This window comes from Anomaloglossus baeobatrachus, chromosome 8, assembly GCF_048569485.1.
Source record: "Anomaloglossus baeobatrachus isolate aAnoBae1 chromosome 8, aAnoBae1.hap1, whole genome shotgun sequence".
Classification (NCBI taxonomy): domain Eukaryota; kingdom Metazoa; phylum Chordata; class Amphibia; order Anura; family Aromobatidae; genus Anomaloglossus; species Anomaloglossus baeobatrachus.
In genome coordinates this window covers 255,398,783-255,470,871 of record NC_134360.1, presented here as the reverse complement: position 1 = coordinate 255,470,871, position 72,089 = coordinate 255,398,783, and the positions used below count along the sequence as shown (strand labels likewise).

Sequence of the window (72,089 nt, the reverse complement as noted above, 5' to 3'; positions counted from 1 at the left end):
GAACCATAAAGTCATGGGTTGTTCATGGGTAAACAAAACCGAACCGGACCAAAGCCGCTAAACAGCACTCACCATGACGCCTCTCGATGTCTGCTCGGATGCTGGCAAGGAGATCACTGGACTTATAGCGCAGGTCTGCCAGTTTCTTCCTGATTTGGGTTGTGGATCGCTCCACCCCAAATCTACGGGCCAGGCCTCTGCTAATTAGCCTCAGCACAGCCTGCTTGTGAAGCATGGGATGGTCATGCTCTGCCTCACAAAAGTAATCTTTTTTGATCATGATTCTAATCAGATAACGAACCTCAACAGGCCCCCATGGAGAACTGCGACTCCTGGCCGCCATGTTCCCGCCTCTGAGCATTAACAGAACATATACGCCGCCCAACAGACTTCAAAGGCGACGTGAGCAACGTCATCACGTCACGTTCTGAACAACGTCGCAGTAGCGATCCCGCTAGCGGTCTCGTTGTCAACGAGCCGCTCGAACCGCGTCACAGTAGCGTTCCCGTTCGTGAAACTAGCGGTCTGAATAAAGCTAGCACAGAGTCACAGTAGCGTTCCCGTCTGCGATCCCGGCTGTAACCGAGTCAGACAGCAAAAGGCATAGATCGCACTTACGCCTTTTAACGGCGACAAATTAGGGTACTTCTTCCGATCCGCCGCTTTTTAACGGCGGTCGGAAAAAAGGGTCTAGCGCCCCCCAGAGTCAGAAAATTTCCGGGGTCTCAGCTGCCGGGGGTAGCTGAGACCCTGGAGATCATGATTCTGGCCGGTTTTTCCGGTCCCCGCTCACCTGATGACCGGTATACACTGTATACCGATGATCAGGTTACAGTAAATGACCGCGCCGGTAAAAAATCATTTATCTCCCATCTGGCATAAACAAACATGTCAGATGGGAGATAAATCCCATCCCCCGGTCCTCTCCGGGCCCCCGGTGTCGCCAAAGTGTCCCCCCACCCCCCCTTCCTCCCGGAAATCTAACATGGCGCTGCACATACCGGCGCGCACAGCAGCGCGCCGGCCGCATTTCCCCCTTTCCTATGGTTTCTGTCGCATGTGCTATGACACATACGACAGAAACCTTCTCCCCAGGCCCTACCAGGTCACCCCCTATTCCCACCCCGGTGTTCCCTGGTGTTCCCCGGTGTCCTACATACCTGTTAGCTCTGATCCCCCGCGGCCCCCTCCTCCTTCACAGTGCACGCCGGTCACACTGCAGAGCGCGGCTGACAGCTTCCTGTGTCTGTGACTCAGAGACGCTGCTGCTGCTGCACAGAGTCTGCAGCTGTGACCCGGGGAGGGTGGGTGCAAATTCTTTGCACCCACTCTCCTCAAATGGATGGTCTGCATACCTAGAAAATGGGAGATACGTTCCCTGAACGTGCCCCCCATATTCTAGAAGGTCCAGAATCGTCGCGGGACTTTCACAATGGATTACAGCAGGGACTTGATTTTTTTTTTTTTCTTTTCAGTAAATTGGCCAAAGAGGGAATGTTTTTGGGGAGTGTTTTTTCAAATAAATTTTTTTTTTGTTGTCAATTTTTTTTTATTATTACTGTCAATTAGTTATGTCTGGTATCAAATAGACGCTGTGACATAACTAATTGCTGGGCTTGATGCCAGGTGACATTACACATCTGGTATCAACCCCATTTATTACCCCGATAGCCACCGCACCAGGGCGCGGGATGAGTTGGGGCGAAGCGCCAGGATTGGCGCATCTGATGGATGCGCCACTTCTGGGGTGGCTGCGGCCTGCTATTTTTAGGCTGGGAAGAGTCCAATAACCATGGCTCTTCCCACCCTGAGAATACCAGACCCCAGCTGTCAGCTTCACCTTGACTGGTGATCTAATTTGGGGGGACCCTACGTTTGTTTGTTTTTTTTAATTATTTATTTATAAATAATTAAAAAAAAAAAACAGCTTGGGGAGCCCTCCAAATTGATCACCAGCCAAGGTGAAGCTGTCAGCTGTGGTTTGCACGCTACAGCTGTCTGCTTTACCCTAGCTGGCTATCAAAAATAGGGGGGACCCCACGTCATTTATTTTAATTATTTTTTTTGGGCTAAATACAAGGCTAGGCACCCTTTAGTGCCACATGAAAGGCACTAAAGGGCGCCAGCTTAGAATATGCAGGGGGGTGGGACGTTATATATGTTTGACATCTATCCATTCATCCATTGTAGCATTTTAGGCTATGTGCCCACAATCAGGGTTTGCAGCGTTTTGGGCGCAGAGTATTTTCCCTGCGTCCATAACGCTGCGTTGTGCAGTAGAAGCACAGTGGAAGGATTTTTAGAAATCCCGTGCCCACTGTGCTTCTTTTCTCCGCAGCATAAACCGACCTGTGGCGCAGCTTCCCGAGCCTCAGCATGTCAATTTATGCTGCGGAGATGAGTGTGCTCTGCAGGTAGCATAGAGCTCCACAGCAGCCTGAACCCAAATCGTGGGCATGGGCAGCTGCGTTCTCCCGTGGACAACACTCACATCTCTGTAGGAAGGCTGGCACTGTGTACTGGACGCCGTGTCGCTGGATCATGGCCACATAGCTTAAAAGTGAGAAATATGTTGCTACAGCAACATTTGTGTGAAGTACCTGTGGATTCAAAATGCTTACTATACTCCTGAATAAAATCCTTGAGGGGTCCAGTTTCCAAAATGGAGTCACTTGTGGGGGGTTTCTAATGTATAGGTACCCAAGAGGCCCTGCTAATGTGACATGGTGCGCGCAATTTATTTCAACTTTTCCAAAATTCAAATGGTGCTCCTTCCATTCCAAGCCCTGCCATATATCCAAACAGAGGTTTTTGGCCACATATGGGGTATCCCTGCGCTCACAAGAAATTGGATAACAACCTGTGGGGTCCACGTTTTGTTGTTGCCTCTTGAAAAAGTGAGGAATGGGATGCTAAAGAAACATTTTTGTGAAAAAAATGAAAATTTTCAATATGGCAACCTAAGCTTATCAAATTCTGTGAAGTATTCGTGGATTCAAAATGCTCAATATACACCTAGATAAAAGCCTTGAGGTTTCTTGATTCCAGAATGGGGTCACTTGTGGGGGGCCTCCACTGTTTAGGCACTTTAGGGGCTTTCCAAATGCGACATAGCGTCCACTAATTATTCCAGCCAAATGTTCAGTCAAATTGCACTCCTTCCCTTCCAAGACCTGCCGTGTGCCCAAACAGTTGATTTCCACCACATATAAGATATCACCAAACTCAGGAGAAATTGCAGAATACATTTCATGGTGATTTTTTTTCCTGTTACCCTTGTGAAAAAAAAGCTACCTGGTTGAAGTAACAATTTTGTGGTAAAATTTTATTTTTTTATTTTCATGGCTCAACGTTATAAACTTCTGTGAAGCACCTGGGGGTTCAGGGTACTCACCAAACATCTAGATAAATTCCTTGAGAGGCCTAGTTTCCAATATGGGGTCACTTGTGGTGGTTTTTTGCTGTTTACGTACCTTAGGGGTCCTCCAAATTTGACATGGTGCCCGCAATCTTTTTCAGCCAAATTTCCTTTCCAAAATTCAAATATTGCTCCTTTCGTTCCAAGCCCTCCCATTTGTCCAAACAAAGGTTTCAGACCACATGTGAGATATCACCGCGCTCATAAAAAAGTGGGTAACAAACATTTGGGTCAAATTTTTGGAATTACCTCTTGAAAAAGTGAGAGAATTGATGCTAAAGCAACATTTTTGAGAAAAAAATTACAATTTTCAATATGACAAAGTAACGTTATCAAAATCTGTGAAGTACCTGTGGGTCCAAAATGCTCAATATACCTCTAGATAGAAGCCTTAAGGGGTCTAGTTTCCAAAATGGGGTCACTTGAGGGGGTTCCTGCTGTTTAGGTTCCTTAGGGGATCTGTAAAAGCAACATGGTGCCCGCAATCTGTTTCAGCCAACTTTGCTTTCCAAAATTCAAATATTGCTCCTTTCATTCCGAGCCCTCCCATTTACCCAAACAAAGGTTTCTGACCACATGTGGGGTATCGGCGCGCTCATAAGAAAGTGGGTAACAAAGTGTGAGGTCCAATTTTTGGTGTTACCTCTTGAAAAAGTAAGAAAATTAGTGCTAAAGTAACATTTTTAGGTAAAATGTTAATTTTTATTTTTTTTAATTCCACATTACTTTAGTTCCTGGGAAGCACCTGAAGGGTTAATAAACTTCTTGAATGTGGTTTTGAGTACCTTGAGGGGTGCAGGTTTTAGAATGGTGTCACTTTTGGGTATTTTCTGTCACCCAGGCCTCTCAAAGTCACATCAAATGTGATGTGGTCCCTAAAAAAATGGTTTTGTAAATTTTGTTGAAAAAATGGGAAATCGCTGATGAACTTTGAACCCTTCTAACTTCCTAACCCCAAAAAATTTTGTTTCAAAAATTGCGTTGATCTAAAGTAGACAAGTGGGAAATATTATTTATTAACTATTTTGTGTGACATAACTCTCCGGTTTATGGGCATAAAAATTAAAAGTTTGAAACTTGCAAAATTTTAATTTTTTTTGTCAAATTTCAGATTTTTTCACAAATAAAATAAAAAAATATCATTCTAAATTTACCTCTAACATGAATCCCAATATGTCACGAAAAAACAATCTCAGAATCACCGGGATCCATTGAAGCGTTCCAGAGTTATAGCCTTATAAAGTGACACTGGTCAAAATTGCAAAAAATGGCCTGGGCATTAAGTACAAAACTGGCTTCGTCCTTAAGGGGTTAAATCTTTGATTTATGTTTGTGTATTGGATTTTTGTGTTATGGAATTATGGAATGGAAAGTTATGGAATATTCTTGTACATAGGGGCAATATTATAGTAGTTATATTCTTGTACATAGGAGGCAGTATTATAGTAGTTATATTCTTGTACATAGGGGGCAGTATTATAGTAGTTATATTCTTGTGCATAGGGGCAGTATTATAGTAGTTATATTCTTGTGCATAGGGGCAGTATTATAGTAGTTATATTCTTGTACATAGGGGGCAGTATTAAAGTAGTTATATTCTTGTGCATAGGGGCAGTATTATAGTAGTTATATTCTTGTACATAGGGGGCAGTATTAAAGTAGTTATATTCTTGTGCATAGGGGGCAGTATTAAAGTAGTTATATTCTTGTGCATAGGTGGCAGTATTATAGTAGTTATATTCTTGTACATAGGGGGCAGTATTATAGTAGTTATATTCTTGTACATAGAGGGCAGTATTATAGTAGTTATATTCTTGTACATAGGGGGCAGTATTAAAGTAGTTATATTCTTGTGCATAGGTGGCAGTATTATAGTAGTTATATTCTTGTACATAGGGGGCAGTATTATAGTAGTTATATTCTTGTACATAGAGGGCAGTATTATAGTAGTTATATTCTTGTGCATAGGGGGCAGTATTAAAGTAGTTATATTCTTGTGCATAGGGGCAGTATTATAGTAGTTATATTCTTGTGCATAGGGGCAGTATTATAGTAGTTATATTCTTGTACATAGGGGGCAGTATTATAGTAGTTATATTCTTGTACATAGGAGGCAGTATTAAAGTAGTTATATTCTTGTGCATAGGGGCAGTATTAAAGTAGTTATATTCTTGTGCATAGGGGCAGTATTATAGTAGTTATATTCTTGTACATAGGGGGCAGTATTAAAGTAGGTATATTCTTGTACATAGGGGGCAGTATTATAGTAGTTATATTCTTGTACATAGGGGCAGTATTATAGTAGTTATATTCTTGTGCATAGGGGCAGTATTATAGTAGTTATATTCTTGTACATAGGGGGCAGTATTAAAGTAGTTATATTCTTGTGCATAGGTGGCAGTATTATAGTAGGTATATTCTTGTACATAGGGGCAGTATTGTAGTAGGTATATTCTTGTACATAGGGGGCAGTATTATAGTAGTTATATTCTTGTACATAGGGGCAGCATTATAGTAGTTATATTCTTGTGCATAGGGGCAGTATTATAGTAGTTATATTCTTGTACATAGGGGGCAGTATTAAAGTAGTTATATTCTTGTGCATAGGTGGCAGTATTTAAGTAGTTATATTCTTGTGCATAGGGGCAGTATTATAGTAGTTATATTCTTGTGCATAGGGGCAGTATTATAGTAGTTATATTCTTGTGCATAGGGGCAGTATTATAGTAGTTATATTCTTGTGCATAGGGGCAGTATTATAGTAGTTTTATTCTTGTACATCGGGGCAGGTGGGACACCACCGCTGCTGTTGTGGGGCACCCAGGGGAGAGGTAGTGGCAGCTGGATGTTAACCCTTCCGCGGGTAGGGATGGTTGTCCCGGGGCCCAATGTCTTTTTGCTGGGTATAGCAATGGCATAAAGTGTGGTACCATTTTGATTTACAAATCTATTATGGGAAGGAGAATAGAGCGGACATGGGATTAAGTAGAAAGCAGTCCTGCCGCAATGGCAAAAGCAGTACAGCCCAAATCCTAATCAGAGTATAAGATGCAAGCGAGGATTTAGAATTAAAACATAACTTTTAATATCATTAGTTTAAAACACAGTGCAATAAAGTGCGGTGCAGTGCAAGAAAATTATATACATAGAAAGATCTCACCCAGTTCTTTTCTGATGAGATCGGAAACCACTGGATAATCCCAGGCGGAAGCAGGTCAGTCCAGGACCACAGAAAGAAGAGGGGGGGGGGTTTGGGGGGACAATCAAAATCCAATTTCCCTACCCCTGTCGTGCCCCTGCAAAATAATGCTTCCGCCCTTACAAGGGCAGCACCCAAGTCAGGAAATGCTCACCCTACTGACGAATACACCCTCCCAACGCGTTTCCCTCTCTCCACAAAGAGAGAGTTCATCAGGGGAGAACTTAGAGTATAGCCTGCAATGGCAGGACAATACTACACACAGTACAGTCGTAGTACAAATGTGTATCAACACAGTGCCCGTTCGTGGTGCACATGTGTATGCTAATGGCCAGTGGGACGCTGTGCGCTGTTAGACCCACAAGCTATATACCCCCTCATACCTGCTGCGTCCTCAGCAATCCATCGTGCCACATGTTTAAGCAGCCCTCATAATCAATCCAAAATCAATGGATCCGCTCCCCCACTGCGCATGCTCGATCAGTGATTCAGCAGCATACTAGGGCTGCCTAACGATATCTTCACCGCGCATGCCCGGAAGCGGTAATATACTCAGATCACACTTCCGCGTTCCACCTCATGAACCGCACATTCCGCGCATGCGCGGCGCGCAATCATACAAAACTGATATGCTCAATCTAAATAGAGCCTTGTATGCAGCGCCCAACGTATATGCGCGATGCCATCGCCGCGCATGCACGGGTGTGAAAATAACCCTAATATTGTTAAATCGGGAATCCTTAAAAACACACATTTCCGCGCATGCGCAGCCCGCGGTCACATCCGAGCCGATATGCCCATTATACCTAGGGCTTACATGCAGCCTCCGATGCGCACGTGCAGTGCATGATCGTAAACAAACCTACAGTATAGACGCTGTTATAGCGTAAACAGTACCATTTCTCATAATGTGCCGATACAGACACACATTCTATAAGATTAAATGATACCATAACTAATAAAGGGCTTAGTATGGAAAGGAGCAGGAGGTATATTCACAGTAGTATTCATAACGGGGTATTACAGAGTCCAACAGTCAAAAGATCAAACACTGCAATAGAAGAAAAGGGGGGGGGGGGAAAGGAAAAAGAGAGGACACCCTTCCTGCCATGTCCAAAATCAAGATAGTACATACAATTCCAACCCTCCCCTTAAGCCCAATAATGCAGAACCCAAAGAATCTGGGTTGGGCTCAAATATATAAATAGGGGCTAATCATCTTGGTCAAATGCCCAGCTCAATGAACAACCCACACCATCCCACCACCAACAACCCACCCCAGCCAGAGAGAAAGAAAAAGAAAAAGATCCTTACACTATATGAAACATCCGTAACTAATCTGGTCATTTAGACCCTCTGGACGACACGTCCTTAATTTAAAGATCATTCTCGCTTCCTTTTGTAGGAGCAGCCTATCCAGGTTGCCCCCTCTTGGAGACGGTTTAACCTTCATAATTCCCATAAAAACAATGGCCTCTCTGTTTCCAAAATGCTGCGAGTTCATGTGTCTAGAGATCGGGGTGTCCCGTTCGTTCCTAATGTCGCCAAAGTGTTCTCCTACACGACGGCGAAACTCTCTGATGGTCTTTCCAACATACTGTTTACCACAGTTGCAAGTGGCCAGATACACGATGCCTTTAGTTCTACAGTTTATGAATTCTTTGACCCCAAGGCATTCGCCTGTGACAGTGCTTTTAAACGTTTTACCCGTCTGGATATGGTCACATGCCACACATGCCCCACATCTGAAACATCCGGTCGGTTTATCCGGAATCCATGTGATTGGTTTCTCAGGGGCCACATAGTGGCTATGTGTTAAACGGTCCCTCAGGGACCGATTTTTACGAAAGGTCACAGATGGTTGATTACCAATAACCTCGGCAATATCATCATCCATTTTAAGGATTGCCCAATGCTGTTTCAATATCTGTCGGACCTGATTGGCACCCTTCGAAAAGGTGGTAATGAATCTCACTGTTTCATCACGTTCCTCCCTTTTCTGTTTAGGAACAAGGAGTTGGTTCCGATTTTGTCTAAGCGAATGATGATAGGCCTCCCTAAGAATGTAATTAGGGTAGCCCTTCTCCAGAAAACGAGCCCTAAGATCCCTAGCTTTCGCAACAAACTCCTCCTCACTGGAACAGTTCCGTCTCAGACGCAAGTACTGTCCCTTCGGGATACCACGTCTGAGAGGGAACGGATGATGACTCTTCCAGTCAAGGAGGGAGTTGGTTGCCGTGGGTTTCCTAAAAATTGTCGTTTGAAGTCCACCATGAGGGTCCACTGAGACCAACAGGTCCAAAAATGATAGCTGTGTTGGATGAATGATATACGTGAACCGCAAACCTATAGAGTTGCAGTTCAAATCCTGTACAAACCTCACAAAATCTTCCTGGGGACCCTTCCACAATATGAATATGTCATCTATAAATCGTGTCCATATCTCGATCATGCACGTATATTTTGACATTTCATCAGAGAAAACGAAAACGTCCTCCCACCAGCCCAGGAACAAGTTAGCGTAACAGGGAGCACAGGGGCTCCCCATCGCTGTGCCCCTGAGCTGGTGGTATATTGTACCGTCAAACGTTAGAAAGTTGTTATGTAAGACAAAGTGTAATAGAGCGAGAATCAGTCGATTATGAGCCTCAAATTGTTGACCACGTGTCGATAGGAAGTATTCGATGGCTTTCAATCCCTGGTCGTGAGGTATAGAAGAATAAAGACTCTCAACGTCAATACTGGCCAAAAAGGTCCCAGAATCAACCAACACCCCTTCAATCCTCTTCATAAAATCCATACTGTCACGGATATATGAGGGCAAGCATGTTACAAAGGGGTTTAGGACTTCATCCAAGTAAATGCCCACATTCTGCCCAATACTGCCTACACCCGAAACTATTGGTCTACCCCTAAGGGGTGCGACCCCCTTATGGACTTTGGGCAGGATATAAAATGTGGACATAACTGGAAATTCAGGGAACAAAAATGTGAACTCGTCATCATTCAACAATCCTTCAGTCTTTGCTCCACTCAACAAGTCCCTTAGGGTTTTTTTAGAGAGTTCCAATGGGTTACCAGAAACCCTTTTGTACGTAACAGAATCCCTGAGAATCTCAATGCAAACCTTACGATAGTCCTGTGAATCCATGATCACTATATTGCCCCCCTTATCGGAGGGCTTAATGGTGATCATGGATTCCTTCTCTAAAACACACAAAGCCTCCATCTCAGTTTTCGTGAGGTTATTATTTTGTGTAAAGAGATTATGGACACCAGGTATTCGTTGGGAAGCCAATGATTGCGGGGGAGCCTCAAATGATGCACACACATCCCGGGTCACTAAATTAAGAAAAATATCAATAGCCGACACATCCACAGCATATGGAGGCATCTTCGTGCTCGGATTTTTCAGCTTAGTAAATGGACCCGCTCCCGTGTCGTTAGTAATTGGTGTGTCCAGGTCTGCCAAGAGCCTGACATCCCCTAGCATATCAGGGGGTATGCCAAGCTCCTCACACAACCGATTATCTTTTGATTTAAAGAATTTTTTCCAACGAAGCTTCCTCACAAATAAATTCAAATCAACAATGAAGTCGAAGACAGAAAGGTCACTCGTGGGGACGAATGATAGCCCCTTACTCAACACCGCCATTTCGGAGTCAGTGAGAGGTCGCCTGGATAGATTGATAATTTGAGACTCGGTACCTAGCCCTTTGTTTTTTGGCTCCTGAGAAAGTGCGGTCTCTCTAAAAAACCAATATTGGGACCACTCGAAAATTGGCGGTTGTTCCTAGGGTTCCCCTTCTGAAATCTCCTCCCCCCCCTCTGTGGGCCAAATTGATTAGGGAACCTCCCTTCAGAGTCTGAAGCCTCTGTTTCAGTAGAGGAGAGATCAGAATCTCGCTCCCCAGGGGTCGACCTCTCAGCTGAAGTAAATTGATAGACCTTATTGTCTTTAAAGTCCTGGAGGTCACGGACAAACTGTTTATGCTTCCTCTCCTTAATACGATATTGGTATTTTTCTACTGTATTCTGTAGAAGATTCTCTTTTGATATAAAGTCAGTCTCGTTCTGGAATGTTTTGATATGATCAATCTGCTCTTTTAATTTCTTATCAAGAGCTTCCAGGCAGACTTTCTCTTCTGTCAGTAAAAGTTTCATAAATCTCAAAGAACTAGCCGTGGCCTCCTTTTCCCATGCACTAATCAGCTGAGGAGTACGACACCTAGGTGCTGGCAACAGGGAAATGCGTAAACCCCTAGGTACTATCCCGTTTTTTAAATAATTATCCAGGCTCTGCACCTCCCACCAGCTCGTGATTTGCTCTTTATAGGTTTTAGTAATCTCCTTAAAAGCTGTTGTGTATGACGGTAGATATTTCTTTTGTGCAAAGTCTTTCTCAGAAAAAATCTCCCTGGCTTCAGTAAGCCATGAAGAGGTGTCAGGTGCAGATGCCAAAAAACCAGCCATGCCAAGTGTAACACAATCAAGTAGAAAGCAGTCCTGCCGCAATGGCAAAAGCAGTACAGCCCAAATCCTAATCAGAGTATAAGATGCAAGCGAGGATTTAGAATTAAAACATAACTTTTAATATCATTAGTTTAAAACACAGTGCAATAAAGTGCGGTGCAGTGCAAGAAAATTATATACATAGAAAGATCTCACCCAGTTCTTTTCTGATGAGATCGGAAACCACTGGATAATCCCAGGCGGAAGCAGGTCAGTCCAGGACCACAGAAAGAAGAGGGGGGGGGGTTTGGGGGGACAATCAAAATCCAATTTCCCTACCCCTGTCGTGCCCCTGCAAAATAATGCTTCCGCCCTTACAAGGGCAGCACCCAAGTCAGGAAATGCTCACCCTACTGACGAATACACCCTCCCAACGCGTTTCCCTCTCTCCACAAAGAGAGAGTTCATCAGGGGAGAACTTAGAGTATAGCCTGCAATGGCAGGACAATACTACACACAGTACAGTCGTAGTACAAATGTGTATCAACACAGTGCCCGTTCGTGGTGCACATGTGTATGCTAATGGCCAGTGGGACGCTGTGCGCTGTTAGACCCACAAGCTATATACCCCCTCATACCTGCTGCGTCCTCAGCAATCCATCGTGCCACATGTTTAAGCAGCCCTCATAATCAATCCAAAATCAATGGATCCGCTCCCCCACTGCGCATGCTCGATCAGTGATTCAGCAGCATACTAGGGCTGCCTAACGATATCTTCACCGCGCATGCCCGGAAGCGGTAATATACTCAGATCACACTTCCGCGTTCCACCTCATGAACCGCACATTCCGCGCATGCGCGGCGCGCAATCATACAAAACTGATATGCTCAATCTAAATAGAGCCTTGTATGCAGCGCCCAACGTATATGCGCGATGCCATCGCCGCGCATGCACGGGTGTGAAAATAACCCTAATATTGTTAAATCGGGAATCCTTAAAAACACACATTCGCGCATGCGCAGCCCGCGGGTCACATCCGAGCCGATATGCCCATTATACCTAGGGCTTACATGCAGCCTCCGATGCGCACGTGCAGTGCATGATCGTAAACAAACCTACAGTATAGACGCTGTTATAGCGTAAACAGTACCATTTCTCATAATGTGCCGATACAGACACACATTCTATAAGATTAAATGATACCATAACAGGCGACCTCTCACTGACTCCGAAATGGCGGTGTTGAGTAAGGGGCTATCATTCGTCCCCACGAGTGACCTTTCTGTCTTCGACTTCATTGTTGATTTGAATTTATTTGTGAGGAAGCTTCGTTGGAAAAAATTCTTTAAATCAAAAGATAATCGGTTGTGTGAGGAGCTTGGCATACCCCTGATATGCTAGGGGATGTCAGGCTCTGGCAGACCTGGACACACCAATTACTAACGACACGGGAGCGGGTCCATTTACTAAGCTGAAAATCCGAGCACGAAGATGCCTCCATATGCTGTGGATGTGTCGGCTATTGATATTTTTCTTAATTTAGTGACCCGGGATGTGTGTGCATCATTGAGGCTCCCCCGCAATCATTGGCTTCCCAACGAATACCTGGTGTCCATAATCTCTTTACACAAAATAATAACCTCACGAAAACTGAGATGGAGGCTTTGTGTGTTTTAGAGAAGGAATCCATGATCACCATTAAGCCCTCCGATAAGGGGGGCAATATAGTGATCATGGATTCACAGGACTATCGTAAGGTTTGCATTGAGATTCTCAGGGATTCTGTTACGTACAAAAGGGTTTCTGGTAACCCATTGGAACTCTCTAAAAAAACCCTAAGGGACTTGTTGAGTGGAGCAAAGACTGAAGGATTGTTGAATGATGACGAGTTCACATTTTTGTTCCCTGAATTTCCAGTTATGTCCACATTTTATATCCTGCCCAAAGTCCATAAGGGGGTCGCACCCCTTAGGGGTAGACCAATAGTTTCGGGTGTAGGCAGTATTGGGCAGAATGTGGGCATTTACTTGGATGAAGTCCTAAACCCCTTTGTAACATGCTTGCCCTCATATATCCGTGACAGTATGGATTTTATGAAGAGGATTGAAGGGGTGTTGGTTGATTCTGGGACCTTTTTGGCCAGTATTGACGTTGAGAGTCTTTATTCTTCTATACCTCACGACCAGGGATTGAAAGCCATCGAATACTTCCTATCGACACGTGGTCAACAATTTGAGGCTCATAATCGACTGATTCTCGCTCTATTACACTTTGTCTTACATAACAACTTTCTAACGTTTGACGGTACAATATACCACCAGCTCAGGGGCACAGCGATGGGGAGCCCCTGTGCTCCCTGTTACGCTAACTTGTTCCTGGGCTGGTGGGAGGACGTTTTCGTTTTCTCTGATGAAATGTCAAAATATACGTGCATGATCGAGATATGGACACGATTTATAGATGACATATTCATATTGTGGAAGGGTCCCCAGGAAGATTTTGTGAGGTTTGTACAGGATTTGAACTGCAACTCTATAGGTTTGCGGTTCACGTATATCATTCATCCAACACAGCTATCATTTTTGGACCTGTTGGTCTCAGTGGACCCTCATGGTGGACTTCAAACGACAATTTTTAGGAAACCCACGGCAACCAACTCCCTCCTTGACTGGAAGAGTCATCATCCGTTCCCTCTCAGACGTGGTATCCCGAAGGGACAGTACTTGCGTCTGAGACGGAACTGTTCCAGTGAGGAGGAGTTTGTTGCGAAAGCTAGGGATCTTAGGGCTCGTTTTCTGGAGAAGGGCTACCCTAATTACATTCTTAGGGAGGCCTATCATCATTCGCTTAGACAAAATCGGAACCAACTCCTTGTTCCTAAACAGAAAAGGGAGGAACGTGATGAAACAGTGAGATTCATTACCACCTTTTCGAAGGGTGCCAATCAGGTCCGACAGATATTGAAACAGCATTGGGCAATCCTTAAAATGGATGATGATATTGCCGAGGTTATTGGTAATCAACCATCTGTGACCTTTCGTAAAAATCGGTCCCTGAGGGACCGTTTAACACATAGCCACTATGTGGCCCCTGAGAAACCAATCACATGGATTCCGGATAAACCGACCGGATGTTTCAGATGTGGGGCATGTGTGGCATGTGACCATATCCAGACGGGTAAAACGTTTAAAAGCACTGTCACAGGCGAATGCCTTGGGGTCAAAGAATTCATAAACTGTAGAACTAAAGGCATCGTGTATCTGGCCACTTGCAACTGTGGTAAACAGTATGTTGGAAAGACCATCAGAGAGTTTCGCCGTCGTGTAGGAGAACACTTTGGCGACATTAGGAACGAACGGGACACCCCGATCTCTAGACACATGAACTCGCAGCATTTTGGAAACAGAGAGGCCATTGTTTTTATGGGAATTATGAAGGTTAAACCGTCTCCAAGAGGGGGCAACCTGGATAGGCTGCTCCTACAAAAGGAAGCGAGAATGATCTTTAAATTAAGGACGTGTCGTCCAGAGGGTCTAAATGACCAGATTAGTTACGGATGTTTCATATAGTGTAAGGATCTTTTTCTTTTTCTTTCTCTCTGGCTGGGGTGGGTTGTTGGTGGTGGGATGGTGTGGGTTGTTCATTGAGCTGGGCATTTGACCAAGATGATTAGCCCCTATTTATATATTTGAGCCCAACCCAGATTCTTTGGGTTCTGCATTATTGGGCTTAAGGGGAGGGTTGGAATTGTATGTACTATCTTGATTTTGGACATGGCAGGAAGGGTGTCCTCTCTTTTTCCTTTCCCCCCCCCCCTTTTCTTCTATTGCAGTGTTTGATCTTTTGACTGTTGGACTCTGTAATACCCCGTTATGAATACTACTGTGAATATACCTCCTGCTCCTTTCCATACTAAGCCCTTTATTAGTTATGGTATCATTTAATCTTATAGAATGTGTGTCTGTATCGGCACATTATGAGAAATGGTACTGTTTACGTTATAACAGCGTCTATACTGTAGGTTTGTTTACGATCATGCACTGCACAGTGCGCATCGGAGGCTGCATGTAAGCCCTAGGTATAATGGGCATATCGGCTCGGATGTGACCGCGGGCTGCGCATGCGCGGAAATGTGTGTTTTTAAGGATTCCCGATTTAACAATATTAGGGTTATTTTCACACCCGTGCATGCGCGGCGATGGCATCGCGCATATACGTTGGGCGCTGCATACAAGGCTCTATTTAGATTGAGCATATCAGTTTTGTATGATTGCGCGCCGCGCATGCGCGGAATGTGCGGTTCATGAGGTGGAACGCGGAAGTGTGATCTGAGTATATTACCGCTTCCGGGCATGCGCGGTGAAGATATCGTTAGGCAGCCCTAGTATGCTGCTGAATCACTGATCGAGCATGCGCAGTGGGGGAGCGGATCCATTGATTTTGGATTGATTATGAGGGCTGCTTAAACATGTGGCACGATGGATTGCTGAGGACGCAGCAGGTATGAGGGGGTATATAGCTTGTGGGTCTAACAGCGCACAGCGTCCCACTGGCCATTAGCATACACATGTGCACCACGAACGGGCACTGTGTTGATACACATTTGTACTACGACTGTACTGTGTGTAGTATTGTCCTGCCATTGCAGGCTATACTCTAAGTTCTCCCCTGATGAACTCTCTCTTTGTGGAGAGAGGGAAACGCGTTGGGAGGGTGTATTCGTCAGTAGGGTGAGCATTTCCTGACTTGGGTGCTGCCCTTGTAAGGGCGGAAGCATTATTTTGCAGGGGCACGACAGGGGTAGGGAAATTGGATTTTGATTGTCCCCCCAAACCCCCCCCCTCTTCTTTCTGTGGTCCTGGACTGACCTGCTTCCGCCTGGGATTATCCAGTGGTTTCCGATCTCATCAGAAAAGAACTGGGTGAGATCTTTCTATGTATATAATTTTCTTGCACTGCACCGCACTTTATTGCACTGTGTTTTAAACTAATGATATTAAAAGTTATGTTTTAATTCTAAATCCTCGCTTGCATCTTAATCTCGGACATGGGATTATACTCGATGGGGTATCGGTACAGAGGACCTAAATGGTTGTTGGTACAAATGACAGTCAATGTAATAAAAGTCATCAACCATAATAGTGTATATAACATTTTATTGAACAAATGCAAACATTATAAAATTCAGAAAGATTAAAATAAAACGGACAACAAAAATATATTATTAAAAAAACAGTATAGACAGCAAAATGCTCAGTAGGCCTCTATAACATCTGTTGCTGCCAACTTACAGCACCAGGACCGTTAAAATATTGGCAGTGGTTTTCTCGGCAGGCCTTCGCATCATCCTTGTTTCTGCCATGTATGATGACCCCGGTTGAAGCCTGCGATTGCGAGCGTTAGCACACGCCACTCACCGAGCACCACCTCCCCCATTTGTTGGTTCCACAGAGTCCACGAAACCAGGCGACTGCCAACAACCAACAACAACAAGTAATTGTCATTGATTCATAAGCCAATACAACTAAAAGCTATTGATTGTAGCTTTAGTTAATCGGAGTGTGGAAAAGTCTGAAGCGGTTGGCCATGATCCCGAAGGCATTTTCTACTACCCGACGTGCCCTTGACAAGCGGTAATTGAAAATGCGTCTTTCCGGCGTAAGAGCGTTTTGTGGAAACGGTTTCAGAAGATTGGCATGAAGCGGGAAGGCTTCATCGCCGACAAAAACAAAATTAAGGTTTCCTGTGGTCTCAGAGTTGGGTGGCAAGTGCAGGGCACCGTTCTGCAAATGCTCACCAAATGCTGTGTGCTCCAAAACACCACCATCAGAAACCCTCCCGTTCATGCCAACATCGACATTTATGAATTCATAGTTTGCATTAACAAGGGCCATCATTATGAGGCTGAAATAGCCCTTGTAATTGTAGAAATAGGATCCGCTGTTCCGTGGTTGCGTGATGCGCACATGTTTTCCATCCAAAGCCCCACCACAGTTTGGGAACTGCCAGAGCTGCTCAAAATCCTTGGCAATTTTTTTCCATGCCTCCACTGTTTTAGGAAACTGATTATCGCTGCGTAGACTGCGAACAATTGCATTACATGTCTCAGGAATTATTACGCTGAGCAGGGACCTTGAAACAGCAGCAGAAAAATGCAAGTCTTGGAGGGAGCGTCCTGTGGCCAGGAATCGCAGTGTGACGGACAATCTTTTATCTGGGGGGACGGCAGCACGCATCGCCGTATCCTTCCGTTGAATGAGTGGCGTAACTCTTTCCACTAACAGTTTGAAGGATTCCTCTGACATCCGCAGATAGTTGCAGAAATCATGAGGATCCTTCTCCTGCAGCTCTCTTATAAGTTGCATGTGTGAGAATTCGGACCTCCTCTGCAGCCACTCTCTGGTCCACATGCGACGCTTTCGCTTTCAACGCCTCTCTAGCATCCGTGCCTCATCTTGTCGCCGAGCTTCCTCCACCAACATTGCAGCAACTACAACAGCACACTGCATATCATCCATGATGTGAAACTGCAAAAATAAAACGAAATAAGAGAATTTTCAACAATATGTATGTATATTCCTATATACCGGAATATAAAAGCTAAAATACTTCCAGCTATGTAAATAAATTAATATAACAACTATAATACTGCCCCCTATATACAAGAATATAAGTATTATAATACTGCCCCCTATATACAACAATATAACAACTATAAAACTGCCCCCTATATACAAGAATCTAAGTACTATAATACTGCCCCCTATATACAAGAATATAAGTACTATAATACTGCCCCCTATATACAAGAATATAAGTACTATAATACTGCCCCTATATACAACAATATAACAACTATAAAACTGCCCCCTATATACAAGAATCTAAGTACTATAATACTGCCCCCTATATACAAGAATATAAGTACTATAATACTGCCCCCTATATACAAGAATCTAAGTACTATAATACTGCCCCTATGTACAAAAATATAACTACTATAATACTGCCCCCTATATCCAAGAATATAACTACTATAATACTGCCCCCTATATCCAAGAATATAACTACTATAATACTGACCCAGAATACAACTATAATATTGCCCACTATATCCAAGAATATAACTACTGCTCCCTGTGTATAAGAATATAAATATTATAATATTGGTTCCCTAAGTACAAGAATTCAAGTAGTACAATACTGTTCCCGTATACAAAAGTACTATCCTATATACAACAATTTCAAAGCATACCTACCTTTTCAATCACAAGGTCTGATAAGTCTGATTTAAGAGGTCTGATGAAAGATCCAGAAAACACGACACACTAGCGACGCCAGACAGAGAATGTACTTCGTAGAACAAAAAATGGATGAAATCACAGTGACGCCTTCGGCAAGGTACCCAATCGGAACGCTGTTGTAACCACCAATCGGAGTCGTAGGGGCGTTGCAAAATAGACCGCAAAAACACGCCCTTATCCTGCCTTCAGTCCTACGTCACTGTTTTCAGCGTCGTAGCGATGGTCGCTGCTGCGGTGTCAAACACAAGGATGCAGCGCTTATCAGCATGGCGCAGCGGGATAACAGCGATCAAAAAATGACCTGGAACATTCAGGAGCGAGCAACGATTTCGCAGAAGGGGTCTGATCGTTGTTATGTGTCACACACAGCGACGTCGCTGTTGAGGTCGCTGCAACGTCACAGAATATGGTGACGTTGCAGCGACGTCGTTGTCGTCGTCGTTATGTGTGACACCAGCTTAAGACTTCCACAGATATGGGGGGTTCCTACTGTAGAATGCATTAATGCATTTATTAAATTTGGTAAGAGTAAAATCTGATACATAGAAAAAGCTAGAGGCTAAAAACAGCATCAAGTTATATTAATGTTTACATTTAATGCAGGATGTGAAATGTTGGTGTGTCGCCCTGGGCAAGCCAGGGGACACAGGTCACACACCACCACACCCTACATCCCAGTTAGGAACACCAAAGCTAACCAAAAATCCTTGTTGCCTTCCTCCAGAGGCTGATGTTCACACCAGGGGGTGGGCCAGGCGGTTGGCTCCGCCCACCGAGGAGTTCACAGCTCTGGAGGCGGGAGAAACCAGGCAGACAAGCTAGGGGAGTGAAGGAGTAAACAGCTAAGATGAGCTAAGGAAGTGAAAGTAGAAGTGAAGTAAAGTGGTAAAGGAGGAAAGCAAGAGTGGTGACAGAGAGAAAGCCTGAAGTAGTCCAGCTGTGTGCAGGACAGGTCAGCAAGGTCAGCAACGGCGGTGACTGTCTGGAGGGGGACCGTTTGGAAGTTCCTGGAAGGACCGCGGACGGGTAGTGGCCCGGCGGTCTGGAGCAGTGTTCCGAAGGACAGTCAGCACCAGGGCAGGGGCCTCTCGGACCCCGGCAAGGCTAGGAGTCGCCAGAATTTGACAAATCCGTCAGTGAAGGGGACGTAGATCCCCCAACAACCAAGTCCTGATTGAAGGCAACAGCCCAACCAGTGTAGGAGAGACACCGCCACCGCCAAGGCACCAGTTTCTCAGGGCCAGCGCCTGCGGGCAATGAGTAGAGCTCCTCCGGTCCAGCTTGAAGCCGGGGAGCGGGTTACCGGTGGGAACCCATCGCTACCAACAAGTACACAAAGGTGCAAGGAAGAGGGACATCACCGTCACCTACTGGGAGAGCAAGTGCAGCCATCCGTGGGAACCGTCTTTCCAGCCGTGTGGTTTACCGTAAAAACTGTGTCAACGTCTCAGGCTGAGTGAGTACCACAGTGCCGCAAGGCACAGTGCTGCCCCCGCGTCCCTGCGCCCACCAGGCCCTGCACCCCCCAAACCATCACCGGGCCCCGGGATCACCAACCCCTACCCACGGAGGGGCAACACAACACCTGGCTGCTCCGCATCACCATCCCCGGGATCCCCAAATTGAGCAGCGGTGGTGAAATAACCACAACCGTGGGTGGCGTCACGGACAATAAACAATTCCCACACCCAACAAACCCCTTTCACTCACGGGCGAGGAGTGCCGCTCGAGAAACCCCCGGGATCCGGCCCACCGCTCGAGCCACCACTGAGCAGCAGCCGCCGGACCCGAGCAGAAGGGGTGAGCGTAGTGTGCTGACACCCTCCTCCCCGCCCGCGACATTGGCAAATGTTAAAGGTTGGCATAACTATAGCAATAAACTTGATTGAATTAGTTCTAACATCAAAGGTGCCGGTGTCTAGGACAGTTTCCAATGTGCGCGGCGTCATATTGTGTGTTTAGGGATGGCCCCAATTTTAGGGCTATAAAAGAAGGACCTTGACTGGTATCATCCATGCCTTGAGCTCCACTATCTCCATAATGAAGATCATCGTATTCCTGGTCCTGGCTGGTGTCAGCCTCGCTGCTGCCGGTGCGTAGATTGTGGCATTCTGGTATATCGTGCATTATTCCTATGCATTGTCAGGTAACTTGTTGTTTTTCTCTGCTCTAAATGTGAAGGTGAACGTTTTCCGTGCTTCATTGCTACATTACAGGTAAGATTCTGGAAGCAAAAATGTCACTAATCTCACACTGAAATTGTAGCCCACATCTACAGCAATGAACGTGCAGTTGTTTCCATTCAGACATTAATTTCTGTAAAATAGAAGCCACACTGTGTGCAATGTTATTAGTGGTTCTCATAAACATGTTCATTATGTATGGTCTTATTGTATCCACATTATCACCCTCCACTGACCCTCACATCATTGTCTCTTCTTCATTAGTCAACTCCAGGGCTCAAGGAGAAATGTTTAACATTTATATGTAATTACAGAGGCAACAATGTAAGTATTTGTTATTGTGTCATTCTTTAATAAAATAAAAACATAATTATATGACTTGTGCTTTTAAAATATGAGAAGCAATTAGCCACAAACTCTGTTCTAACTAATGCTTTTTGTAATCACAAGAACATTACAATCTACAGCATCACAATTACCAGAACCCTCACAATTTAATGACATTTCTTAGAAAACCGATTCAGCATTGCTGATATGGTTATACACAAAAGCCAAGAACTTTTCTTCTAACACACACTTACATACCTCCCAACCGTCCCGGATTCAGCGGGACTGTCCCGATTTGAGGGCTCCCTCCCGCAGTCCCGCTGATCACAACTCTTGTCCCGGCTCCTCCCCTCAGTGCAGTGAATAAATTAAAAAAGAGCTGTGCATAATTTTAATTCTCATTGGCTCTGGTTTCCCTGTTGGGACTCAAACTTATGAGTTTTGTAAGCTATGTGTCTATAGGCAGCAGCTCTGTGAAACAGAGGAGGATCTGGTAATCTTTACCTGTAATGCAGACAGAGCAGCCAGACGCAGGTTATACATGCTACATAGAGATATAGATAGATATATACTGCATCTCTGTGTAGCTGAAGGAAAAAGTCAGATTCGTTTGTTACAAAAATCTACTTTATAAAGATATGAGAAAAAATATAAAAAGATTTTTTTTTTTTTTTTTTTTGATTCGGCATTTAGAATGGCAACGGCACTTTTTTTTTGCTTAGGTTTTTTTTTCAGGCTCCACAAAGAAGCTTATAGAGAAAAAAAACATCAAAACGGCAGAGTTCAGCAGCTTCTGTGGATGCACCAAGGGAGCAGATTTCATGAGGTCACATCCACTTTGCTTGGACTTTTATTGTGTAAAAGTCAATATGTCAGTGTGAGCAGAAATAAGGGATCCGCAGCCTGTTCTCTGAAGCACGGAGTGATCCATATGGTAATAAAGACGTGGCTGCCCAAGATTTCAGCTGCACCAACCTGATTCATTAGGCACTTTTTACTATTGCTCTATTGTTGTCCACTTTCCTTATAGGCCAGGGAAAGTTCCAAAGCTTAGATCAAAGGTATCCATAACCTCAGGAGCGGACACAGACAGAAAAGGGCCCCTGTGCAAGAGCAATATATGGGCCCTCTGTAGCCCAATAACCCATCACAATGCCCAATCTCACCTGCTTGTGCCCCCCATACTGTCTTGGGCCCCTGTGCGGCTGCACTGGACGCACCAATGGTATGTCCGCTCCTGCATAGGCTGATATTAAGGTTTCTGTCGGGTGGGAATGCTGATTATTGGGAATACCTCTTTATATTTGTCAGTTGATAATTTAATTTTATATAGATATAATTATATACATATTATCTATTGTCATTTTACAGTTTGATGGCAGTGCACAGAACTATAACGATGCCCTCAAGGCATTAAAAGGCACAACGGTAAGAAATATACAATGACGGTCTGTTGTTGAGTGTTAAGATACGGTGTTCTCCCATTATTGATAATGTAAAGCTTTAAGCACATGTACATATAAATGAATGCCAATTCAGGGAGTATAGATAATACCGTGTTTCCCTGAACATAAGCCCGAGCAGGATTTTTCAGCCTTCTTGGAATATGCTTAAAATATAAGCCCTACTCCACAAATAAGCCCTGGTTGTGTTCATGGAACTAATAGTATCATGAAATAGGGGTAATGCTGTCCTATCAGAATATGTAACTGTTATTGCTGAACGTTGTCCTGGAAAAGTTATAGTCCCACGCCCGCTGTTATTACAAAATGAATATTCACCCTTCCCTCGCCCGCCCCTCTTTGCCAGCATCAGTGATTGGTGCGAGGGACAGGGTGAATATTCATTTTGTATTAACAGCCGGCATGTGAATATACATTTTCTGGGTCTTACAGAAACACAACAAAAATAAAATATAAGACATTCCCTGGAAGGAAGCCCTCGCACATATTTTGCAGCCAAAAATAATATAAGATTCTATCTTATTTCGGGGAATCACGCTATGTGGCGGGTTTGCTTTCTTACCTAAATCAGTACCATAGTGTCATGATCTCCTCCTGAGCTGCAGACTGGCCGAGGAACATTATGGAATATATACTGTACCTGGACGGAAATTGGACGAGCTTTGAGTTCAGCTGCCCCCTTCTTTGGCTCTATGGGGAAATGTTTAGCGGGTGCAATAATAACTTCTAGTATATCTCTACTAGGGTATCATACCTATATGATAAATTTAAAGGGGACCTGTCACTAGATTCATGCTATCCAAACCATGGGCAGCATTATCAGAGTCGGGCTGCGGGATGCATCCAGGGATGTCCTTCTCTGAAATGCTGCGGCGTTGCACAGAAAGTATATGAACTATAGGGAGAGATCTGACTAGTCCGTCGCCCCGGCCCGGATTCCCCTGCACCACTTTAAATACACAATCTCAGTTGTGACAACGTAGACCAACATATCACACGAGCAGTAATTGGATCCTGTTTATTACTGACAAAGCCCTGAGATCTGCAAACATCTCACAGGGTTTGTGCACACCACATCTTTCCAGGGGGGTGAATCTGATACGTTTTTCAAGCAGAAGACTCTTTAGGAAACTCTGGGGTTTTTTTCTAAATCGTCTTTTGTGTCGTTTCTTTGGTTTCCGGAGCATTTTTTCATCGGTTTTGGCCACTGCTGGCTTTTCGGAGCGCTTTCCCATGGTTTTTGTAACCTCTTGTTTACTGTCTCTTTCCAGTCGCTTTTATTTTCCATTCCGTTGTATAATAAAAAAGCTGATATAGATTTTTTTAAGAAACAATTAAGGCAAAAAGCTCCCAATGACCCCCGGGAATCTCTGGGTGTAGTTTAGTTTTGACTTTTCACTTTGATTTGTAATATAAAGTACAGAGAAGAATGGACATTGTTACTTCTTTCAGCTGATTGACGTTTTTAGAAACCTGAAGCGGGTAAAAGACGTTCAAAAGTCTGAACCTGCGCACAGCAAATCGTGTTTACATGGTAATGCCGGGGATATAAGAAGATAATAATGTCCATTCCTCTGAGCATTTTGCGAAGGGAAATCATCCTTGAGGTTTGTGCACACGACGTCTGTTTCAGGCAGATTCTGCTGTGGAAACCGCCTGAAAAACCCGACTACTGATAAGAGAATCTCTTGTGGTAGAGGAAAAACATAATGTAATTACTGTAAATTTATATTCATTTAGATTCAAAGCTTGAGCTTCACTTTATATTTTTTCTTCTCATCTCTTAATAGGCAAATGGTGCATGTAGCGTTGAGCAAATACTTGGCACAGATGGAGCATTGGTAAGATAATATCGATAATAAATGAAAGTATAAGCGGATCATGTACATGTTTTACCTTATGTCCTACAGGGCAGCATCTAAGGAAGATTCCATTACAGCTCTTGTTTTAATATAAATAAAAAAAAGATTGGAAAGAGAAATCTGCCCGGACAAATGATAGAATTAACAAGTAATTAAAGGTTATTTGCAGCGGTTTTGCTGGGCACAGTTGGCAGCAAAGTCTGTCTTGAGATAGATAAAGAGAATCAAGAAGGAGACTCAAGAAGGAAATCGAATCATCAATTTTTGCAATTCTTAAAGGGAACCTGTTACTCGTTTTGCGGCCACCACCAGTGAGCCCTTATATACAGCATTCCAAACTACTGTATATAAAAGCTCAGGCTGCACCGTAGAATGTAAAGATCACTTTTATAATACTCACCTGCGGGGTGGTCCTGTCCGATGGGTGTCGCTACCTTACAATCCGGCGCCTCCCCTCTACGGCGATTTCCGTCCTCCTTCTACTTAGCCCAGGCCAGTATTGCGGTCCTGCGCAGATGCACTTTAATCTGCCTTGCTCAGGGCAGATCAAAGTACTATAATGCGCAGGTGCAAGAAAAGGTTAAAGACCGCCCGCGCATGCGCACTACAATACTTTGATCTGCCCTGAGCAGGGCAGATCAATGTACGCCTGCGCAGGACACGTCATCCATACTGGGCTGGGTAGAAGGAGGACGGTGATCACTGCAGAGAGGAGGCGCCGGACCAGAGAGCAGCGACACCCATCTGATCGGACCACCCCGCAGATGAGTGTTATAAAGCTAATTTTTATGTTCTTCCGCGCGGCCTGGGCTCTTATATACAGTATTCTGGCTTATAGTAGCCACATCTGGTGACAGGTTCCCTTTAAACCAATAAATAGAGAGCGCATTGCATGAACAGCACCTCTCCGCTCAGCAAGGTATCACAGCAATTCTCAAGAAAGTAACTTGTCTGAACCACGGTAGCCATATCTATAAGTATTTGTAGCATATTCTAATGATAAACCATAAATATCCTAAATGGGAGAACCATGACCTATTTAATGTCCCACCACATTAATAGAATACTGCAGCTATTCCTGCAAACTTCTGTATTATTACACAAATATTCCAAAGTATACAAAAGTCCCTGCGTGGAGCAAACATAAAATTTAAGATATATATATATTAACAAATAAAAGTACAGCCTCAATTTTTCTTTTCATATCACTTTTATTTGTTATAATGTTATGAACAGCATAAAGAAGGAAAATAAAAAATGTAATGTAAAAAATAAGTATATTTATGTCCAACACAAACCAGAAGATGAAGCCCTCATTCAGCCACACCAATGAAACAATGAAAACGTAATTTTACCATATAATGCACTGGAAAAATGTAATAAAATCCTAAGGCTACTTTCACACATCAGTTTTTTTCCATCAGGTACAATCCGGAAAAAAACGGGTAAAACGGATCCGGTACCGCATCCATTTTATCCCCGTAGATTTGCATTGTTACCGGATTGTACCTGATAGTTTTGCGTTGTATCCGTTTTTTCCGAATGCGGCAAAATTAGTTAAAGTGGCGGCCGGAGGCAACGTAGCTTGCAACGTTTTTTGTCCGGCAAAAAAAAACGCATTGTGCCGCATCCGGCTGCTGCGGCGCATTTTTCAATGCATGCCTATGGACGCCGGATGCGTCGCGATGCGGTAAAAACGCATACGGCCGCCACATGCGTTTTTTTCCACTGCGCATGCTCAGTAGCGTGCCGCAACCGGAAAAAAACGGACGGGCTGCATGTAAAAACTTATGCAAAGGATGTGGTGTTTTCGCCGCATCCATTGCATAAGTTTCACAGCCGGATTGAGCCGCAGAGCTGAAACCGGATGTGTGAAAGTAGCCTAAGTGGGATGAAATGCAGAAACGAAATAGCAATTCTGCCATTGGTTTTTGAGTTCAGTTTTTATGGCGTTCATTGAGTGGATAAATGAAAGACTTGGAAACGTGATTCTCCGGTCTGTGGAAATTACTTTATTGAAGTGGTTAGAAAAAGAAATATTTAAGTTTGTGTCCCCATTTTCCGAGACTCGTTAGACGCAGATGCTGGTTGTGTAACATTGCCGCCATCTACCGGAGGGAGCGCAGCAGATGTAGGTGACTGTGTGCTGAGGGGTTAATATTTGGTTCAATTCACACTTTGCTGGATAGTGATTGTGGATTCTACTATACCACTATAATATATTCTGCCACACATATTTGATACTAAATCCAATGTATAAAAAAAATCTAAATAAATAAACCTTTGAACAATATATATTTTTTTACAAATTTGAAATCAGCCCGCTACTTTTGTATTATTCATAGGAAAATAAAATCCAAATCTAAATTACAAATCTGAAATTCTACATTTCATTGATACATTCATGAAAGCTTTTTGTATCTATCTCAAATAATAAATAATAATTAGAAAAGGTGTTTGTTCATCTGAAATGGTTGGGAAAATATTTATAAATTTGTATCTTCCAACAGGTAGACATTAGTGCAAGTGCTACAGAAGTTGGAGCTCAAGCTATCAGTGCTGGCGCAAAGCTTACCGTACGTTTTTTTTTTTGTTTTATTATTTCATTTTATTAGTGTAAAATTCAAATATTCCAAACATATTCTAAAATAAGAAGCGTGACAATGTTACATTTTACTTTTACAATATCATTTTTTTCCTATAGGAAATAACAGCAAGTAATAACATGTAAAAGTTCTGAAAAGTGATTTATATTTATTGAGACATTTGACAGCAGAGACTTGGTTTGTGCTGAAAGGTTATTCTCTCATAGACAATTCCAAAATCCCCTTCAGGTTTCTATCTATTGCATATGAATCCAGCTTTTACAACCCCAGTCACATGTATTGTAAACTGTTAGATATTTTTGGTGCAGATCTGCTAAAATGGTGTTAGTTATTTCCTGAGGGTTTTTGGTGTTTTTTTTGCAGGATTATCCCACAATTGTGTCAAAATGCTGTAGAATTTGTGAAACGGAAGTAAAGCTGCAGCATTTTGATACGAGTTTGCAGTGTTCGCAGCAATAGTCATTAATGTAACCGCTACATTTGAATATATCCTGGGGCCGTTTCACATGTGTCAGATTTGTTTCAGTTACACACTAAGGCCCATTGTACATGTCTGTGAGACTCCGGATGAGCTCGGATCAGAAGACCCGGCCTGACCCCGCCTGAGCCACTGCTTTATAGCCACAAATGGAAGCAGTTAGCTCAGTTTGGTGGGCCGAGCAGTTGGGCCAGGTCTTCCGCTATAAATACGGTCTACGTTTCACGGACGTGTGAAACAGGCTATTATTGGCTGAGATCCCTAAACGTATAGTCACATAATAGAGTGACGTTGTTTTGAAAAGATTTTCACACAAAAGTTCCTTTTTGTTCCGTTTTATTTATTTAATTTTGTCAACATTTCTGTAATGACAGAAATTTGTCACATTCGTCTCCCTGCATGTAGAGACCGGTGACAGCCTTTGGACTGGGGCCTCCCATCTGGCTCTCTACATTTAAATGGGTTTCTCTTGGCACTGAGATGGTTAAGGTTAAGTGTCAGTTTTTCTCTTGCAGCCTTTTCAAGCAGTTCTTTGCTGAGTGTTTTCAGCTGCACTCACTTTGTAGTCATGCCCTTCAGCTTTAAATACTGGTGTATCCCAGCATTCCCTGCTGAAGATACAAAGTCATTTGGTCTCTAGCTGGGTTTGACGAAGGGTCTGCAGTGGAAGTTTCCTGTACTCAAGCGATTTCGTTTTGGTTGTATTTTCACCTTGTTTGTCTTTACTTCCCTGGTGTGTTGTTAGTGCAGCAGTGAGGTCTAGTGAACCCCACCTGCCCCTCACTAGTCATGGCTACTATAAGGTCTTCCAAGGGTCTCAGATTCCTGTTCGGTGACAGTTGTGGAGACTGTATAGGGACTGGCTAGGTGAGGAGGGACAGCTTCAGGTGAGTATAGGAGGTGCCCCACCTACCCCTCTCACTAGTTCCAGGACCTCCCATTGTTTCTGTGTCCTCGGTGCCCCCCTTTTTGTGTGTTTTGTTGTGCAACAGACGCTTATAAGTCTGAACGCACCCCCACCACATTTGCTACACCTGGCAAGCATGACAAAATTGCAATGTTTTCTTAATTGCAGTAAAATAGCAATATTTTTGCTATCATTTTTAGAATCCTGATACAACTGCGCCTTGTGAATATCACAAAATCAAAAGTACAGTATTGCAACAATTGTGAAAATTCTTACCATATCCTGCAAGGTGGGGGTGTAGCAGAGATATCTGAAATAAGAGGCATGGAGCACTTAAAGGGGTTGTCCACCAGTCTGACGACACACACATCTGGAGGAAGAGAGAGCAGCAGCGCTCACTTACTCCGGATATCAGTGATTTGTGTACGTTTGGGAAGAGCACAGCGACTGCTGATTGGCTAGTGGGATGGCATGATATCACACATTTACCGTGATCACCAGAAGAGACAGTGCCCTCACCTCTGGAACTGTACCGGCACCGGAGGTGAGTATATGTTTTATTATTTTAAATGGGGAAACATACAGATGAAGATTGTCTGAGTAGTGGACAACCCCTTTACCAGAATGCAGGGTCCAGTGGAAGAAAATGACTGATGACCGAGCTATCTGTCCTCCATGAAGCTTCTTACAAGAATATAATTAGGGATGGCGTTTCTCTGCGTTAGGCCTCCTTCACACGGCAGTGATCCTGGTACGTACAGTTAGGTCCAGAAATCTTTGGCTAGTGACACAATTTTGGCGAGTTGGGCTCTGCATGCCACCACATTGGATTTGAAATGAAACCTCTACAACAGAATTCAAGTGCAGATTGTAACGTTTAATTTGAAGGTTTGAACAAAAATATCTGATAGAAATTGTAGGAATTGTCACATTTCTTTACAAACACTCCACATTTTAGGAGGTCAAAAGTAATTGGACAAATAAACCAAACCCAAACAAAATATTTTTATTTTCAATATTTTGTTGCGAATTCTTTGGAGGCAATCACTGCCTTAAGTCTGGAACCCATGGACATCACCAAACGCTGGGTTTCCTCCTTCTTAATGCTTTGCCAGGCCTTTACAGCCACAGCCTTCAGGTCTTGCTTGTTTGTGGGTCTTTCCGTCTTAAGTCTGGATTTGAGCAAGTGAAATGCATGCTCAATTGGGTTAAGATCTGGTGATTGACTTGGCCATTGCAGAATGTTCCACTTTTTTGCACTCATGAACTCCTGGGTAGCTTTGGCTGTATGCTTGGGGTCATTGTCCATCTGTACTATGAAGCGCCGTCCGATCAACTTTGCGGCATTTGGCTGAATCTGGGCTGAAAGTATATCCCGGTACACTTCAGAATTCATCCGGCTACTCTTGTCTGCTGTTATGTCATCAATAAACACAAGTGACCCAGTGCCATTGAAAGCCATGCATGCCCATGCCATCACGTTGCCTCCACCATGTTTTACAGAGGATGTGGTGTGCCTTGGATCATGTGCCGTTCCCTTTCTTCTCCAAACTTTTTTCTTCCCATCATTCTGGTACAGGTTGATCTTGGTCTCATCTGTCCATAGAATACTTTTCCAGAACTTAGCTGGCTTCATGAGGTGTTTTTCAGCAAATTTAACTCTGGCCTGTCTATTTTTGGAATTGATGAATGGTTTGCATCTAGATGTGAACCCTTTGTATTTACTTTCATGGAGTCTTCTCTTTACTGGTGACTTAGAGACAGATACACCTACTTCACTGAGAGTGTTCTGGACTTCAGTTGATGTTGTGAACTTGTTCTTCTTCACCAAAGAAAGTATGCGGCGATCATCCACCACTGTTGTCATCCATGGACGCCCAGGCCTTTTTGAGTTCCCAAGCTCACCAGTTAATTCATTTTTTCTCAAAATGTACCCGACTGTTGATTTTGCTACTCCAAGCATGTCTGCTATCTCTCTGATGGATTTTTTATTTTTTTTCATCTGCTTCACCTCAATTGAGAGTTCCTTAGACCGCATGTTGTCTGGTCACAGCAACAGCTTCCAAATGCAAAACCACACACCTGTAATCAACCCCAGACCTTTTAACTACTTCATTGATTACAGGTTAACGAGGGAGACGCCTTCAGAGTTAATTGCAGCCCTTAGAGTCCCTTGTCCAATTACTTTTGGTCCCTTGAAAAAGAGGAGGCTATGCATTACAGAGCTATGATTCCTAAACCCTTTCTCCGATTTGGATGTGAAAACTCTCATATTGCAGCTGGGAGTGTGCACTTTCAGCCCATATTATATATATAATTGTATTTCTGAACATGTTTTTGTAAACAGCTAAAATAACAAAACTTGTGTCACTGTCCAAATATTTCTGGACCTAACTGTATGTGCTAGCTTTTATATGTACCAGAATCACGGACATATACGCAGACCCATTACAATCAATGGCTCTGCGCACACATCAGTGATTCCTCATTGACCGTGTCTCTGTGCTGCGCACTCGCGTGTCCGTGTGCTCCGCACGGAGACAAGTCCTTTTTTTCTGGCATCACTGATGTCCCACGGAGCTCACAGTGGTGTGGTCCGTGCAACACGTATCAGAAAAAAGCACATACTTTTAAAATAAAACCTTATTATGCTCCCCCTTCTGTGTCCAGTGTTAGGAAATCTGTATACTAATGCCAAGCTTATCAACGTTTCTATACATAAAAACCCCAATCCTCAGCTCTCTCTTGTTCTCTATTGTTGCAGGATGCCCTCGGTCTAAGTGATGCAGGGACAGATGTGTTGTGCAAACTGGTAAGGAACAATTATACATTGAAAGAGTATTTTTCTGATATCTTAACTGTTGTTTGATTATACAGAAAGAAGAAAGTAATAATGTAGAATGTAATATATTGAAAGGATTTTCCTGTTCTTTATAATAATATAATATAAAATAATTAGAGGGATACTACACATCAAAATGCGTCTCTGCAGTGATTAGTGGGAATTGAGAGGTGGCTGGAAATGCGGACCTCGGATATATTTATTGTGTATGAACTGGAGAGATAGCTGAGTACATTGCACATGTGTGACCACCGCTACATTCCAAAAGGTGTAACGGGTGGGGACAGCCGAGGTGCGCGTCATCCGCACCCCACCACATTCCAGGAGCATGGGGGTCCTGGCTGGGTGTGGGTGCTGCTATTACTTTGGTGATACATCTCAGCAGACCGCATGCTGCCGATGGACATGTCAGGCCAGGACCAGATGAGGTAGAGTTGAAAGAGAAGGACCAAAGTCCAAAAATAAAATTTGTACTGAACAACAGCTTGATGAGAAGTGTATACATCAGATAGCGGCCACAGCTCTCTACCAATGCTTCCTCCGCACAATCCAGGGACAGGGACTTACAGTTACATGTGGAGGTACGCTACTTCCATCACATGTTACGACAGTGTATGGAACCATTACAGGAAGCTCCATCTGTGAGGACCGGACAGGTCGGGGGGTGTCGCTACGCCCCCACACAGCCAATCTCACCTCATAGTTAATTTGTGAGGACCCCATTGGCTGTGGTGCGTGGGTACGACTCCTTACTGGTGTTCTCAAAGTCTATTTGATGAGTGCTACATGCTCCTTGCTGTGCCACTGCATCTTCAGCTCTCCACAGGAGAACTTGTGTCCCTGTATGGCTCTAGTGTTTTATATAGTATATAGTATATTGTTTGCTTAAGGCCCTCTTGCCTGAGATAAGGATCCTACCTAGCTTAGTTCTCTTTATCCCCCTGAAGGATGGCCAGTACCGGTGATTAGACCTCCTGACCTGGGATAAGGACCTCGTCCTTCCCTTCATCTTCGCTAGGCCTCCTGCCTCAGATCCAGAATCCGGCTGCCACAATCTTGCTTTTCTTCAGAACGCACTGATCTGATATATTGTGTAACTCACTATTCCTGGCCACAAAATAAATAAAACCACATTCTATACATAGCAATGTTATATAATCACATCTTCAAGGCGGAGTGTGGAGCGTCTTCACTCCTTTATGGGGTATTTCAGAGCCCAGGTTCTCAGGATCGGGGGCTTCCAGTGCTGGGCCCAGGGATCTACAAGTTTTGACCTTTCCTGTGGATAGTTAATAACCTGCGCAGATGGGAATAATCGTTTAATGATAAGAACATGATACAATATTGTTAAATATTTTACAATACTCTTACTTTACAAAGAGAATCTGTTATCTGAGTAACATTTTTTCCACATCTCTTTGACTGTTTGGCCTTGTGCGCACGCTGCGTTTTTTGCTGCACATTTGCCGTGTTTTTGGGTGCAGTTTGTGGTCCTAAACGTCATGTATGACCCTCCCCAGCAAAGTCTATGAGAAATCCGAAAGACTGTGCACACATCGCTTCTTTTTTCTTGGTCTTCAGTTTTGCAGCATGTCACTTCTTTTCTGCGTTTTTGACCTGAGTTTTGCCATTGACAATGTTAAAAAATGCACCAAAATGCGGTAAAAATGCATGCACTTTTTTGGATGCGTTTTTCCGGCCAGAGGGTGTGCTTTTCGCTGGAGAAAGAAAAGTATAGCGTGCGCAGATAGTGGAAAGTCTATAAAGAATATTCATGTAAAATGCATCGTTACTGAAAACAAAATCTATATTAGAGAATGTGGGCAAGATGTGACGTAAGATATTTGCATTAGATGCAGACTACACCCTAATGATCAATATATAAATGGGAGAACAGAGGGAGTGGTAGTCAAAGGTCATACACAAGACCAACTGATCATAAATAACGTCAATCACTGCTTTTTTGCAAAAATATAACAAATATTTATTAAATTGAATAAATAGCAAAAAAAAGTGACATAAAAACATAGACAAGTACATTACACAAAGATCAGGCTCAAGAGGAGATGTCACTGAAGTTCAATAAACCAGGGGTCCATGACCCATCAGGGGAGCAGTGTCGCAAAATAGTCAAGAGGGACATGGTCTGAAAAAGACTCCAGACAATAGATTAAATATAACTCCAATGTCTCAAGGTATGCACACATATTACAGTAGGCACTCAAGGAGACAATAACTATAAGGAGTCTAGTAACCGGAGAATCAGACCATGAACCATATATTGATCATATCGCAGACAGGTAAAAAATCATTAAATGTACAAAGTAGAATTAGTCCCTGTACTGCACTCACCCATGATGATGGAAGTGGAACCCGAGCAAAATGTGCCCCGACGCGCACGTTTCGATGTCTTCTTCGGGGGGCCGTGGTGTGATATGACACAGTATGACCGCGTTTAAATATGCCGCTACCATGCTTTAGCCGAGCCGCGATTGGTCGCGTGCGGGGTGGGACTACGGCAGTGGGCCGCGCCATAGGGCATTCCCGGAACCGACGTGGGCACTTCCTGTGTCGTCACACAGGGCGCACACGTCACTCCGTACGGAAGTCGGCTGGCGCGAGCATGCCTGGAGTCACAGCGCGCACGCGCTCCACAGCTACGGCCATTAGAAAGATGGGCAGAAAAGAGGGCAAGTAGAAAACAAGTAGAAAACTAGACAGGTATGTAAAGATTCATGCAGCCAAATATTAAATCCTGGAGGACTGCATATAAGGGAATCATCCCATCTAATATTGCCCAAAGTAAACAAAGCATAAATCTGGGACACCGGAAATAACATCCATCAATAATACCGGTTACAATTGTAACCCTACACACAGATATGGAGACAATCTAGGTGGGAACAAGTATATATAATATATAATGGAAGGAAGCTGAAAAAAGACATATATATATTTTGTATTATCATATCCATACACATGCCCAATAAATAGCCTTCCCAGTCAGGTGACTATGGGCATAATCACTGTATAATGATGTAGATAAAGTCCAAGTGCAACTGCCCATTCTGTATAAGAGAAGGGTATATGGGAACATGCACATTTCCTTCTTCAATGCCTTTTTCTTTTTTCCTTTTAACTCCTTCATCTCTCTCCTTGTAATCCTCCCACCACAGAATAATTGGAGACAGAATGTGTCGCCAGCCCATAACCCGGATCCATAGATGTAAATATATTCCGTGCACCCTAAAGATGATATCTCTTGTAATGATGGATGTACCAGTCTCTCATCGGAAGAGAATGATGAAACGGTAAAAATTCAAACGCAGCAGGTGGAGCCTATAAATAAGGACAAACCAAAACAATAGAAAACACACCAACATTAGTAAAAGGTTTTAAAAACAAGACAATGAGGCAAGTCACTAAAAAAATTTTACAAATCGACCCAAATCAACCAAAACTGAGTCAGGTGGAAATCGCAAAGTTGGAGCAAAACATCATACAAATCATAAAAATGGAGCAAAGGACAACTTCTCGTTAAGTCCCCCAGGTGTCATGGTGCCCAAAGTGACAATCCATCTGCATTCGAGACGCGACAATGCCTGCTGGTAATTGCCGCCCCTCGAACCCAGACGTAACTTGTCAATGGCCTTCACTCTAAATGATGCAGGATTACACTCATGGTGCATCTTATAGTGTCGGGGGATGGTTCGAAGGGAGCTCAAATCCTCAACATCTCTCGCCGCTATAATGTCTCTGACATGTTCGTGTGTACGCACACGAAATTGTCGAGTTGTCAGACCGACATACAGCAGATTACATCCACATTTTGCCAAATAAATTATGTGGTCTGTGCTGCAAGAGATGTACTGCCTGATTACAAACTCTCTTGCACCATCCACCGATGTAAACGAGGAGGCCCTATCAATGTTCTTACAGGCCACACACGAACCACAGGGGAAACATCCCCATCTTGGTTTCCCGATGTTGAAGGGGAGGACATCTCGATGCACATAGTGACTGTGCACCAAGATGTCACGCGAGCCTGATCTTTGTGTAATGTACTTGTCTATGTTTTTATGTCACTTTTTTGCTATTTATTCAATTTAATAAATATTTGTTATATTTTTGCAAAAAAGCAGTGATTGACGTTATTTATGAAAACAAAATCTGCATAATGATTGATATGTTGTGTCTGTCACAGGCCAGCGGTGCTTTGGGCTCAGACTGCACAGACAAAAACAAAGAACCATTGCATCCAAATAAAGGCCCGTCCTAATGAAATAAAGACAGACACCATTTTGTTGGCAGATATTGGTCACAGCTTTACTGATATATTATTATTTTACAAACTTTTACAAACTCATTAAAACTTGTAAAACATATTTTATAAACTTTTTCCAAACTCTTTAGAACTTGTAAAACATAACTTGACTCCAGGTGAGAAGGGACACTCTACCACAGGACCAAGGACTTCCGCTCTCTCACCAGAATGCTGATGACACATGCTGCTGTGACTTCACTGTACAAACATTTAGAAACTGTTACCAAAAAGAAAAACAAGTAAAAAACAAACATTAACAATAGGGAGGGAGGGAGGGAGAGCTGCTCCGGATCCTGGGATACCAGGGGAAGAGACCGGACACCGGCCCAGACCCCAATATATAGGTAGAAATTACACCCTATAGGTGGGATTGGGAAATCGGGAGGGGCCAGGACGGTGTCCCCTCCCAAACACAGGAAGAGCAGGGCCTGGACGGGAGAGGGGGCTGGACAAAAACAGCATTGGGGTTAACCCCTTGCTGCACAGTCTGGGGCAGTTTCATTATGCACTACACTGCCCACCAGACTGCACAGACAAAAACAAAGAACCATTGCATCCAAATAAAGGCCCGTCCTAATGAAATAAAGACAGACACCATTTTGTTGGCAGATATCGGTCACAGCTTTACTGATATATTATTATTTTACAAACTTTTACAAACTCATTAAAACTTGTAAAACATATTTTATAAACTTTTTCCAAACTCTTTAGAACTTGTAAAACATAACTTGACTCCAGGTGAGAAGGGACACTCTACCACAGGACCAAGGACTTCCGCTCTCTCACCAGAATGCTGTTGACACATGCCAAGGAGGAGACCAGTCTCAAACTGAACTCCGACCCCCACCATTTGGAAAAAAGGCTTGCTCCAGGCCGCCCTGGATCATAGATAAAATTGTATCCAGACCGATATCTGCCAAGAGCACACCATCTTGAAGCATTAACCTTCGGTTGCCACCTTCCAACTAAAATCATCGGAGCAGACAACTGCCTGCTGATGGCAACCACCTCCAACAAGACCTGAGCCATCTCAAGCCTCGAACCCAACCACTAAGCAGTTTGACAGAGTAGAATCCAAGATTGCGACTGTTACCAGCTCTCTGAACAGCCCAAAACACGTAGAAATTGCCAACAATCCAAAAACCTTTTTTTTTTTTATAGCAATGCCGAACCTTTAAAGAAATTAAAGTAAATGTGCTATAAAATTGGTTACTTCCTGCAATAAATCGTGCGATGCATATCTGACAAAAAAGCAGAGCGCAATTTACCAATATGCACTGCATATCAGAGTCTGATAAAGCCCGCCCTGGCAGCCTCAGTGGCTGCCACAATGAAAAGGAATGAGTCCCAAAGTGATCAGGGGGTGAAAAAACCGCAAGCGGTGAGGCAGTACCGAAAAAAGGAGCGGTAAACTGGTACCTAGTAAGGGGGGGGGGAACATCCTAATAAACTAACAGTGAGGAACCAGTAGACCGACAAACAAAAATTCCATCAAACGCAAAGGGCAGGTAGGGCCAGGGGAAGGAACAGTCTAATCCCAGAATCTCTGGCCACTTGGTCAGTTTGGGCTCCTGAATGCGGATACACATGAAGGGTCAATAAGTAGTATGGCACACAATTGAAGGCAACAAAACTATTCTTGGACGGTGTGGCGAGTTCGCTGACTCTGAGGGCCCAGAAAAGGCCAAGTTAAAGGTTGTGGACAACAGGGATATCTCCCGTGGGATTGAACAAACAGCCTGCATAGTCGATTAACTGAAGAAGCATCAGGTAAAAAAATTGGGATGCCTCTTATCTATGGATTGGTGGGACTTAAACCAGCCATTAAAGGGATTTGCAAATAACAAAAGATTTAGTAACGTAGAACATCCCATCAAAAAATGAAACAAAATACAAATAAATGCTTCTGGGCTACAGAGGCGGAAGAACCAAAGTTATAAAGGTGCATCAAATATTAGAGGGTAACCTCCGAACAGGTAAAGTTATCAGAACCGAGGGACCAGCTACCAGCCTACCTATACCTAACCACTGTTTCACGCCTATCCATAAAGTTGCCACTTTGAAGGGGGATAGTCCTAATCTCTGTCAGGAGTTGGTCCCGACAAGATCTCGCAGCGGTGTGGCAATGGCAACCCACCGGGCTGGCATTGGGTACCAGCTGAAAAATCCTGCAAACAGAAACGAGACAATCAATATGGAGCATTACTCTGAGAACCCGTAGCCCATGCTCGGATCCAAATGTGTATTGTATGCAGAGTAACATCAAACAAAATATTACAGTTGGCTAGTGACTTGTGGCAAAACTCCACAGCAATGACAATAGGGAACGATTCTGAAAGGGAAAAATTAGCAGTCAAACAAAAAGTTAACAAGGTGAGGGCCAGGTGCCCCGGCACCACTGATTGCCAAAAACAGCGCTAAAACCATCAGAAAAAGACGCATTGGTGAGCAAAAATAAAACCTCGTTAGACACCACAGAACACATGTTGTACATACACTCATTAAAGGTGAAAAGGAATTGAGGCCAAATCAGTAAGTCAGAAGTAATACGTAATCCTGTGGTCAGGGTGAAGCGCCCTTCTGGTGGACTTATGAATCCTGTGGTCAGGGTGAAGCGCCCCTCTGGTGGACTTATGAATCCTGTGGTCAGGGTGAAGCGCCCCTCTGGTGGACTTATGAATCCTGTGGTCAGGGTGAAGCGCCCCTCTGGTGGATTTATGAATCCTGTGTTAGGGTGAAGCGCCCTTCTGGTGGACTTATGAATCCTGTGGTCAGGGTGGAGCGCCCCTAGTGGACAATGAGAGGCGGTGAACTGCATTTGGCGCAATGTAACTTTCCTGTAAAGACACAGATACTTATAACTATACTATGCCTGTAATTCTAATTAGCTCGGACTGTAATTCTGACCTCTCTAATGCTGCGGTTCAGTAATATAACATCACATAAGCAACAAAATTGTCCAACAGAATTACCAACCAGACAAAGTGAATGTATTTTCATGGTATGTAGAAAATCCCTTTAAGACTGCACCGTACAAAAACAAAACCCACACTCAATTGAAACAGGGTCTGAATCTTTCGTGCCCTACGTTTGTTTGGGGGCAAAGGGACAACAAACTCAATATCAACTGAAAAAATGTCAAAAATTGTTTGCATTCATCGAAATCACTAGAGCAATTAAAGAAAATCATCAAGTAGTGAGTGACAAATTTTGAGAGCGTCTCACACCACCGCACCCATTGAAGAAATGAACTGAAGAGTTAAAAATAATGGAATGACATAAAGCATCCCATGGGAAGTAAAGAATCGTAATAAAAATTGCCATACATGCAACAACCAAAATATGGAACAGTGCGGATGAACAGGTAACGGACAAAACACAGATTCGATATCAGATTAAGCAAAAGTGCACTGCGTCCGAACTCCCGTATAAGAGAAATTACACTGTGAAAGACACAGAAATCAAAGCTTACTCAGGAGGGATACCATGATTAACCGACCCACCGTGTGGGTGAAATACAGTAGGTGGTGTATCAATTGAAATCTACCCGGTTCCGTTCCTTTTACCGACAATAAGGGAGCAATTAGGAAAATTAAATGGAATAAATAAAGTGAAAGAAAAATACAAAACTGATATGACCAGCCACATCCTTATTGGGATATTTGTCAAGCCACAAGGGGCATCTCTGATACCTTTACCGGGGTCGTCTGAGACATTTGTACCATTTTACCGAGGACCTTGGAAGGAGGGTGAGTGCATCTAACAGCCAAATGGCTCCGCAGCAAGCAGAACACTCGTGCTAGTATTGCATAACCCAAAGAACCGGAAGTGTCAATCATTAAACAACCAACACGCTCCTGGGCGGCGCACTGCCACCATGGCTGGACCTTGTGAAGCTCCCAGCACCGTGGCCGTGGATTGAAAAGTGGTATACTGGCTTCTGTACGGTCATTAACCTAAGCCAGAAATCCATGGCTTGGACACCCAAACCAATGCCAGGGTGTAGGGACAAGCCGACGCTGAAAATCCTCATAATACCAACTACACCCATAACCACCGTGAGTTTATAGGAACTATAAATTAGGTATTGATAAATGAACATTTCAGGACTGAAAAACCTGTAGCCAATTACTAATCGTTCTCGTGACCCTGGATTTCTTATCATAAGTACTGAGACAAATATAAACGTGACTTAGTCGACATGATGCTATCACAGGGGGAGTATCCATCAAAACACCACCGCTGACGTGACAGCACAAGTCCGCCAGGCATCCTCGAAGCGCCCGATCTCTCAAACAATGAAGATGGAGAATGCCACCTTAAGGAGCTGTAATGCCTTAATCCCCCAAGCCTCCGTGAACACACCGGATGTTGATGTGGATGCCATCTCTGGGGAATTCGCCGTAGATACACCACCGCTGACGTGGGAAGGGGCATACCTCACATCCCCGGGCTGTTCAGTAGCAGACCAATTCCTCTGTGTCCTCGTAGGCTGCACCATAGATGTTCGTGCACACTCATCAGACACCCTCGAGACGCTTGAGCCCTCAAAAGGAATTCAAAAGGCGACTTCTACCAGATGAGTGTGAACGCCGGCTTCTGTGTGTACGGGAGAAGTTCCGTGAAGAATGCCTCAAGCGCCTCCTGCACCAATCCGGCGAGCGACGCTGATCGTGCAGATCCGATCGATGCAAGGCCATGTGCCCACGCTGCGTTCTATCCCTACAGAAATTTCCGCAGCGATCTGAACAGCACACGTACGCCCCAAACCGCCGCAGAAACAGTCCGTACTGAAAAGCCGATTTCATGTGCTCCGCACGCAGCCCCCCCCATAGACAGAGCAGGGGCTGCATGCAGAGCGCACAAAAGAAGCGACATATCACTTCTTAGAACGCAGCGCCCCGGCAGAAGCCGAAGCGCCGCGTTCCAATACACCATGTGGGCATGAATTATGCACAATCTTCATAGATTGTGCTGGGGACGCAGGACGCATGCAGCCACGCTGCAGTGCAGAATGCAGCGTAACTGCATGAAAACACGCCACATGGGCACATAGCCCAACGCAGAGGGGAAGCGGGACCGATCACTGGTAGGACATAAGCAGGACCCCTGTGGTCTGCAAGGATTTAGACATTGTGAAAGTAGCTGTGGATGTGAAGAAGGGGACAGCTTGGGCATCAAGGGTTAATAGAGAACGTGGCCGACCATCACAGGTATGCAGCACAGGAGGGGAGTTAGGGGTGGGGGGGCCAGGGATACAGGCTGGTGAGCAGACACACTGCCCAAAACCTGCAGAAGAGGAAGTGGTGTCATTGTCCATGGCAGTATATGAGGGGTTAAAGTAATACTGCTGTGATACTAATGCACTAGACGTGCTGGGAGCTGCAGGGGAGATGAAGGGGGCGTGCAGCAAACTGTGCTGTGTGAAAACAACAGGGAGGGGCTGAGGGAGCAACAGTTGTGAGGTGTTTATTAAAGCCTGCCTGCCGTGCTAAAGGCAGGGGCAGGAAAAACAGGGATGCACATGGGGCAGGGGCCCGAGGGAAGCACCTAGGAGAAGAAACACTTCCCCGGCAGGTGCAGCAGCTCTTTGCAACATAGCCCCTATCTGTGACTGAGGAGAGCTGAGCTCTGCAAATAAATGAGCCAGTCATCCCTAACCTTCATGCCACGCATGGGCCTGCAGCGTCTCAAGGATGTGAAGGGCCATCGGGTTTCTCCTGCTTCCACCAGGCAGAGCTGCTCCGGATCCTGGGATACCAGGGGAAGAGACCGGACACCGGCCCAGACCCCAATATATAGGTAGAAATTACACCCTATAGGTGGGATTGGGAAATCGGGAGGGGCCAGGACGGTGTCCCCTAGCAAACACAGGAAGAGCAGGGCCTGGACGGGAGAGGGGGCTGGACAAAAACAGCATTGGGGTTAACCCCTTGCTGCACTGTCTGGGGCAGTTTCATTATGCACTACATTGCCCACCAGCCTGTGGGGCCAATATTCTTCAGGTAAAATTCTTGATTACACATTTGTGAAGATATATAAAATGTTTTCTTATTATTTTTTATCAGTTTCAAACTTATTTTTGAAATTCCAAATAGAAATGTGTCATATATATCTTTATTATTGTAGAACTTAACACCACAGACAATTTCGGCCCTAGATGACCTGCTTTGTAAGGTAAGAATGTGACTAGCATGGGGCAATAAGATTAAAGTAATTCTCTAAACTTTTTTGCTCACTCAATGCTTAGTTTCCATCCATATTTTCTCCATATTTTCTCCATATTTTCTCCATATTTTCTCCATATTTTCTCCATATTTTCTCCATATTTTCTCCATATTTTCTTCATATTTTCTTCATATTTTCACTGCTTGATTTTCCTTTTAACCCATTTCAGTTCCATCTTTACTTCCCCTCCCCCCATTCAGTACAGGTCATGAGATGGAAGCCGTCCAGCAAATACACTAACGTATCCTCCTAGCGGCTCTCAATACCCCCCCCCCCCCCCCCAGTTTTGACCTGCCTGTCCTTTTTGATGTTCTTATATACAGCTAAAGACATGAAACTGTTTACAATGAAAACTGGCTTTCCTTTCCAGAGTAACCAATCAGACCGCAGATTTCATTTTGCATCTTGCTCGATACTAATGAATACTGCCCATAAGGACAAATTGCAGAACTGTGTTCAGTTTTCAAGAGTAGAAACAATTGAAATCTGTCTGACTGGCTCCGCCCTCTGGGTGGCCGTCCCTTGCCTGACTAGTACATCACCCCCGGTGTGGAGTGGAAACTGGGATTTAGGTGTGTGTGCAGATGTTACTGGCACTGTGTTCCAGGTCCCTGGGGGTAGACCCTGCATCCTGGTGAGACTGCAGTACCTAGTAGTGCCCTGAGCAGTTCAGGGGCGCTACAGGTTCATGGTCCTTAAACGTCAGGCAGAATATATCAGAAATTCTGAAATGCCGCCTTTTGTCCTCGTCACCAATTTGGCTTTAAAACTAAGACTTCAGCGTGTTTCAGAATAAACCTGCTTCGCTGAAATGTCGGAGCCAATGTCTGGCAGTCGCCGTCCGTGGTTCATGCAGCATTTGTCCGCGGTCTGCTTCTCTGTGATCTCTTCTACATTAATACTTCTGTTAGGAGCCGCTGCTGAAGATTCTGGTAAGAATACTGCACACATTAGCGCATCATGCTGCCCTCGATCGTCCGGCACAGTGATGGGCGCCCTTGCCCGCATTATGGTGAATACGGCTGAGAGATCACGGTCATTTATCTTGTTACTTTTTGTTCATCTTTTCTAGAATGATTACAAAGCTTTATCTGCGAATATGCTCTTTACACTCTTGGTAAGTATGAGATTTTTTTAAATTAAGTTATATTTTATTCACCTATATGGCGCTATTAATTCCATAACACTTGACAGACATGATCATCGCTGTCCCCATGGAGGCTCACAATCTACCTTCCCTATCTGTATGTCTTTGAAGTGTGGGAGGAAACCCACCCAAACACGGGGAGGACATACAGACTCCTTGGAGATGTCCTTGGTGGGATATGACCCCAGCATAGTAAGACTGCAGTGTGAACCACTGAGCTACCGTGCAGTGTGAACCACTGAGCCACTGTGCAGTGTGAACCACTGAGCCACCGTGCAGTGTGAACCACTGAGCCACCGTGCAGTGTGAACCACTGAGCCACCGTGCAGTGTGAACCGCTGAGCCACCATTCAGTGCGAACCGCTGAGCCACCGTGCAGTGTGAACCACTGAGCTACCGTGCAGTGTGAACCACTGAGCCACCGTGCAGTGTGAACCACTGAGCCACCGTGCAGTGTGAACCACTGAGCCATCGTGCAGTGTGAACCACTGAGCCACCGTGCAGTGCGAACCACTGAGCCACCGTGCAGTGCGAACCACTGAGCCACCGTGCAGTGTGAACCACTGAGCCACCAGGCAGTGCGAACCGCTGAGCCACCATTCAGTGTCAACCACTGAGCCACCATGCAGTGTGAACCACTGAGCCACCGTGCTGCCCAAGTAACTTTTCTCAAATACCAAAAAATAATATCATTTGGAAGAAAAGATGATAATTTTTGAGCAATTGTAGTATAGCGGATGGAAACGTCTTTGTCTGGCTGTTTATTACCATTATTATAATGGTTCCTACAGAAGAAGCTCAAAATAGATCTATTTATAAAGTGTGATTGTGTGCGACTTAGTAATAAGAAAAAGAGTATATCAGAAGTAAATCATGGGTAACCATAACCTCGACCAATAGGAATGCATCTATACCATGTGAGGCACTTTACAGTTGGAGGAGGCTGGTCACATGGTCTGGTCACATGGTCTGGTCACATGCTCCTCCATCAGAAGCCATTTTCTTGACAGATGAATAATGGTAATACGACACTACAGATTTTTGCAGGAGATGCTCAGATAATGTGTCGCGGGCGGAGGAGGAGACGCCGCGCTCTCCCAGTGCTCGGGTCCGGCTGCCGCTGCGGCTGCTGCTGCTGCTCGGTGGCTCGAGCGATGGGCCGGATCCCAGGGACTCGAGCGGCGCTCCGCGCCCGTGAGTGAAAGGGGATTGGTTTTTGGGATAGTTTATTGTCCGTGACGCCACCCACGGTTGTGGTGATTTGTTGACACCACCGCTGCTCTGTATGGGGATCCCGGGAACTGATGGTATGGAGCAGCTAGATGTTAGTTCTCCCCTCCGTGGGTAGGGGGTAGTTGTCCCAGGGCCCAGTGATGAGGTGGGTGATGCAGGGCTTGGTGGGGTGCAGGGACGCGGGGGCAGCGCTGTGCCTTGCGGCACTGTGGTACTCAGCCTGAGACGATGACACAGTTCTCTGTAAAACACACGGCTGGAAAGACGGTTCCCACGGACGGCTGCACTTGCTTTCCCCAGTAGTTGACGGTGACGGTCCCTTTACCTGCACCTAAGATGATGATGGTTTCGATGGGTTCCCACCGGTAACCCGCTCCCCGGCTTGGATATGGGCCGGAGGAGCCCTACTTTGCCCGCAGGCGCTGGCCCTGAGAAACTGGTGCCTTGGCGGTGGCGGTGTCTCTCTGTAACGGTTGGACTGTTGCCTTCAATCGGGACTTGCTTGTTGGGAGACCCAGAGGTCCCCTTCACTAACGGATTTGGCAAATTCATGGCGACTCCTAGCCTTGCCGGGATCCGAAAGGCCCCTGCCACTGGTGCTGACTGCTCTTCGTATACCGCTCCGGTACCGCCGGGCCACCACCCGTCCGCGGTCCTTCCAGCAACCTCCAAGCAGTCACCCCTGCAGACAGTCACCGCCGTCTGCTGACCTTGCTGTCTCAGTCCGGGGCACACACCCGGACCAGCTTCAGGCTTTACTAACTGTCACTTTCCCTTTACTTCAGCTTCTCTTCTTTGCTCCTCTACCACTTCACTTCCTTCTACTTTCACTTCCCTAACTTCACTGCCTGTGTCTCCCGCCTCCAGGGCTGTGTACTCCTCGGTGGGCGGAGCCAACCGCCTGGCCCACCCCCTGGTGTGGACATCAGCCCCTGGAGGAAGGCAACAAGGATTTTTGGTTAGCCTTGGTGTTCCTAACTGGGGTGTAGGGTGTGGTGGTGTTATGACCTGTGACCCCTGGCTTGCCCAGGGCGTCACATTCCCCCTTAGCAAAATGCAGACCGTCCGCGGGCTGCCCGTCCAACACCGGTTTTATTTTCTGAAAAATATATAAAAGAAAAGGTAACATAATACAACTTATGGCATCATCCCACATCGGGAGGTTCGGTACTTAAACGTTGCTAAACATTAAACGGTTGCGGCTGCCGCTCTCTCCCACCCAAGTAACCTGGCCCTGATGCTGCCCCTAAAACCCAGGCAGCACCCCTTGACCCCAGTCCAGCACAAGTTACCCGAGCAGGATCTGTCCTTCCCCTCCAGAGGGTAGCCACCGGTTCCTGTGGTGGCTGGGCCCCAGCCTGCTCCACTGCGGGTCCTCCCTCCAACCTACCTCTCCGGAGGCGGTTACGGTAGCTGCACAACATATTTATTTACAACCCACTTAACGTTTGTGGTTGCCCTGTGAGTTCTCAGGCCTGTTCATAGAAGTTTCTATGCAAAACTTTTCAAACGGTCCCCACGGGGACAACGGTGCCGGCAACGGCCGGTTTCCAATCACGGTAGATAATCAGGTAAATCCTCGGTAATCATTTTTCATTTTCAAAACTTTTCAAACTTGTAAACATACTCAGACTGGTGTTCCCAACGGGGACGGTGCAACGGTGCTCCGCTGCCGTTATTCCGAGTCCTCAACATCACCTGAGGGAGGGGGCGCGGCGCTCACACGTGACTCCTGGCTGCCCCTTAACTTAGCGTCCAGCGCGAACCACCCCCTCTCCCCACAGTGCCGGGTGTACTGCACGATGTCGCCCGACATCAGGTTACGACCGGGATGCTCCTCAGGCAGGTGGGCATTCACATCCCGCCGGGCTATAAACACTTCGGCCTCCAGGCCCGGTTCATATATAAACCCATAGCCACGGCGGACATCAAACCGCCTCACCTGCCCTTCGTACAGCGGGCCCCGGACACAGAACGTTGCCTGACGGAGGCTCTCTTTTTACTGGATTGCACGGGCCACCAACTCCGCCTTCCTTCTTTCCCTCTCTTCAATCTCCGGGCCCAACGGTACCGGCTCCCTGTCCCAGTACGGCGCTGCTGCGAGCTCCGGCGCACGGGTCGGGCCCCGCGAGACCTGTTGGACATTGCCCACTGCTGGTACTCTGGGCGTCAGGTCCGCAGTGACTTGGCCTTAGACGCTGCCTTGCATCGGCAACCCGGCGCAACCTCAGCCGAGGTGTGGGGGATGGGCACAGGGGCTTTCCGCAGTTGGGCCTTCGGCACGGAGCGGGTCATCGGCTCCGGCTCGGGGACTTTCTCGGGGGACGCCTCCGGTTCGGTTTTCGGGGCTTTCCATGGCAGCACCTCCGGTCGACTACGGGCTCCGGCTACAGGTCGGCCCGCCTGGGCAGGCATGCTGTGTATCGCTACCAGTTGCGGTGGTAGCGGGCCTAGTGGCGGGGTCACGGCTTCCGAGACAGGTGGCGAGGGAGGCAGCAGGGGGAGAGGGTTTGGACCGGGTCCCGCAGCCGCGATGACCGGCCCTTCAAGGGCATCGGGGCGTGGGTCACTCACCCTCCCTTCCTCCGCTTCCTCCTTGCGTCTCCGCACAGTCGCTATGACGTCCGCCATGTCGGTCTCCCACTCCTCCATGAGGAGCTGCATCTTGACCTTCAGCCTTTGGTAGAGCTGCGCGGTCCGAATCTCCACCCACGCCGCGGTTCCAGGCGCGGGGGCTACGGTGCTGTGGGACGGCATGAACATGTCGCTGGCGGCCTCTCCCAGGAACAAGATGGCTGCAGGGTCCTGGCGTCCCTGCTTTTATAGCCGCGCTCACATGCGGCCAGCCGCCATTCCGTCTCCCTTAGCCTCTTTCCGGACCCTCCTCTATTGGGGCGGGGTTTTGGCCTTCGCGCCTCTACTACTCGAGAAGACGCTCGAGCGGGAACTTTTCGCGCCAAAGATGGCGACTTCTGAAATTTTCCGGCCGGATACCTCCGGCGGTCACAAGGCGCACCTCTACCCAACGGCAGAGCGGTAAGATCCTGTTCGTGACGCCAAGTTGTCGCGGGCGGAGGAGGGGACGCCGCGCTCTCCCACTGCTCGGGTCCGGCTGCCACTGCGGCTGCTGCGGCCTGCTGCTGCTGCTGCTCGGTGGCTCGAGCGATGGGCCGGATCCCGGGGACTCGAGCGGCGCTCCTCGCCCGTGAGTGAAAGGGGATTGGTTTTTGGGATAGTTTATTGTCCGTGACGCCACCCACGGTTGTGGTGATTTGTTGACACCACCGCTGCTCTGTATGGGGATCCGGGAACTGATGGTATAGAGCAGCTAGATGTTAGTCCTCCCCTCCGTGGGTAGGGGGTAGTTGTCCCGGGGCCCAGTGATGAGGTGGGTGATGCAGGGCTTGGTGGGTTGCAGGGACGCGGGGGCAGCGCTGTGCCTTGCGGCACTGTGGTACTCACTCAGCCTGAGACGATGACACAGTTCTCGGTAAAACACACGGCTGGAAAGACGGTTCCCACGGACCGCTGCACTTGCTTTTCGCCAGTAGTTGACGGTGACGGTCCCTTTACCTGCACCTAAGATGATGATGGTTTCGATGGGTTCCCACCGGTAACCCGCTCCCCGGCTTGGATATGGGCCGGAGGAGCCCCTACTTTGCCCGCAGGCGCTGGCCCTGAGAAACTGGTGCCCTGGCGGTGGCGGTGTCTCTCTGTAACGGTTGGACTGTTGCCTTCAATCGGGACTTGCTTGTTGGGAGACCCAGAGGTCCCCTTCACTAACGGATTTGGCAAATTCACGGCGACTCCTAGCCTTGCCGCGATCCGAAAGGCCCCTGCCACTGGTGCTGACTGCTCTTCGTATACCGCTCCGGTACCGCCGGGCCACCACCCGTCCGCGGTCCTTCCAGCAACCTCCAAGCAGTCACCCCTGCAGACAGTCACTGCCGTCTGCTGACCTTGCTGTCTCAGTCCGGGGCACACACCCGGACCAGCTTCAGGCTTTACTAACTGTCACTTTCCCTTTACTTCAGCTTCTCTTCTTTGCTCCTCTACCACTTCACTTCCTTCTACTTTCACTTCCCTAACTTCACTGCCTGTGTCTCCCGCCTCCAGGGCTGTGCACTCCTCGGTGGGCGGAGCCAACCGCCTGGCCCACCCCCTGGTGTGGACATCAGCCCCTGGAGGAAGGCAACAAGGATTTTTGGTTAGCCTTGGTGTTCCTAACTGGGGTGTAGGGTGTGGTGGTGTGACCTGTGACCCCTGGCTTGCCCAGGGCGTCACAAATGTCCAACCCCGTAGACAGGAAAAAGGACGGAATTCGGCACTTAATCAGATAAGTGAAAGTCACTCTTTATTTAGGATAATGTGCCGGAGACTGGACAAGACACTATACTAATGTCAAACTAGGCAAATTCTCGCCACTGTTCCAATCTGATGCCCATGGGGTCAGGGCTAAAGCAATCTCCTGGAGAAACGGCCCTGCCCAGGACAACGGAGCCTGGAAGTTCAGCCGCGGCATCTCTGATTATTGATGTGCGTCAAGTTGATGCAGCAGAAGAGAAAACCTCCGGAGCATCATGTCCCATACACGATATTCTCCTTATAGCATTAGAGCCGGTCGGGCAGAGACTCTTTGAGAAGCAGAGGCAGGTCTTGAGAGCAGAAATGTGGATGACAAGCACCTTCTTGGTGAAACTTGCTCCTCCCTTTGGAATCAGAAACAAATTCCTCCATTTTGCTCTCATCGCATGAGTCTAAAAGCAATGCTCTCCAATAGTTATTGCTTAGTATTATGCCAACAATAGCCATGTCAATCCACAAGCAACGAATCCCACATTTTGCTAAGCTGTGGAGGAGCATGTCAGTCCACTCACCCTGCCTTTTCCTCTGACTGTTGGTCATCATGGCCGGCATTGATATTGATATCACCACAAGTGCCTCGTCATGAATCAGGCGTGTCTGACTCCAGCGCAACCCCTCATCATCAAGACCGGAGTGACGGCTTATACCAGACAACTGAAATGAGTGACACCGCTCCGAGTCCTTTACATCCCCTCACACCGCGCACGATAAAACCCCTCATCCTGCAGACACCACTAGGGGGAGCTCAGTGCTTTTTGTAGCTACAATTTATGCTGTAAAAATTTACATGAAATAAGATCTTGTGATGACTGCGGGAAAATACTACTGCTATATATATATATATATATATATAGCTTCATAGCCGTGGTGTCTGCCTCTGGGAGTAAGGGGCTGAAACTAATATACTGTGTGTATATATAATATATATATATATATATATATATATATATATATATATATATATATATATATATATATATAAACAGCTGCAGATGGATTCATCAATCAACAGAAAATACACCGTAAACAACATAAAATGCCGTTTTCACATACACTGACGGTTACTCCATATAACAAGCGACACACGCCCAGAACATCAGGGTAAATTATTAAACATTCTTTACCTTTTACAATTATTTGGAGTCTCCATTGCTATTTTTTCAGATTTCACTGGAAGAATATTTTTTACGCTGCGTTATTTTTCATACTGAATGGCATAAAATAACATCCAACAATGGGATCTGTCAGGTACTAATGGGATCTGTCAGGTACTAATGGGATCTGTCAGGTACTAATGGGATCTGTCAGGTACTAATGGGATCTGTGACCATGTACTGTTCTGTTATAAAGACAATCCATGACGCGAGTGTAAACAGAGTCATAGCATTACTATAAATGCAGGAATAGTGCGGAATGTTACACAAATGTTATATTTTATTTATTTGTATTTCAGAAACAAGTTGCCTGCTTTGGGGATGATGCTGCTGGAACCCGAGGTGCATTGGTAGGAAAATATTTCCTTGTTCTGTTCTCAACATGTCTACAAATGTTTAATACAGTAAAGAATATGTTTGTAATTTAATACATGTTATTTATATAATTACATTTATTAGAGGATGATTCCTGGTATTGTTCTGTGACCTCTGCAGATCTCATTGTGCAGAGGGGGCTGTGACCATAACTAATTATGATGATAATGAGCCGACTGCAGAGATTATCCAATGTAGACAAGTTATCATCTTTCCAGAAAGTAGGGGTTAAACTATTGATCGATGGGCGTCCGAGCACTGGGACCCTCACCAGCCGTCAGAATAGGGCACTTTTATCCAAGTTAGATTGGAGAGTCAGAACAAAGGCTTGAGAATCTCTCCATTCATTCCTTAAGGGGCTTCTGAGTGATGCATAGATTTTTCCGTCAGCCCCATAGAGAATGAATGGAGCAGTGGAGGAACATCTGACATGCCACTCCATTTGGAAATGGGGATAAGAATTCTCCATTCTGCCGATTAGTCAATGAGGGACCGCAGTTGGTCAGACTCTGGATGTGAGAAAAGTAGCAGCATGCTGCGATTTTCTGCCGTATCACTTGCACCCATACAAGTGAATGGATGAGAGAAACATCGGACTACACTCGGACGTTATCCCAGTGCAGTGCGATTTACGCAGAGGCTGACAATGGAGGAGATGGGATTAACCCCTCCCTCTCCTCCGCAGCGCCCGCCCTCAGCTTCAGAGCTGTGACTTGATTGCAAGATCGGACCACAGTCGCATGACACTCGGCTCACGCTCGCAGCAGAGCCTGAGCCGGGGGTCATTAGCATATCGCATCCATTACTCTCGCATCTACTGCCATACGCTCGTGAGTGCAGCCTAATCTTCAGAAAAGAAAAAGTGTAAGGAAATGTTGACATTCAATGGCCAGCGTGAAACCTGCAGAATTTTATTTATTTTTATAGATTGTGACCTGAAAAAAAAATGTTGTTTTGTAAGTAACTTGATGATTGCCAAGGTTCCCATCATTTTTGAGATTTGAGGGGATTAGTGATGAGACCACCGGCAATCAGAGGGGTATCACCTGTCACGTGGAGAGGTGGTAACTTCCAAACCTGGTGCAAACCTTTCATCATAGAACTTTATAAAGAATTATAGATGTGACATTGATGGAAACATTTTCTTTAAGGGCAAGCTACAAATCTGCAAACCACAGAATGCTTGTGCTGGAACATTTTGCAATTGATTCCACCCTTTGCATTGCAGCAAATGAACAGCTGATTTTGCTACAGATTTGTCATATTTACAGCACAATACGTGGCAGACGTGCCCAGCTAGCTCTGGACGTGGCCTTAGAAATGCAAAAGAAAAGCAAATGAAAGACCCTTGGTCAAATCCTCAGCATTTTCACTGAAAAGACTTAGGGGTACTGTACACGTTGCGACATCGCTACTGAGATATCACCGGGGTCACGGTTGTTGTGACGCACATCCGGTGTCGGTAGCGACATCGCAATGTGTAAACCCTACGATGAACGAGCGCAACACAGTCAAAAATCGCTGATCTGTGTCATGTCGTTCATTTTCATAATGTCGCTCCTGCTGCAGATATGATGTTGTTTGTCGCTCCAGCAGCACCACACATCGCTGTGTGTGAAGCCGCGGGAACGACAAACATCTCCTTACCTGCGTCCCGCCACCAATGCGGAAGGAAGGAGGTGGGCGGGATGTTATGTCCCGCTCATCTCCACCCCTCCGCTTCTATTGGCCGGCCACTTAGTGACGTCGCGTTGACGTCGTGGTGACGTCGAATGCTCCTCCCCCTTGAAGGAGGGATTGTTCGGCAGTCCAGGTATGTGCGTGTGAAGCTGCCGTAGCGATAATGTTCGCTACGGAAGCTATCACACAATATTGCATGTGCGACGGGGGCAGGTACTATCACGCTCGACATCGCTAGCCGATGCTAGCGATGTCACAATGTGTAAAGTACCCCTTAAGGCTGTTTTACACGCAACGACATCGCTAATGCGATGTCGTTGGGGGTCACAGAATTCGTGACGCACATCCGGCCTCATTAGCGACATCGTTGCGTGTGAAGCGTACGAGCAACCTCTAACAAGCAAAAATACTCACCTTATCGTTGCTCGTTGACACGCTGTGCAGTTCCCAAATATCGTTTCTGTTGCAGACACAGGTTGTTCGTCGTTCCTGCGGCAGCACACATCGCTATGTGTGACACCACAGGAACGTGGAACATCTCCTTACCTGCGTTCACCGGCAATGAGGAATGAAGGAGGTGGGCGGGATGTTCGTCCCGCTCATCTTCGCCCCTCCGCTTTGATTGGGCGGCCGCTTAGTGACGTCGGTGTGACGCCGAACGAACCGCCCCCTTAAAAAGGAAGCGGTTCGCCGGTCATAGCGACGTTGCTAGGCAGGTAAGTAGTCTGACGGGTCCGAGCGATGTTGTGCGCCACGGGCAGCGATTTGCCCACGACGCAAAACCGACGGGGACGGGTACGCACGCTAGCTATCTCGCTAGCGAGATCGCAGCATGTAAAGCAGCCTTTAGAATGCTGGATAAGGGTAGAATCAATGACAATGTATTCACTACTGCTATTTTTGTGGCATTTTTCACTTGAATCTAGTTGAGATTATGCTGGGTTTTTTTTAATAAAACCGACTTTATTGAAAATAAATCTTCAAACATATACAATGTATAAAGTCAGATGCAATTTTCGGACATATAAAGTACAGCTTTGATTATGCAAATTATGAGACAGTGTTTTCTTAACTAACCTAACAGGTGTAGAACTCCCACAATTCCCCCCCCCCCTTCCCCAGGCACAAGATATAATTGTAGTATCCTCTTAAATGAGCCTAACCGGTGTGATACCTGCAAGGAGTTGTCTCATATACCAGTCGGTGAATTGGAAACATTCGTGTATCGATTGGCGTATTGAAAGTGGTTGTGTATCGATATAGTGTGACCATGTGAAAAAGAAAAGTTCTGTTCTTTTGTCTTTGTGTAATAGAGATTCAGTCCATTCCATTTGAAATAAGTAATTAATCTTTCTGGATATAAAAGTCAAAGTGGGGACCGTACCTTGAGCCCATAGATGGAGGATGCTTTTTCGGGTAGCTGTGGCCCAAATAATTAAAGTACGTCGTTGTCGAGCAGAAGGTCCACTAGTCTGATTTTGTGGCAATATATTAAATAGTGCCCATTCAGGTGATAGTGTAAAAGAAATATTAATCGTAGTATTAAGGTAATCATAAAGATGTTCCCAAACCTCTCGGATTTTCGGCCGGAGACAGTGATATGTCTGCTGGAGATCAGGAGCATTTGGGACATGAGGAATCACCTCCAGAGGACATCTTGGATTTAACTTCAGGTGATATGTATGTAACGGGGGCAGGGGGCGCCTCGAGGGGTGTAGTCGTGGTATTCTGCCCTAAGGGCGACAGGCCGACCCCCGGCCCGACCGTCATTAGTAAAGCAGGAGTGTTTGGTGGGCAAAGTGTGAGTGGCAGGGACACATTCATATCAGCACCTTGGCTCTCCGCAGCGCCTTTCTCCTTCGGCTCGCCGGCTCCTTTATCATTCGCAGACAAGAGTCGTTGACAGGCGGTTGATAAATTAAACAACAGTTTATTGAACAGTCTTTCCATGCTTTGCTTGCATCCAATTCTTAGCAACAGGTTTACATCAATCCTTAAACACTTTCCTCCGGACACTTTCCTTCACCTGCAGGGGCCAACGTGCTACCCCCCGATAGCTGCACTCCGAACCGGTTTAGTCAAGCCCTATCTCAGGGGTTTCTCAGACTACGGAGTGGATCCAGTACATGCTACCGGTTCAGGACAAGTTCCAAGTTTTCCCAACCTTCCTCAAAGGTCTCCTCTGTTTCTGTTACAGGCGTTCCTGTTTGACCTTCACTTTTCTTATCAGCTCCCATACTGACTCTCTGTCATGTCCCGTCTGACTGAGCTCCGGCCCTGCATCCCGAGCCCATCCCCCAACTAGGCTACACTTCTCCTCCCTCCCTGCCACTGTTACCAGGGGAACCACCCACTCTCTACTGACACCTAGCGGGGAATCTGTTTACTACCTCGCACAGCAGATAACATTTTATCATTACTGTTATACACTTAATAAACATTCACCACCGCACCGTGTGGCGTCTTCAGGGGGGAATTCTCCTTTACTGCTCGGGGGTCCGACTGCCCCCTTACATGTAGGCTCTGGAATATCATAAGAGCTATTGTAGTGTAGCTATCATATGGTAGTATGGAATTTAGGCGGATTGTGGCTTTTATGTCTGATAGCGTATAGTTAGGGAGTTGCGAAATCCATTTACCCGGCCCCGGAGATGAGTCTGACCAAGAAATGTGTGGTTTGATAAAGCTGTGGTTTCTTGATCACTTACATAAATGCTTTTGAACTTTTGCGATTCCAATGAGTTATTTACAGAACCTCCTAAATCCCATTTCTTAGCCACTCCTTATGACTCCTGACATATTTGTAATATGGAAAAAGGGTCAATAATATCTTACTGTTTTGCGCCTGTAGCTGCTGCGCTGTTACCACCGGCTTTGTGACAATCTACTAAATGTTTGTTAGGAAAATGTAGACGACAGATGCAAAGTGTGCACCTAACGTGACCCCTATTTTACAGGAGAACGTGGTTGCGTCATTGGGCGATGCCGCTGTTCCTCTACTGCAGAATGTTGTTGCAACTGTGATTGTAAGTATTTCTCAAATTACTTTCATACTGAATTGATATCTCTATTTACTCATTTTGGTATTTAACGTGTTGTCTTATGTGAGACGATTTTGGTAATTATGTTTCAAGAGATAAATGTTCCATGGGCCACTGTTTCCCATGGAGAGGTGGGAAGGAGGCAATGGAGGAGGGTCTCTTGGTTTTCGGTGTGAGGTAACGGACCATTAGATAATCTGGCTTGAGTGGTATTGGGTGGGAGACATCAGGGGGAGGCAGCTGAAATGACAGACTAGACAGTGTATATAGGTAGGTAGATGAAACAGGTAAGTACAGGATAAAGTAAATGATTACTCCAGAATTGTAAAGGTTTTTTTCATATTCTACATTTTTCTCTCCGAGCGTTAAAAAAAATTCCTTGCAGATTTTAATCATCAAAGCATTATTTCCAAATCTGCAGCATGTCAGTTCCTTCAATGTTTTTGCAGTTTTTTACCCATTCAAACGAATCGGAAAAAGTTTATGTAAAAATGCTTAAAAAAAGTGCATATTTTACGCATGTTTTTTTTTACCCACACTAAGGTTATTATTACTGCAAAAAATCTGCTTCAAAAACTCAACATGTGCACAGACCATAAATCAGAAGGGAGTTTGCAGCAATATACAATTTATCCAGAAGTGGTAAAATACACGACCGAGAGCAGAAATAGCTCCAGGAATAGGACTCCTGTGTAAATAGAGAAAGACGCTGTCCCATAACTGGTCACTACTGGCCCAATCTAAGAAACTAAGAGGGTCCCGGCCATCAGATCTTAGATAATTAGACTTATGACTGAGCTGTCTCTTCAAGTCGCTTTTCACTCCGTCTTTTCATCGTGTTACCTACAAGATAAAGATTTTCAGTTATTTTCCAACATCAAGCGTTTTATCCTTAGAGATATATGGTACACATGCAGCTGAGGTCCTGTGACGTGTAACGTGTTCAGAAGCATTTAGCTGAATAATTAGTTTTTACACTTTCATTATGGTGCATGTGTGTCGCCCTGGGCAAGCCAGGGGTCACAGGTCACAACACCACCACACCCCACACTCCAGGTATGCACATCACAGCTAACCAGAAATCCTTGTTGCCTTCCTCCAGAGGCTGATGATTCACACCAGGGGGTGGGCCAGGTGGTTGGCTCCGCCCACCAAGGAGATCACAGCTCTGGAGGCAGGAAGTACCAGGCAGTTAAGCCCGGGGAGGGCAAGAGTAAACAACGGAGTTGAGTGAGGAGCAGAGAAGAAAAGTGGAAAAGGAGGAAAGCAAGAAGTGGTGACAGAGCAGAGAGTGTGCAAAGCCTGAGGGCCCAGCTTTGTGGAGGGCCAGAACAGCAAGGTCAGCGACGGCGGTGACTGTCTGGAGGGGGACCGTTTGGAAGTTCCTGGAAGGACCCCGTTGGCTGTGTGCCCGGTGGTCTGGAGCAGTGTTCCGAAGGACAGTCAGCACCAGGGCAGGGGCCTCTCGGACCCCGGCAAGGCTAGGAGTCGCCAAATTTGCCGAATCCGTCAGTGAAGGGGACGTAGATCCCCCAGCAACCAAGTCCCGATTGAAGGCAACAGCCCAACCTGGAACAGAGAGACACCGCCACCGCCAAGGCACCAGTTTCTCAGGGCCAGCGCCTGCGGGCAAAGTGTAGAGCTCCTCCGGCCCAGATTGTAGTCGGGGAGCGGGTAACCGGAGGGAATCCACCGCTACCATCAGTCAAACATAGGTGCAAGGAAGAGGGACATCACCGTCACCTACCGGGAGTCTGTGGGACCGTCCTACCAGCCGTTTGGTTTACCGTACAAACTGTGTCCGTGTCTCAGGCTGAGTGAGTACCACAGTGCCGCAAGGCACAGCGCTGCCCCCGCGTCCCTTCGCCCACCAGGCCCCGCACCTCACAACCCATCACCGGGCCCCGGGATCACCAACCCCTACCCACGGAGGGGCAACACAACACCTGGCTGCTCCCCTTCACCATCCCCGGGATCCCCGTCCAGAGCAGCGGTGGTGCAATCACCACAACCGTGGGTGGCGTCACGAACTATAACAATCCCCACACCCAACAAACCCCCTTTCACTCACGGGCGAGGAGTGTCGCTCGAGAAAAACCCCGGGATCCGGCCCACGGCTCGAGCCACCACTGAGCAGCTGCCGGACCCGAGCAGAAGGGGTGAGCGCGGTGTGCTGACACCCTCCTCCCCGCCCACGACAACTTGGCGTCACGAACAGGATCTTACCGCTCTGCCGTCTGGTAGAGGTGCGCCTTGTTACCGCCGGAGGTATCCGGCAGAAAAATTGCAGAAGCCGCCATCTTTGGCGCGAAAAGTTCCCGCTCGAGCGTCTTCTCGAGCAGTAGAGGCACGAAGGCCAAAACCCCGCCCCGAGAGAGGAGGGGCCGGAAAGAGCTAAGGGGGACGCGATGGCGGCTGGCCGCATGTGAGCGCGGCTGTGGAAGCAGGGACGCCAGGACCCTGCGGCCATTTATTGGTTCCTGGAAGAGGCCGCTGCTAAAGATGCTGAGTCCGACCAACAACACCGTGGTCCCCGCGCCCGGCATGGCGGCGTGGGTGGAAGTCCGGACCGCCCAGCTAAGCAGCCGTCTGCAGGTCCGCATGCAGCTCCTCCTGGAGGAGTGGGAGGCCGACATGGTGGAAGTGGTGGCTGCTATGTGGAGATGCGAGGTGGAGGAAGGTTTGGAGGAACGGGTAAGAGACCCACGTCCCTGTATTCCCGAGGGATCGGCCGCTGCGGCTGAGGGGCCCGGCCTACACCCGTTCACCCTGCTGCCTCTCCCGCTACCCGCGTTAGCTGCTGCTGCCCCGCCACTAGGCCCGCTACCACCACCACCGGTAGCGGTACCCTGCCAATCCTCCCCGGCGGACCGACCTGCAGCAGAAGCTCATGACCACCTTGAACCGCTTCTATGGAAGAAACCAAAGGCTGAGGCCGTCAGCAAAGATGCACCGGAGGCACGGCGGGGATGCAGCTGCCAGGAGGCAGAGGAGGCCATGTCACAGCGGGGTCCCTCATTACTGAAGGTGCCGGTCGTAGCCGACACGGAGGGACTCTGGCTGGGTCCGTCCCCCGCACACGCTGAACCAGAGCAAACAGAAAGTGCTCCCGGCTGGGAGCGACGGCAACAGCAGCTGCGCAGGGAGATCGATGCCCGAGAGGGGTGTAGAGCGGATGTGCATGCCCGCATGAATATGGAAGAAGATCGCCTGCAGCGAGCTACCATTGGGGTCCAGAGCGGTGCACCATGTGAAGGTGGCACTAGAGCCCCACGAGTGAGAATGGATTGTTAAGCCGCAAAAGGGCAGCGGAAGCCCGCAGCACCGTCCCCGTTGGGACCACCTGTTTGTTGTTGAAAGTTTGAAAGATGATAAGTGAAATTACCGAAGAAGTCACCTGATTTGTTTGTGATTTGCAACCGGCCGGAGCCGGCACCGTTGTCCCCGTGGGGACCGTTTAAAAATGCATGGGAACTATCCATGGACAAGCCCGTGAACTTGCAGGGCAACCACAGACGTTAGTGGCTTGTAAATATGTTGGTTACCGTTACCGTTTTCCGCAATGCCGCCTCCGGAGAGGCAGGTTGGAGGGAGGGCCCTGAGCAGAGCAGGCCAGGGCCCAGCCGCCAAAGGAACCGGTGGCTACCCTCTGGAGGGAAGGACAGATCCCGCTCGGGTACCGTGTGCTGGACTGTGGGTCAAGGGGTGCTGCCTGGGTTTTAGGGGCAGCATCAGGGCCAGGTTACTTGGGTGGGAGAGAGCGGAAACCGTAACCGTAAACCGTTGCAACGTTAAAAGTAAATGTGCCTCCCGTCTTGGGAAGAAGTTATTAAAAATGTTATTCATGTTATGTTTAACCTTGTTACCCCTTTTTCAGAAAAATAAAACCGGTGTAGGACGGCAGCCCGTGGACGGTCTGCATTTTGCTAAGGGGGAATGTGTCGCCCTGGGCAAGCCAGGGGTCACAGGTCACAACACCACCACACCCCACACTCCAGGTATGCACATCACAGCTAACCAGAAATCCTTGTTGCCTTCCTCCAGAGGCTGATGATTCACACCAGGGGGTGGGCCAGGCGGTTGGCTCCGCCCACCAAGGAGATCACAGCTCTGGAGGCAGGAAGTACCAGGCAGTTAAGCCCGGGGAGGGCAAGAGTAAACAACGGAGTTGAGTGAGGAGCAGAGAAGAAAAGTGGAAAAGGAGGAAAGCAAGAAGTGGTGACAGAGTAGAGAGTGTGCAAAGCCTGAGGGCCCAGCTTTGTGGAGGGCCAGAACAGCAAGGTCAGCGACGGCGGTGACTGTCTGGAGGGGGACCGTTTGGAAGTTCCTGGAAGGACCCCGTTGGCTGTGTGCCCGGTGGTCTGGAGCAGTGTTCCGAAGGACAGTCAGCACCAGGGCAGGGGCCTCTCGGACCCCGGCAAGGCTAGGAGTCGCCAAATTTGCCGAATCCGTCAGTGAAGGGGACGTAGATCCCCCAGCAACCAAGTCCCGATTGAAGGCAACAGCCCAACCTGGAACAGAGAGACACCGCCACCGCCAAGGCACCAGTTTCTCAGGGCCAGCGCCTGCGGGCAAAGTGTAGAGCTCCTCCGGCCCAGATTGTAGTCGGGGAGCGGGTAACCGGAGGGAATCCACCGCTACCATCAGTCAAACATAGGTGCAAGGAAGAGGGACATCACCGTCACCTACCGGGAGTGCAGGTGCAGCCGTCTGTGGGACCGTCCTACCAGCCGTTTGGTTTACCGTACAAACTGTGTCCGTGTCTCAGGCTGAGTGAGTACCACAGTGCCGCAAGGCACAGCGCTGCCCCCGCGTCCCTTCGCCCACCAGGCCCCGCACCTCACAACCCATCACCGGGCCCCGGGATCACCAACCCCTACCCACGGAGGGGCAACACAACACCTGGCTGCTCCCCTTCACCATCCCCGGGATCCCCGTCCAGAGCAGCGGTGGTGCAATCACCACAACCGTGGGTGGCGTCACGAACTATAACAATCCCCACACCCAACAAACCCTCTTTCACTCACGGGCGAGGAGTGTCGCTCGAGAAAAACCCCGGGATCCGGCCCACGGCTCGAGCCACCACTGAGCAGCTGCCGGACCCGAGCAGAAGGGGTGAGCGCGGTGTGCTGACACCCTCCTCCCCGCCCGCGACACATGGATTACAGCAGAATAACAATAATAGTTTACCTAGAAACTGGTTGAATAGTAAATTATACCGAGCACCACACAATGTAACAATGTGATTTCACTACAGGGTCTTCTTCAGGAGCTATTCCCAGGAGGAATGCCTGGTCTTGGATGCGATTTGGTAAGTGTTATTATTTTATACAATTTGTCGCCATTTCAAAGCTAATTTCTGCTATATATGTTTCCCCTCTGTTACCATCAAAATAAATAATCAAATATAGAAATTAGAATTGTACAAAATAAAAGACTGAAGAACCATTACGTTGTATAGTGTTGCATATAATGCCGGCTTTCTGGACTCGTCAGCTTTTGTCATTTCCCGTGCTCCGCATAATATAACAATTCTGGAGACTTTTCTCGAGCTCTGCATTCTGCCATTCTTCCGTGATTCCTCCCAGAAATGTAGGACTTCATTGACCCCTGGGAAGTATCAGTTATGGGTCTCCATTCACTTTCTGACATAGACCAATAAACGCCAGTCTTGATGAAGGACACTGTGGAGTTTGATGTTCCTGATTCATTAACAGTTGTATGTCTTTTAATGAATAGGGCTTGTCTGAAAAGTGGTGAGTGCCTCCGTGCGTCTCGCCCCAAATATTACGCCAGTCAGGGATTGGAGTAAGATTTCTGATTTAAAGGGGAGGTTCACTAGTTAGTATTCATAGGCACATCAATATTATGTTGAGAAACAAGGTTTCTCTCAAATACCTTGGGTTGTCAATAGTTGCCTGTGAGTGGCGCTATTCTCATTGTGTGACCCTCCCGCTGGGCTTTTTGTCCTGTCACGTCAACTTCCCATTGAACTGACATCACTGAACCAGGCTCCAGTCTTCCTGAGCCACTGGATTGTGGGTGGTGTTTCCCCGCTCAGCACAGCCCGGCATCTCCCTCCTTCACTGCAGAGCGCCACATACAGGAGCGAAGCTGGGCTGTGACTAGTGGTGAAATGTCGCCCTCAGGCCAGTGACTCAGGAAAACTGGGACCGGCAGCGGTAATGTAAGGTCAACAGGAAGTTGACGTGACATTGGACATCAGAGGTCACAGAGCCCGGGATGTCACGCGATGGGGATGAGTGGAGCACAATAGCGCCACTCACAGGCAGTATTGGCAACACAAGATATTTCAGACAAAACTTGTTTCTCAATATAATATTGATATGCTTATGGAAACTAACTAGTGAACCACCCCTTTAAGGAACACCCCAGCTCATCATGAATTAGGCAAGCTGTGGTATCACGTCCCCATCCTGCCCCGTCTCTGCACATTTTGATGGAACTGGGAAAAACTTGTGGTAAAACACCAAAAGTTGCAACATTTTTGAGCAAACTCAAATTGTGCAAATATTTTATGACTTAAAGTGTCACAGATGATTTCTGTCAAAAATACACTGATAAATTTGGGTCGTTGTATATCATGCGGGTTTTCTGGGGTCACAGTATTAATTCCCTATTTATGGTGTGGAGAATTTTATACAATTTGTTTTTCCCTATAAGCCAAAATGATACAAACAGGAAGTTGTCTTTGTAATAGGTAAATATTATGAAGTTGCTGTAAATGCAATTCCCTAACATGTAACCTGTCCTTGAATGGCGCATTATTGCTATAAATTACAGGTAATGCAGAAATTGCCAGAACTTTGCTTCTGTCTTGAAAAGCTTCTGCAGAAAGTGTAATTGTTGGAAATTCAAGGAAACTTTGATTTATGTAACAAATTGCTACTATGCATCTTATAAATGTCTTTTCATTACTTTCCTTAAATATTTACTCCGGGTGTCTTATTTGTATTTAGATGAATATTTTCAGTGGAGGAGTAGGAGGCCTTGCTGGAGGAGTAGGAGGCCTTACTGGAGGAGCCACTGGAATAGTAGGAGGCCTTGCTGGAGGAGCAGGAGGTGTTGCTGGAGGAGTAGGAGGCCTTGCTGAAGGAGTAGGAGGCCTTGCTGGAGTAGTAGGAGACCTTCTTGGTGGAGCCACTGGAGGAGCAGGAAGCGTTCTTGGTGGAGGTCTTGGAGGAGGACTAAGCGGCAGTGTTGGTGCAGGCGGCATTGCTTCAGGCGCTGGAGCCGGCAGTGTTGGTACAGGCACCGGAGGCGGCATTGTTGGAGGCACTGGAGCCGGCAGTGTTGGTCTAGGCTCCGGAGGTGGCGGTTCTGGAGGCAGTCTTAAAAATCTCGCAATTAAGATCTAATCCTTTATCACAAACCTGGTAAGTTGTGATAAAATGTGTATACAAAAAATGCTCAAAATGAAAGTAAAGCACATCTCTCTATTAAACCATTAATTATACATTGCCCATCAGTGAAATTGCAGCACCTAGAAGGAAAAGTATTGGAATTACAAAACTCACAGGATTTATAGACATGTTAATTCTATACAATCTATGAAAAAATGGAGACGAAATCATCAAAACATCTCAAATTATTTAGCATTGAGTATGAGCGCCTCATGTAGAAATCCCTGCACTTACAACCTCTGCTGCTGTCAATGAGGTTATTAACCCCTTAATGACCAAGGACGTACTGATACATCCTTAGTTGCCTCTCTCCAATTACCATGGACTCCGGCAGAGAGCCTGCTGTATTCCCCGCACATGTTTGTTGTTCTGATCAGTAGAGATGTGCGGCTAACAGGCTTGGGTGGATCTCAGATCCACCTGCACCTGTTAACCCCTTAGATTGTGCTGTCAAACACTGAAAGTGCGATTTAAAGGACCGCAGCAAGGATGGCGCTGGTCCCCGCCACCATCGGCGGCCCTGTGACGTGACTACGGGGTACCATAGTGTTGCCATGGCAGTGTGGGGTCAGCTGATGACCCCTGATGCTACCATGACTCCCTTCCTGTGAGAGCCGACAGAGCGCCAGCACTCACAGGAACACTGCATTTTCTGATCAGAGGGATGCTGCAGCATTGCTCTGATCAGCAGAAGCGCTCGCACTGTGGAGTCATAAATTCCCCTAGGAGGACTAGTAAAATCAATAAAAAAAGTTTTAAAAAAATCTAAAAGTTCAAATCACCCCCCTTTTGCTCTATTGAAAATAACTTCGGGTGACCTTGGTAAGCACTTCACTTGATCCGGCTCTCCGCTATCATTGTGTATTGACCACCTATTGGGGTTTCACTTTGTTTCTTCCCGTCTTGAATAGTCTTTTGCCATTAACTATATTGATTAAAAGTTATATGTTTTAGGGATTTTTTTACATGGTCTTTACTTATAATTAAAAACGCCAGTTCAAGGCAGAAAATATAAGCCATTGCTGAGCTCCAGATCCCAAAAAATGAGAACGCTACAGGCCTCGAAAAATGGCAACAAAAGCAAAGTTCCTTTCTTGGATAAATTTCTGATTTTTTTCTTTGACCACTTCGATAAAAGTAAAGGTATATATGTTTGGTATCTACGAACTGATACTAACCTGGCTAATCATACTGATAAATCCGTTTTACCATATAGGGAACATGGTGAATAAAGAAAAAGCCAAAGCCATTGTGCAATTTCACTTTTTTCACTATTTCTCGTAATTTGAATTTTTTTTTTATTGTTTTCCAGTACACTGTATGGTAAAATAGTGTCATTCAAAAGTGCAACTCGTCCCGCAAAAAATAAGCCATCATAAAGAAATGTTGGGAGAAAAGTAAAGTTTTGGCTCTCGGAAGAAGGGGAGAAAAAAATAAAAATTAAAAACAGAAAATATCCCCGGATCAAGGGGTTAATGGCTGTTTGAAGAATGTTCTATCACGCTGAATGCACTTGGGAAAATCATCAAGCTCCACTGCTGTCAGCTGCCTTTGCTATTGTTGACCAGTGGAGTCCCAGACGTGCTCAATAGGAGACAAGTCTGGAGACGCTGCAGCCGTGGTAGCACATTTAGGTCCTGCAGAATGCTCATAGTATCATGGACAACGTCATGTGCCCAGTGATCATGCTATTGAAATGCCTCTATCAGAGATTGGCAGCAGCATTTCAATAATAAAACAGCTGTGAACAGGTCTCACTTTGGCCGTGCCTGTAAGGGTGTGTGCACATAATGTGTTTTTCGGGCGGAAATCCAACAGAAAAAGGTCTGCAAAACCTCCACAAAAATTAATCTAGTGCTCAGTGATGTAAAACTGACTTTGCTGTGCACATGTTCTGTCTTCTGCTGCGTCTTTTACCAGCTTCAGTGTTCGGAAGCTTTGAAGAAGAAAGAAAGCAGCGTGTTCCTTCATTGCCGGAAAGAATAGAGCAAAGTCACTTCAGGAAAAAGTCCCCCGGCGTCTCCTGAAGCTGCTTTGCCCCGAGAATCTCGGTGGCTGGTAAAAGTCATTGTGTGCACATATCCCTATAGGCAGATGCTTGGTCCGGAGCGAGATCAATTCCCGAGCCCGTTCCATGCACACGATGCGATCACATGCCGTAAATTTAGAATATGCGGTCATCATCGTGGAGTTATAAGGGCTCCTGTTTGTTTTTGTTTTTTTTTTTTTAATCAATTCTGAGAAACTCTATATATTCCAAGTTTTCAGTGCAGATCCGTTATAAAATACCATGTCACTGTGTAGAGGAGTTACACGTGACCCTATTACTGTACTTTAGTTTTTGGAGTCCTTCATTTGTTGCACATATAAAGTTATATTATCCTGGTCACTTTTCACACACAATATATGCGTTGTCACTAGTGATGAGCGAGCGTGCTCACCACTGCTGGGTACCCGATCCAGCCTCAAGCATCTGAGTCTGAAAATGCTGGAGGTTCCCATTGCCTTCCATTACACTCGGTACAAGCCGGTGCTCGATGGAGTATCGGGCAGTGCGATCACGCTCGCTCATCACTACATGTCACCAGTTTTTCTAATTTTCATCACTCGTTATGGATTCCGCAGCTCCCTGATCAGTTTATTTAGGGAACGTCTACACAGGTCAGACGCGCGGGGTCTATTTTCTATCCAGAGTTTTCAAATGGAAAATATTCTACAAATCACAGGATTTTATGAAATTTCGTCTTTACTGTGGAGAAAACCTGCCGGGTAAAGTGACCGACGCTGTGGATTTCTCATCTACAGTCTGTGAATTTATGCTGCGGAAATTCACAACAGATTTCACAATTTATAACACAAAGATTGATGTCAGCCGTGTCCATATTTCTGCAGCTGAAATCGCAGTTATATCCACACAACGTAGTGCAGATTTCATTATTCCTGCTCCGCTCCGACTTCATAATAAAGACCAGCCGAAGGGTTAACAGACAATTGCAATATATGAGCCTACACGAGTATACACCATCAGATAATTATATTACAACTCGTCTTTCTAAATAATTTGCACTACAATCATGTAAGAATTTCTTATATTAATGCGGAAATATCTTTTTTCTTTTTTAGGGTCATTGGACACAAAGCGTAGAATAGAAGACAGCATGCAATAAAAAAAAAAAAAAAAGAATAAAATCATTTGATTATTTTTCTTGTTTTAATGATGATTCAGAAAACGTTCTATAAATCTTATGTTTCATTCAATCAATAAATCATTTGGAAATCTAAGTATCCGTGAGTTTTCTAACAACCTGTGCTTATTGTCAGCCTGAGATCTGGTGAATGGTTGCTTCTGGCATCTGGAAAAGCTTCTTCCACATACACTGTCCCCAAAGATGCAGGGGCTACCCCATGGTTCCAGGTTCCCAACAAACGGTGTCACTCCAGTCCCATCAGCAACACAAATCCCAACTAACACCTCACACATGACCTGTTAGACACACCAGTGGGTTGGTCTAGCTGGAATAGGGCCACCCACCTAGGGGTCAGGCAGACTGGTGGGAGGGGGGACAGACAGACTAATGACAGCTCTCAAAGAGAGAGGGGCTGGAGTGTTACCTCCCAGGGAGCTAGACAGAGCAACTGCAGTTGGGTCGCAGACAGTGGTTCGGGACCGGAGGAGTCGGGGACCTGTCGCAGAGACATTGGACAGGGGTGTAACGGACATAGTCATGGAGGACGGTCAGCAACACAGAGACCCAACAGAACAGACCGGTACCGAGCACGACGAGGTACAGGACCCTAGATCAGGAACCGATTCAATGTCCTGATAATTAACCTGGGAGGGAGAGTCTCTTTATGAACTTCCCTAAGAGCTCAGAGATTGAAGGCATCAGCACAACGAGGGGGACATGGTTTTCCAGACAAAAGCAACCCACTGAAGTCCCAAGTGCCAGCCATCAAGAGCACAGCTACACTACACATAGTGAGTGAGGTGCCAACAGCTTCAAGCCAAGGGCCAACAACAAACAACTAAATTGTGCACGGAGGCAGGATCCGGATCACTAAGTGACACCATTAAGAGCGGATACCTGGACGTGTTCCCTGCTGCGGCAGCGGTACTCAGAGACTTTGGTTTATTCACAGTGTGTGTGTCTACTTTATAGTTCAATAGGATAAGGCACTTCCACAATTATAAAGTTCCGTATATGGGACCGGAATGTGAGCACACACAGGGAGACACTCTCCTGCTGACTCACCATAATACCGCTGGAGCTGCCGCACGGCTGACAATTATAGTGACACCGGAGGGCAGGGGAAGGTACCGACATCCAGCAGGAGAAGTCTCAGCTCCTGAACCAGCAGCATGTCCAGGCGGCGACAGAGGGAAGTTGGAGCAGGCAGAGGGCCTGGATCACAAAATGGCACCGAGGTCAGAGAGGAGGCGGAGAAAGCAAACACAGCCTGCCAGCATCACATGGCAGCAGCTGCAAAGCTAGCACAGTTTGCAAGACAATCAGAGGAATCTCTGGAGGGGCCCGGTAAGATGGTAGAGGAGAAAGGGGAGGAGGAAGATCTGGAGGAGGCTGAAGGAATAAAGGGAAAACCAGGAGAAGATAAACAGGAGGATTCAGGAGAGCAGCAGGCAGCAGAGGAAATACAGGAGAACCCCACTATTAAGGATGTGTTTCAGGTGGTCTCCTTTTGCAAACAGGCCCTCACAACATTAACCCAGCAGGTGCTGGGAATACAGGGAGATATAGCTACTCTCAAAAAAGATCAGAAGAAAACTGATATGAGAACCAGTGCTGTGGAGGAAAGAGTGGGGGCAGCTGAGGATCATATAGTTACATTGCAAAAAGCAGAGAAAAAGTTCCAGCAGCAAATATCTGAGTTGTCCGCAAAAACGGATGACTTGGAGAACCGTTCCAGGAGGAACGATATAAGACTGGTGGGCGTCCCGGAAAAAGTTGAGGGAAGAAATCCTACTGAATTCATAGAAACATGAATTAAAGAAAAGATTGGCGCTGATAATTTGACCAAGTTATATGCAATTGAGAGGGCGCACAGAGTCGCAATGCAACCGCAACTACCTGGCAAGGGGTCCCGTATGATGCTGGCGAAACTGCTTAACTACAGGGACCGGGATATTATTCTACGCAAGGCGCGGGATCTGGAGAACGTGACAATTGATGGACACCCAGTGGCTATATACCCTGACTACTCAGTACCGGTGCAGAATTTAAGAATGCAATTTACAGGGGTAAAGAGACGACTCCGTGAGCTGGGGGTTAAATATTCCATGATGTTCCCAGCAAAACTTTGAGTAGCAGCACTGGAGAAGGTGCACTTTTTGCTTGATCCAGAGAAGGCCATGAAATGGAGACACCAATGCAAGGAAGCTGCAAACAGGAGAAGGATAGAAGCTGGCTATGAGTGACACTGCAATTCGTGATTTTCCTGGACTACAGGACTGGCTACTAGTAAGCATTTGCATATGCTAGAGGAGAAGGAGACTTCATAAGCCCATTTTTATGGCAGTGACGGTACACTTCTTTTTTTTTCCCTTTCTCTTCCAGGTTATTATTGTTGATCTCTTGCTCCTGTCCCTGAGTGTTAGATGGAGCAGGGAGAAGTTTCCTAACACTAAGCTGGACAATGACAGAAGGAGGATAATAATTCCCCCCCCTTTTTTTTCTTCTGGCCGTGCGGCGGCGATTGATAAATGTTTAAGTTTTCAAAAATTCATATGTTAATAGTTTACATTATATGATATATGCAAATGAAAACGAATATGGTGAAGGTGGGAGGTGAGTTTGGGGGTTCTGCTCATTGGAATGAGACAGGTTTGGTATGAGAGAAAAGGAGGACGGAGGTTGACCGGTCTGGGGGAGACAGACCTCATTCCCTATAAGGGAGTTAAAGATGTAAATCGGAGGTGGAGTAGTTTTGTTGGCGTGGTTCTAAGAGGTGGGTTAGGGAAGGGAAAGACTCAGCGTACAGAGGGACAGGACGTTTTTTTAAAGATAACCAGTAATTTTCAACATGGGAGAGGAGATTAAAATATTATGTTGGAATGTAAGGGGACTGGTAGATAAAGGTAGAAGAGATGCAATGATAAAATATATGCTAGACCAGAGACCATCAATAATGTGTTTATTGGAGAAGCATTTGACGAGTGAAACGACAAATGTACTGAACGAGCGATGGGTGCAAAAGGCGTATCACTCTACTTTTTCTAGTTATGCTAGAGGGGTCTCTGTGTTGGTCCATGGATCCGCCCTATATGAAGAAGTGGAGAAATGGATAGATACAGAGGGACAATATGTAATGGTGATCTGTAAGTTGTATGGACAATTATTATGCATTACTGCTATATATGTTCCACCGCCTTACACTAGTGTCAAAATTAGAGAGGTGAGATAGCGTTCGGCTAAATGGGGGAATTTGCCATTCTTGTTGGTCGGTGACTTTAATAATGTCATAAATGCATATTGGGACAGGAGCAGAAACTCACGGGAGGCGAGGAGGGACGGAGCGACAGCTTTGGTATCTTTATTCAAGAATTGGGGTTGGTAGACGTTTGGAGGATAAGGAATTTAGGGGTGACCTGTTTTTCCAGTCACTCAGGGACCCATGGTACGCTTTCCCGTATAGACCTGGCCTTGGGAAATGAAATGATGGATTCTGGAATTTCAAATGTTGAATATTTGGCTAGAGTAATATCAGATCATAGTCCAATACTGGTATCTATTAAAAAACGGGGAGTAGGGGAGAGGCTAACAAGAGAATGAAAGCTACATCCGGTTTGGGTAAAAAGTATAGACATGGACGGTATAGCCAGTGAGATTCTGGAATATTTTGCTCTTAATAGAGGTAGTGCGGATCCATTGGTAGTTTGGGACGCCATGAAGGCATACCTGAGAGGCCTTTTATTTAGAGACGTTTGCCGGTGTAAGTCTCGTAGTAGACAGGGGGAAATTGATTGCTTAGAGGTCTTGAAGGGATCAGAAGCAGAGATGATAACACAGCCCACACCAGAGAATAGGCAGAAGCGAAAAGCAGCTCAGGAAGAAGTTAATAAGGTGCTATTGGAGAAAGTAGCTAGAAAGCAGGCTTTTCAAAAAGAGAACTTTTATGCGGAGGGAGAAAAGGTGGGACATCTGTTGTCGGTGGTGACAGCAACCCAGAGACAATCATCCTTTGTGCATTGCATTCGCACCACAACGGGAGATTTGGTTACGGAGGGGGTAGATATTCTGGACACATTCGCAGCCTTTTATGAGGAATTATATTCCACTAGAGGGGAGACGAGACAGAGCGACCTAGAGGCTTTCTTAGGTACAATGACATTACCCAAAATTACAGAGACAGAGAAACACAGTCTCGAGAGCCCTATCACACTTGAGGAGATAGAGAGAGCTTTGCATGGCATGGCAAATGAAAAAGCCCCGGGGGTAGATGGTCTACCGGTGGAGGTATACAAATCTTTGGAAGAAATACTCTTACCCAATTTGCTGAGTGTCTTGGAGGAGGCAAGGGAGAGTGGGATACTGCCAGAGTCTATGAGGGAGGCTATAATAACAGTAATACCTAAAGAGGACAAGGATCCAAAACTCCCCGAATCATACAGGCCCATCTCACTGTTAACGACGGATGTAAAAATTTTGGCCAAAATACTCTCTAATCGATTAACAGAAGTGATATCTACCCTAATCTACCAAGATCAGTCGGGTTTTATGCCTAATAGATCCACGGCAAAAAATATACGAAGATTATACCTTAACATGCAACTGCCGGTGGACAATCCGGGACAGAGAGTAATAGCTTCATTAGATGCTCATAAAGCATTTGACAGCGTGGAATGGGGATACTTGTGGGGAGTGTTAAGACATATGGGATTTGGCCCTAATTTTATATCCTGGATACAGCTGTTATATACTAGACCAGTAGCTAAAGTGAGGATTAGTGGAATGTTGTCACACACGGTGGATCTACAAAGGGGTACTCGCCAAGGATGTCCACTCTCGCCTCTCCTTTTTGCTCTGGTAGTGGAACCACTGGTGGCTGCTATACGGCAGAACAGAGACATAAAGGGATTTGTATATGGCCATCTAGAAGACAAGATAGCCCTCTATGCAGACGACATTCTATTGTTTCTGGGAGACCCAGGGGCATCGTTGAGCTGTGCCAATCAGGTGATCCAACGGTACGGGGGGATCTCTGGACCAAATCGAATCTGTTTCAGGTGGATGCGGGAGTGGATAGGTCGATCCTGGGTGATCAGGTCAACAGACTGCGGGTTGTGGACCAGTTTAGATATCTGGGCATTCAGGTATCCATGCCAATTGGGAATTACATTATTATTAATATAGTCCCTCTGCTGAAGCAACTGCGAAGTAAGATAACTGCTTGAAATAAGCTTTATTTATCAGTAATAGGACGGATTAATCTTATTAAAATGGTGCTTATGCCCAAGATACTCTGTGTTGAACAATTCTCCTGTTTGGATCCCTCAGAGTCACTTTAAGGAGATTGATTCCATGTTCCGTGCTCTAATATGGAAGAACAAACAAGCCAGACTTAAACTCGAGACGCTACAGAGACCGAAGGATCAGGGGGGGCTAGCACTGCCCAATCCGGGAATATATTACCTGGCAGCTCAGAGTCAACGTTTCAGGGGATGGGCAGATTCAGGGGTGGTGGACCCAGCATCCAGACTGTTAGGGCATGTTCTGCATTGGAAGCCATTAGTGTTCGGACTGGAGGATGGATCATTTGAGAGAATAGGAAAAACGAGCCCCACACCTAGCCTGATGAATAGAATCTGGAGGAAGATCAAGTAAATAAGAGGGATTACAGCAATAACTGAATTCTCTCCATTGTGGGACAATGAAAACTGCTCTGAGATATACGCGATAGGCAAAATTAAGGAATGGGCACGTAAAGGTATATGGTATATGGGGCAAATTCTTAGCCAGGGACGTCTGAAATCGTTTACACAAATACAGGATGAGTTTGGGATATCCCCACTTGGGTGGTACCAGTACAAATGGTTGGCGCATGCAGTGGTGGCTCAGGGGGTTAAGCAATTATTGCTGGTACAGGCAGATTTTGGAATACATACCGAAATTATCAATGAGTGAACCAGCAAGATTACCCCACCTCTACGTGGTGCATAGAGCATATAGATCTCCGCTAATTATGTGTAAAATGGGATTGAGGAGTAACTCCTACTGTCCTAGATGTAATGGAGAAGGTGCCGGTATTTTCCACATGATGTGGATGTGCCCCAGGTTGGCACCTTTTGAATAACTGTTCTTAATAGAATAGAAGGAGCTTATAGATGTAAACTTCCCAGACAACCCCTGCTATGTCTTCTAGGTTACGTGGAGGAAATTAGAGTAGACAACAATTCTAAAATAGTGATAGCCAGACTGCTGTATGCGGCAAGGAAGGTAATTGCCAAACACTGGATGCAGGGGGACCCCCCGACTAGAGGGGAATTTATCACATATGTTAATCATATTGTTCGAATGGAGAGAAGCATATACGGGAAAAGGAAACAACTTGCACTTTTTGATAGGTTGTGGAATCCGTGGTTGCAATATGGATAAATATTAGAGTTGGGAGATGTTGGACTAGGGGCAGAGATAGTTAGTACTATACATTCCAATATATGCTATTGAAGGGTTAAAATGTAAGATCTTTGATGTTGTCGCGGGCGGAGGAGGGGACGCCGCTGCGCTCGCTAACGCTCGGGTCCGGCGCTGCTGCTGCTCGGTGGCGCGAGCGGTGGGCCGGATCCGGGGACTCGAGTGGCGCTCCTCGCCCGGGAGTGAAAGGGGGAGTTGATTTGGTTTGGGGATTTAGTCCGTGACGCCACCCACGGGTTGTGGTGAAGATGGGCACCACCGCTGCTGGTGATGGGGATCCCGGGAGCGATGGTGGGGAGCAGCTGGGATGTTGTTTAGCCCCTCCGTGGGTAGGGGTTGGTGGTCCCGGGGCCCGGTGATGTGGTGGGGCTGCAGGGCCGGTGAGGTGCAGGGTTGCAGGGACAGCGCGGCGCAGTGCCGGATGGC

General features: G+C 46.2%; 1 protein-coding gene across 2 annotated transcripts; it reads left to right on the top strand.

Moving 5' to 3' along the window:
• The first annotated feature begins 20,400 nt into the window (after nucleotides 1–20,400).
• On the top strand, nucleotides 20,401–65,295 carry LOC142249544 (uncharacterized). 2 transcript variants are annotated; one of them, XM_075321212.1, is made up of 15 exons: nucleotides 20,401–20,466; nucleotides 20,556–20,590; nucleotides 20,822–20,881; nucleotides 22,256–22,312; nucleotides 24,138–24,188; nucleotides 26,720–26,785; nucleotides 30,965–31,012; nucleotides 41,496–41,543; nucleotides 42,667–42,711; nucleotides 49,793–49,843; nucleotides 54,506–54,574; nucleotides 59,847–59,900; nucleotides 61,570–61,861; nucleotides 61,913–61,986; nucleotides 65,137–65,295. In XM_075321212.1, exons 1-14 carry the CDS (start codon nucleotides 20,415–20,417, stop codon nucleotides 61,966–61,968), a joined length of 984 nt encoding a protein of 327 aa, XP_075177327.1. In that variant the 5' UTR covers nucleotides 20,401–20,414; the 3' UTR covers nucleotides 61,969–61,986; nucleotides 65,137–65,295. The 2 variants fall into 2 exon arrangements, with proteins under 2 accessions (XP_075177327.1, XP_075177326.1); XM_075321211.1 differs by having other exon boundaries at nucleotides 61,570–61,986.
• Nucleotides 65,296–72,089: the final 6,794 nt, after the last annotated feature.

Coding starts and splice junctions, on each gene's coding strand:
- LOC142249544 (XM_075321211.1), top strand. CDS start 20,415: ATGAAGATCATCGTATTCCTGGTCCTGGCTGGTGTCAGCCTCGCTGCT. Junction 20,882..22,255: donor GTAATTACAGAGGCAACAAT/GTAAGTATTTGT, acceptor GTCATTTTACAG/TTTGATGGCAGTGCACAGAA. Junction 22,313..24,137: donor AGGCATTAAAAGGCACAACG/GTAAGAAATATA, acceptor ATCTCTTAATAG/GCAAATGGTGCATGTAGCGT.